Genomic DNA, 72,089 nt, shown 5'->3' with positions numbered 1-72,089 from the left:
AATTCGCAGGGCCGTGTGACCTCCGGCTCCCTGGAGACTCTGCACTAGCTCTGGCTTGAGGGGGATAGCATAGCAAGAACCTGGTTCTCTTTGTTATGGTGATTCCACTTGTATTCAAGGTCTTAGCTATGGGCCCAGAGCCTGGCTCCCCAGCTGACCCTGCCCGAGGCGCCAGGAAGACTTTAATCTTTCCTCCTGCTCCTGGATGGGAGGAGGCCCTGCATTTTCGGTCCTTCTAGCCCACTGGTATAAATACCCGACTTGAGTTTAATAAAGTTGCCATTTACTCTGGTAAATGAGCAAAGGTCTCTTTTGAGTTTGTGTGTTTCTTTTTCAACCCTCAGGACAATCGTCCATTCTCGTGGGCCCAAGTTCGGGGAAGCACGCAGCCCTGACCGGGTGTGGGTATCCACAGAAAAGAGCCGACTCTTACACTTTATTCTTTCTAACCTTAAAAGTATTTAGTTATATGGTGTTTTGCTTGAATATGCCTGTGCACAGTACCTACAGAGGGCAGAAGAAGGGATGAGATACCTGGGACTGGAATTAGAACAGATGGTGAGCTAGCATGCTGGGTCCAGGAATGCAATCAGGATCCTCTATAAAAGCACCCAGTTCTCTAATTGCTGAGCCAACTACCGAGCTGCTCTTTTTAATTTAAAATTAAGCCCCAGAAATGTTAATCAAAAGAAGTTACATTACTTTTGGGGTTTATTTGTTCATTTCATCCCTGCCACAAATTCCTTCCAATTTCATTCTTGTTAAGTGTGGGTGAATACGTATGCTGATACATGAATACAATTCAGTGCTTCCATTATTGCTGGTTGTGTATGTAAGGATAATGGACTGACTATTTTTCATTGGATAAACCGTTAAGGAGATGATCCCTTCCTAATACTAATTCTGTCAAATGGAGGAGAAATCTACTTTTTAATCAACATTAGGTTTCTGACCCTGACTAGGCATCCTTGGACAGTGTAGTAGTACATTCTTTTAGTACCAGTAATCTTGACACAGAGGCAGGAAGATCACTGCAATTTTTGGTCTTTGATACATAGCCTACACACACACACACACACACACACACACACACACACACACACACAGACAGGAAAAGAAGAATACTGAGTTACAAGAAAAGGATCACTGGAAAACTGGAACAATAAAGGACCTCTTAAATGCATTCCAAGTGTCTGCTACTGCTGCCCATATAATCACTTTCAAAAACAAATATAGTCAAACATAAGCACATGCCATTAATTCCAGTCTCTGGGAGAAACTGAATATTTGACAGTGGGTAAACACCTTATCATGTGACCTATAATGCCCATCATGAGCTGGGTATTATCAAATCCATCAAGTTATAAAGTAGGACATTTACAGCTGCAATCTTTTATCAAATGGAAGTGGTATATACGAGATCAGATCCAAGCAGAGGCAAAGGCACACGGAAGCTACATGAAGAAGTGGCCAGATGTCAATCATTTCTACTCTTGTTGCAATGCCTTCTGCTGCTAAACATATACCTATAGCCTATTCCATATGATTGGCTGAATATGGAACAGAAGCCTAGGGCTTGGCTGATGGCTTTATACATCATGCTGGAACCACCCAGAATTAGACAGCTGCAGGATTGCAACCCCTTACTGGGACAACACTGAAAGATACTTCTAAAGGCAAATCTTCACTGTGGGTAGAAGTTCAAACAGTAGACATTTTCATACAGTTTATTTGGAAGGAGAATTGATCTAATGTGCAACTAGCAATTCACTGACTGATGGACTCTATCCAGGGGGTTGGCTTGATAGTCAGGGATTAGTAAAGGGCATGATGAGAAAATTAATGAGACAAGAAATCTGAGAAAGAAGAATGTGGATAATCTCTAGAAATGGGAAAAGTGTATAAAGATCCTTGTATTCCATGCAAATATGATGAAAAGGTGACTTCACCTGAAGAGGAGTTCAAGACTCAAGGAAACAGGATTACTCTTCTTTTAGAACTTGAAGCTGTAAGTCACATCTTTAATTTGGGTCATACCTTCTGCTGGAAGGACAATAGAAGAGAAAAGGTGGGGGTGTCATTTCTGTCTCTATCAGGGGGCCTTGAGTACCAACCTCAGTACCCCCACAGGGCTCAGAAATGGATATCTACAGCAGGGGAGGATCTGAGTGTAAAATTAAACTTAAGTACATTACTTCTGTGTCTTCTTTATTTTTCAGGCAAGAGGAAAAATTGAAGTGAAGGAAGCACATAGAAGGGAAAGAATAAGAAGAAAAGTAAGGAGAAGAACAGAGAGTAAGGAAAAGATATCAAAATAGTGAGGACAAGAAAAAGAAGAGTAAGAGTAAGGGCAGATCTCCATGAGGTTTCTAGTTTTTACAGACGTAAGTGGAAAACCCACAGGCAAGGAAAAAATGATAACAGGCATAACAAAATCACAAAAGCAGCAGGTAGAACTTGAAAAGGCAGTACACCAGAACAGGTGACCTGACCCAGGAAAGAGCCAGCATTCATGGGAAAATATCTGACTTTCCAAACCATTAGATAAGGTTACTATGGGCTGCTAAACTGAACCAGCATGTATATTACAAAGGTATCATGACTCCCAAATTTGGATCTTAGGCTATGCTGCTTTGGAAAAGAGATTCTTCTATTGATTTCACAGAAAATGAGAATCTGTGGATTGCTTCCAGACCAATATGGTTTGATGGAACAAGAACCCCTGAAAAGTTGCTAAAAACACACCCACAAAGAAAATACTTTGCCTAATAAAGAGCAGGACGTAGTTTAGAGAATAACTATGCCCATACTCCCAAATATTATCTATAAATACTTGTTTATATTTAAAAGGGGATATGACTGAAAAACTTCCAATATAGGCTGAACTGTCTTTGAAATTTCCTGCTTCATGAAAGAGTCTGCTGGATACTATTAGCCAGGAGATTGAAGATGGATGCCCCAACCATACAGAGGAACTTTGGGTGACTGTCCACTAGAAAGATGTCATTTTCAATTCTAGAGTTTTGGAAGTTGCTTACAGTGCACTTCCTTTTAACTTAGGCAATATTATATCCTTCTAGAGTGTTTGATGGAGTTAAAGAATTTATAGTTATAGCTATAGTTTTACTTAGTTATGATAAAAGATAAAGTAGATATAAACATTGTAACTATAATTCCTGTTTGATACCTGTTTTGTTATATGTAATTTTACTATGTTAAAGTTAAAACCTTCCTTTTTGTTTAAAGAGAAAAGGGAACATGGTGGGGGACGTTCTTCTGTCTGTGTGTTGTTTTCATTGGTTAATAAATAAAGAAATTGCTTTTTCCTGTTTATAGGGTAGGCAGAGAAAACTGGACTGAATGGTGGGAGAAGGAAGGCAGAGGGAAAGATGCCATGGATCTTCCAGTGGAGATAGACATGACAAAACTTTGCTGGTAGGCCATGACCTTGTGGTGATACACAGATTAATGGATATGGGTTAAATTCATATGTAAGAGTTAGCCAATAAGAAGTTAGATCTAACAGGCCAAACAGTGTTTTAATTAATACTGCTTCGGGTCTAAGCAAGGCGGGAAGAGCAAGTGGCTCTCTCCTTGCAACAAACATGCCTGAATCTACCCATTTTCCTCCTCTAATCTTTGTGGTGAAAACCAGCTTTGGGGATGCCCAGATTTGTTTGTTAGCAAAGGTGGAGCATGCTGCCTTCCTACTAAGTACCTATGTTCTGTAGAAATTCTATGTGGTCTCTTAGTGGGTAATTTTGTGGGATTGACTCTATGTATATTTGACTGTTAGAACAAAGAATTAATATTATTGCTCTAAGGCCTTCTGGTGTGGGGAAATGGAGCAAGGTCCCCCCCATGGTCCTGAAGAAGTCACACTGCTGAGATGTTTTGGGTATAAATCCCATTTCAAAGGGAAGAATCATGGGTTCACAATGTTTCTACAGAAATGACATTTGCTTTTCCAAAGACAAATGTTCCCACAGCTCTGCAAAATAGGTTGCTCCATGTGGATTTGGATGTATATTCTGCCTCTTGAACATTTCTTTCACTAACAGCCATTTTGTAGCCACGGGCAAGTGCTATTGAAATGCCTATCTTGACCAATCAAGAAAAGATCTTTGACGCAGGTGGATGGAATAGCCAGAAACCTCTGTGCTGTCTCTTTAAGTACATTTCTGCCCTGTGGGAGGTGTTCTTTTCACTCAGGCTGCACTAGCCAATCAGTGCCTTCAGGTGACCTGCCAATCAGAAGTCTTGCAGGGCTTTTCCCAGCATGGGCATTCAGTCTCCATTTTGCCGAGGAGCTGGCACCAGTAGTTTTCTTTGTTGTGGTGAAGTTGCTGCTGCTGGGAGATAATAAACTGAGAGCTTTGGCGAGCTGAGAAATCACAACATGGTGAGCAGGGAAATGCTGTCTCCAGATGGGGAGGAGCAGATGGGGAGGTGTGGGAGACAGTATTGTATCCTTCTGGGATCCCTGTGGGAACCTGCCGCCATTTTCCCATGCAGTCCTGTGAATTCCTAGACCTACGGACAGGCCTCTAAATATCTTTGTGCTTTGGGCTTAATCTGCTTAGAGAATTGGGAGCCAGATGCTGTGTGTACAAACATCTTTCTTGTCAACTTTAATATGCCAAATTTGGAGAATCCTAGTTTCTTCAGTATCTTCTCAATATTGAGCACTTTGCATTTAACCTTCCGTACAATCTCCATTTATATTTAGCTATGTGGAGTTTATCAAGACATCTCACCTGTTGGGTAGCACTGCACTTCTAAGATGCAATGTAGAAGGGTTGAATTGCTGATACATAGGATTTACCAATGCCTTGAAAAGAGTTCAGTCTCACAAAGTAGAATTTAGCTGAGGGAGGACTGCCTCTAAAACATCCAAAAGATGAATGTGTTTTAATCAGGGCTGTTAGAGATTAGAAGGCTAGGGTACACATTGTGCAACTGGATTGTTCAGATACTTGGCTCCAAATCATTACAAGGAAGCCACCACTGATTTAAAACCAGACACCAGGCACATCACCATATCAAAGAACAACCTCTAGCAAGTCTTTCAAGGAGGCATTACAGTTGGCACCCTAAGTGTGTGATGTGATTTCTCAATGGAAAGTTATATTAATTCAAGAAAAGCTGTATTTCTATCCTGTTAGACAAATTGTTTCTGAGGCAAGTTGTCTTATGTTGATGCACGTGGCCTTGGTCTGCTGCTTTCCAGGGCAATGATCTTGCTGTTCTGTACATTAGGCTTTCAAAATTCCTTTAAAAATGATTGTACCACCTCACAGTTTTAAAATTATGCATTTGAGTCATGTAATTGACTATGCAATGCAGTTGCAGGGAAAGAATTTGCATATGGAGAATTCCTTCTGTCTTCAGACCACAATAGGATGAAGACTTTATTCAAGCTGGTGGAGACACAGTGCAGAAAGGGATAGGTTGGACTGAGGGTGAGAGCTTTTCTTCTTCAACAGTAGTTGAGATTAGCCATGTGGAATCAGGTAGTCAATTGTAGATGTTTTATGAATGTCTTGATTAACCATTGTTTGCAGTTCACAGACCAGGGCAATCAGGAATCTGGGAAAGGGATTGACCTTATCTTTAAACCTAATTGTTATATTTACAGTAGTTCATCTAAAATAAAAGTTGTGGCCCTGCTTAACAGGACTTTTCTCTATTAAGACATTGATCTTTAGAGAAAATACATGAGAAATTTTTAATGTGCTCTAATACAAACCATAGTCTCTGGAGTACATGACCATAAAGTCTGTCTCAAATTTTCAAAATAGTTTTTGAGATGACAACAACATCATAATTACATTCTCATTGCTGCCTCCAAGCCCTAATATGCCTGGATTGTTTTATAATTCCTGATCTGTTTTTCTTTAACAACAGTTACAAAGTAACCATAGTTAAACAGTAACAGTAGTTACTTTATGACTGTGACCTGTTTATCTTCAGGATTTCCCATCTCTGAGGCAATGGGACGGCTACACTGGAAAGTGGATGTGTCATGGAATGTGCATACAAAGGACCCTGCTCTTTGGAAGAGGAACTGGATGTGCTTTAGGAGAGTGGGAAAATGTGTACTAAATACAAACTGTCTAAACTGGGGCCCTGTCTGCTGGGCTGGGAGGGCAGAACTGGAAGGACTGTGGTGTCTGAGTCATTTGATCTCTGATCCTCCTACAGCAGAACTGCTAATATTGAGAGGCCTAGCTGGCTGTCCATAGCCAGTGAGGGAATCAGGGAAGGGTTAGGAATCAAGAGTATTTGCGGCAGATAGTTTGTGAGTTCTTTTCATGATTCTCTTCTGTCTCTGCTGTAGGTAGTGATAAGGAAACCACAAGTTATCCCGTAATGAGTGGGTTGTGTTCATAGCAGGTCTGTTGAAATGTCATCTCTTCTGGGACATGGAATTACCATGATCCAGACTGCAGTTATGGTGGTCTATGTGGTTCATGTTGGCAGTGGCCTTTGTTCTTTGAGCCTCCTTGTGTATGGATTTACTGGGGAAGGGGAGACTCTGCATCCCTGGAATCGAAGGAAATGATGTTGGTTGTATCTCTGTCCACAATGCACACCTGAGCACTGCTTTTGTTCTACAGTGGGAAGAGAGATTAGAAAATTGAAGATTTAGTTTCTAGAAGTTCTGAATATTGCATTCCAATTTCAGGTTTGTGTTATAAAGATTACAAATAATTTAGGACCTGGTATAGCGATAGTTGAGTAGAATGCTTTTAACCTGTCGTGCCACTAGCTGCAATGATGTTATCCAGTGAAGCTTAGTTCCAGGAGACAAAAGGAGTTTCTGATTTGCAGAGATTTCACAGGTGTGCATTGTACTAACAGGCAGATAGGGCACTATCCACATATTCAGCTCTATGCCATGTAGCAGGACGCAGATTTTCAATCATTTTATAGGTTGTTTTGGGCTTGAAAAAGATTAATTAGATTAACACTTCATCTGGCATCTTAAAATATATGCTCAGTGAACAAAAAGGGGTAATTAAGGTCCGCAGAGATATGGTACAAAATAGATTATTAACTTTTAAAATTTTAAATGCTAATAAAAAGGAAACAACAGGTGTGGGTAAACATTAGATAATAAAAAAACCTGCTAAATTAATCCAATCTGTATGCTTTAAAGATACATTGCATTCAGAATAAAAACCAAGATATGTAATAAATTGAGGAATAACGTTATAGAGACCACTTAAATCCTTAAAGATTAGTTTCAAAAAAAAAGATCTCATGAGTAAAAGAAACAATAGTTCATCAGAGAGCATTATCATTCAATCTTCACTAGTTTGTAAGACCAACAGATGTTTTCCTTTTGATTAACTATAATTTCAAAAAATAAAACTCCATAAAGTTAGGGTTAAGGCAGAGTTTTATTTTGTATTTACAAGGTCTGCCTATTTATTGTACTTGGCCATTATCCTTTGCAGCTCTTAATATTCTTTCTTCATTGTCTATGTTTTGCATTTTGATTATTATATGTTGGGGGAACTTTTTTTTAGTCCAGTTTATTTGGTGTTCTCTAAGCTTCTTGTACCTTCAAAGATATATTCTTCTTTGGATTGGGAAAGGTTTTTTCTATTTTTTTTTTGTTGAGTATAGTTTCTGTGCCTTTGAGTTGATGTTGTTCTCTTTCTTTTTTTAATTATTTATTTACTTATTCATTCATTTGTTTATAAAAATTTCCACTTCCTCCCCTCCTCCCCATACCCTCCCACTCCCCCCACTCCTTCTCCTCCCCCTCACTCCCTCTCCTCCTCCCTCTCCAGTCCTAAGAGCAGTCAGGGTTTCATGCCCTGTGGGAAGTTCAAGTTCCTCCCCTCTCCCTCCAGGTCTAGGAAGGTGAGCATCCAAACAGACTAGGATCCCAAAAAGCCAGTACATGCAGACGAAACAAGACCCAGTGCCATTGTAAATGGCTTCTCAGTCGCCCCTATGTCAGCCACATTCAGAGAATCCGGTTTGATTATATGCTCATTCAGTCCCAGTCCAGCTGGACTTGGTGAGCTCTCATTCGATCAGTTCCCTTGTATCAGTGGGTGAACGCACCCCTCACGGTCCTGATTTCCTTTTTCATGTTCTCCCTCCTTCTGCTCCTCATTTGGACCTTGGAGGCTCAGTCCAGTGCTCCAATGTGGGTCTCCGTCTCAGTCGCCGTCCATCATCGGATGAAGGTTCCCTCTGGTCCTGCCTATCTTGCTCATGTTTTTCCTCCTTCTGTTTCTCATTTGGACCTAGGGAGTTAAGTCCAGTGTTCCAATATGTGTCTCTGTCTCTATCTCCATCCATCGCCAGATGAAGGTTCTACGGTGATATGCAAAATATTCATCTGTATGGTTATGGGCCAAGGCCAGTTCAGGCACCCTCTCCTCTGCTGCCGAGGGAAAAATCTGGGGACCTCTCCTTGGGTCTGAGAACCCCTCCAGAATCAAGTCTCTTGCAAACCCTAAAATGGCTCCCCTAGTTGAGATATATACTTCCCTGCTCCCATATCCACCCTTCCTCCCCCCCATCTCATTGCCCCAAGTCATCCCCAATCCTCCCCATCTCCCTTCTCCCTAACCATCTCCCCTTAGTTCCACCCCACCACCCCCCGTGTACCCAAGTTTGCCTGATAATCTTGTCTACTTCCAATATCCAGGAGGATAACTATATGATTTTCTTCACATTCACCTTCTTATTTAGCTTCTCTAGGATCACAAATTATAGGATCAAAGACCTTTAACTATGGCTAGAATCCACTTATGTGTGAGTACACACCATATTCCTCTTTTTGGGTCTGGGTTACCTCACTCAGTAAAGCATTTTCTATTTCCATCCATTTGCATGCAAAATTCAAGATGTCATTGTTTTTTATCGCTGAGTAAGACTCTAATGTATATATGTTCCACACCTTTTTTAACCATTCTTCTATTGAGGGGCACCTAGGTTGTTTCCAGGTTCTGGCTATTACAAATAGTGCAGCTATGAACATAGTTGAACAAATGCTTTTGTAGTATGACAGGGCATCACTTGGGTATATTCAAAGAGTGGAATTGCTGGGTCCTTAGGTAGGTTGACTCCCAGTTTCCTGAGAAACCGCTACACTTATTTCCACAGTGGCTGCACAAGTTTGCATTCCCACCAACAATGGATGAGTGTTCCCCTCACTCCACATCCTCTCCAGCATAGGCTATCATTGGTGTTTTTGAGTTTAGATATTGTGACAGGAGTAAGATGGTATCTCAAAGTTGTTTTGGTTGAATTTCCCTGATCGCTAAAAAGGTTGAGCATGACCTTAAGTGTCTTTTGGCCATTTGATCTTCTGTTGAGAATTCTCATGGTGTAAGGAATTTGTTGGATTTATTGTTTTCTTTGACCAATGATTTGATTTCCTCTATAGTATCATCAGCACCTGAGATCCTGTCTTCTATCTCTTGTATTCTATTGGTTGCACTTCCTACTGTAGTTCCCATTTGTTTACCCAGATTTTCCATATACAGAATACCCTTTATTTGTTTCCTTTGTTGCCTCTAATTCAGTCAAGTCTTGAGCCATTTGTTTCATCTGTTTGATTGTTTTCTCTTTTTTTGAGAGAGATTTATTGATGTCTTCCAATTTTTGGTTTGTCTTTTCCTTGATTTCTTTGACCGAACTTTGATTTCCTTCATCATCCTCCTATACTTACGCTGGGAACCCCATCATCCTCACAAAGTTACATTGAAAATCTTTTTTTTTTGCTTCTCCTGGGTTAGTATTTAGTATGATTGCATCTTCCTGTATTATGAGCACTGGGTTCTGGTGTTACCATGTTGCTTCCTATGTTGTTGGATGAATTCTTGCATTGGCACCTACCCATCTCATCCTTCAGTTGGTACCAGCACTGTCTTTGCCTCTTGGTCCAATCCTTGAAGTGGTTGCTTTTGTCTTTGCGACCTGTTCTTGGCCAACTCTGTGTTTCAGAGAGCCATGTCACTGAGGTCTGTCTTTGCACTCTCTCTTGGCCTGCTCTTTTGGTCTGCATTTCTGGGTCACTCTCTTGATTAAGTCTGTGCAGTCACAGCTTGTGCTTCAGGGTTCCTGTCTTGGTCCACCCTGTGAAGCAGCATCATGTGTTCTAATGCTCCTCTGAAGTTCATAGTGGCTAGGAAGTAGCATGGGAGGTTTTGGTGGTAGAGAGAGACTTGTAGCTTTCAGGGTCTGATGGATGGTGTGGGGGTGTTTGAGCAGCACACCTGGAGGAAACTTGCCTGTTGGCTGTCACATGAACTAAAGCAGGTAGTGTTTGGGCCCAGAGTTTTGCCCCAGTATGGAATTCCTAGAGAGGTTGTCCTGCTGGGCAGGTCATCACTCACCTCTTGGTCTTTTCTGTGTAATAGCAGGCTGTGCTTCAGAGTTCCTCTTAGGTTGGGGGTGCATGGATAGGAGGGCTTGGGGCAGAGTGGGACTTGTAGCTTTCAAGGTTCAATGGTTGGGATGGAGGTGTTGAAGCAGCCTTCTTTCAGGAAACTCACATGCTAGCTGGCTAGGGAAGCTGAGGGCACTTAGGGGTGTGCTGGGATTTTGCTCTGGTATTGAGGGCCTAGAGAGTGGGGTGTACTGCTGCATGGTCCCCTCTGTGAAGTAGCAGGCTATGTGTCAGAGTTCCATTGAGGTTGTGGTGGGGGGTTGTAGGGGTGTAATAGGAGATTTGGGGCAGAGTGGGACTTGTAGAATTCAGAGTACAATGGATCATGAGTATATTTCTTAAACTTCAGTTTGGAAGTTTCTTCACTTATTGCTGTTTGTTTGCTTTTCATTTTCTCAAGACATGCGTTTTTTGTATCTTTGAAGTCTTATTGTTTTTTTTGTTTTTGTTGGGCTTTTTTTGGTTTTTCAAGACAGGGTTTCAGGTAGTTTTAGCGCTTGGCCTGGAACTTGCTCTTGTAGACCAGGTTGGCCTCAAACTCACAGAGATCCACCTGTCTCTGCCTCCTGAGTGCTGGGATGAAAGGTGTACATTACCCTTCTCTGGCCAACAAGGCTTTAGTGGGTGATTCAAGAGAAGGTTTCTCTGTGTATGTCAGGCTCTGTTGGGACTCAAACTATACAGCAGGTTGTTCTCAAACTCACAGATATCTGCCTGTTTCTTCTGCCCAGGTACAGGAGTTTAAAGCATGCACCACCACTTCCTGGCCAAACATGAATTTCTTTATATCCTTTTTTGTGTGTGAAAATATGGTAATATTTATTATTTGACTTCATACAATAGAAACTATCTTTACACTTGCATAACCACACAGGAGAAATGGGACCGGTGTTGTACTAGATATTCTAAGAAATTTATTCTGAATTAAAGGAGGATTGTTTAAACTGACTGAGTTTTCAGATATAATTTTGCATGAATTAGAATCAGTGTGTTCTCTTAAACTTCTGTATGAAACACAAAATCTAGGGAGAGTTGATGCATTGGTACTAAATTTGAAGAAAGTTTACAAACTTCCCATTCATTTCATGTCTTTGCTGTCACTGTCCTCTTCTATCACCATGGTGAACTCCTCTCGGCTTCCATATCATTTCCAAAGGTAATTTCAGGTAAAACTATGTATCTTCTATGGAAAAGGACATATGGACATTCCCAATTGCCCCGAATCCATTCTGTTTTTTTTTTTTTTTTGAAATGTGTTTCCTTTTTTGGCATAATAGATAAAAATACTAAGAAGAGTTTAAAAACCAAAATTCTGATCTCTTTGAATCAAGAACTATGATCAATTTACCTGGTCCCTTCAGGGACTATTATTTATACTTCTCTTGCTACTTTTTCTCCTAAACTGAAATCAGGTACAAATATTTGATCATGTAATTTGGGTACTTTTGAATTGTTCCTTACCTATTACTTCTGATTATAAATTATAGGAAGGTTACTGTGAGACAAGGGTCATGGACTTTTTAAAGAATTGTCAATTGTATTGTTTTAAGAAAATGGTCTTTGACCGGTGGTCATGCGGGAAATATATGCTGGATGACCAAGCAGGAAGTATAGGCAGGGCTGATCAGAGCAGGAGAATTCTGGGAAGAGGAAAGGTTCAGCCTGCAGTTATCACCCAGAGGCAGAGGACAAAAATGAGATTGGCCTTGCTGATAAAAGGTACCAAGCCATGTCACTGACACAGATAAGACTTATGGGTGATTGTAGAATGTAAGGGTTAATAGGAAGTATGAGCTAATAGACACACCAGTTTATAATCAATGTAGAACTCTGTTTGTTTTTTTGGGACAAAATGACTATAGGACCAGGTGAAACAGAAACCTCTGTTAACAAATGTTGTCAATATGAATAACTAAATCCAATTTAAACCAGAGAGAGCTTGAAAATTAATTCAAGACACAAAAGAACAGAGTTAAGTATGGTTTCTTGGTATCAACATTTTCTTAGCCAGGCTCTGATAGAGGCAAGTGTTGCTCCTTTAAGAGAAGCTTCCTGAGTCAGTTTTAGCTGTAAAACCTTGCAGCCCTTTTAAGAAGCACCACACCACACACTTAAATGGTATCTATGTACACTTACCATCATGCTTCTTGGTGGTGCTAAGGACCTTTAAACTCCATAGAATTGTGGCAATAAACATGGTTCCTGCCAGTATCTCAACCATGAGGCTAGACTCCCAGGAAGCTAAGGAATCAGGTGGATCCAGCTGTCAAAGCCAAGTCTTTATCCATAGCCATATTGCTTAGCAAATTATAGGGGTAAAGAGAAGATTCAATAATCTGCACTTTTATCCTATCATTTCATTGAGTGCCTTTTTTAGGTGGATATTTCTGCCCCCACCAAAAACTCTCAAATACACAGCAGCCACTTCATAAACAATTGACCCAGAAGCTTAATACAACTTATGAATGCTTGCACCGTGGTTTAGGCTTATTACTAACTCACTCTTAGACTGAATATTGACATTCATCAAATCAATCATGCCACCCCTTCAAGCTCATTTTATTCTTTTTTCTCTCATTCAATGATATGTCTTTTAAAATATACATTTCAGCTGGAATTAGAGGTGTACGGCTGTAATCGCTGTACACAGGAGTGTGGGTGGGGGCAATCTCAGTGAGTTTGAGGGTTTGAGGCCAGCTTGTTCCCCATAATAAATTCCTGGCATCCTTGTTTATGTAGACATATCCTGTCTAAAAACAGTCCCAGAAGAAAGCCCACTTCCAATTATGGAACTTTTCCTAATAAAATTTGGCTGGACTTGGACTGAATTCAACCTTCCTTTTTATCTTTACTCATATAGAGAGAGCTGTCTTATCAATTAAAATAAGAATGAATATACAAATTCCATTCACGTTCTGTCCATTGGCTCCTTTGACAACCATTCAGAGGTGACTTTATCTTTCAAGTGATAAGAGACAGAAGGAAGAGTGGGTCACCTTCACCTGCAGCATTGTAATGACATATGTGGGACCCAGAGAGTTGTCTCACGAGTACTGGTCCTCTTGGGTACCCAGCGTTGATTCCTAGCACACACATCAGATTTGACAGTCCTCCCTGTATTTGTAGGTTCTGAAGATCTGGTGCATTCTTCTGGCCTTAGGGCACCAGATTGCCAAATGTTGAAGAAAAAGGTTTGAGGGTGACTCTATGTTTTAAATAGGTTTTTCTCATGTGTACATATATGTAATAATATTAAAATACATAAATATTAATAAATACTCATGACATAGTTTTAATAATGTTTTCTGTCAAAGGCAGATGAGAATCATGTTGCTCAAAAACAAGTAAAACTTTACTGCAAGTGGGTAAATTAGCTTCAGACATGGATGATCTCCGTATTTATGTGTTTAAATGAACATGTTCAGTACTGAAACCACAACACACAACGAACAGAAATAGACCCAGCAGATTCTATTCACATATTTCTCCAAACTTATTAGTACATACTTAACAATGAAGGAATTGGAAGAGAAAAATTTGGAATGGGATAGAAAGAGGACACAAGAGGATAAAGAGATGTAATATATTCTAATTTAAATGTGTAAAAATATATTTTTAATAAAAATGTGGCTTAAGACAGAGCTTAGAAATTAAGAGCAATGGTTGTTTTTGAAGACAGCAGGGTCAAATTGCTAGAACTCCTGTAACTCAGGTCCAAGTGATCTGACTCCCTCTTCTGCCTCTGCAAGTCTTGACACAGACACATTTGGGCAAACATTCATACAGATAAAATGAAACTTAAAGAATGCAATCCTGTAGAGTATATTCTACAACCTTGAAACAGATAGTATTCAGGGCTAGTTAAAATGAACTATTTTTGGTCCTTCTTAGAAGTATCTCTGGTCTTCCTTTGAACCACTATTTTCAGTGTCAAAAGAAGCCTTATTCTGAAGTTAGTACCAAGCTGTTTTCAATACTGTAGCTCTGTAATAGAGTTTGAAGTCAGGGTTGGTTATACCTCCAGAAGTTCCTTTATTATATAAGATTGTTTTGGTTATCCTGGTTTTTTTTGTTTTTTCATATAAAGTTGATTTTTGTTCTCTTAAGGTCTGTGAAGAATTTTGATGGGATTTTGATGGGGATTGCATTGAATCTATAGCTTGCTTTTGGCAGAATTGCCATTTTAACTATGTTGATCCTCCCAATCTAAGAGCAGGGGAGATCTTTCCATTTTCTGGTATCCTCTTCAATTTCTTTCTTCAAAGACTTAAAGTTCTTGTCAAATAGGTCTTTCACTTTCTTGGTTAGAGTTACCCCAAGATATTTTATGCTATTTTTGGCTATCGTGAAAAGTGAAGATTCTCTGTTTTCCCTTCCTGTTTCTTTATCCTTTGTGTATAGGAGGGCAACTGATTTTTTGGAGTTGAAGAGCTCAGAATGGCTGTTCATTTAAGACAATCTTTTATAACGTGGACAGGACTTTCCCATATTTTTGTATTTGTGTTCTAATGGCGAATCAATCCCACACCAGTTATGTTTTAAAGGGGTATTTATTTTGGGGGGTAAAACTTACATACACCTAAACCGTCAGGAAGGGAGCCTAGTCACTGGAGCAGGAGCCGGGAGCAGGAGCTGGAACCAAGCGCCGGAACCAAGAGTCCAAGCTGAGGCTTGCCGCTCTTCTTTTAAAGAGAAGTATACCACACCCCAGTGGGCTGGTATTTCAGCAGCTATTGGCTGATGGAGCGGAAGGTGCTCCCGCAGCACTGTGGGCTCGTGCTTCGGTGACTATTGACTGAAGCAGTGGAAGGTACTCCCGCAGCACCTCCCCCTTTTGTTTAAATGAGAGAGTTCTAAGCCTACCACGAAATTATATACAGTAAGTACAAACCTACAAAATTATATACAATAAGTACAAATATCCTATTCTAACTAGCTAAAGTCTTGTATAATAAATAACTTGGCCATGACATGAGAGGAAGTAGCTACATTTATCTAGTCTTCAACCCCATAGAAGATCTGAGAAGGGAAATAATGTTACCTGAGTAATTAGGAAGTGCAATCAAAGAACTTCCAAATCATGCAACAAATCACAGAGACAACTGGCTACCTGGGCAATCACCAAATACCTGTTTTCAGCACTGAAGCAACCAACTTTGACTAAGGCCTAGAATAACTGACAGATTATTTTTAACAGGCATGAGATTTTTCAAAACCATCTTACCCTATCTTGGGAAGATTTAACAGTTCTGTCTATCCATTTCTGGATTTTATCCATTTCCGGATTTTAACAGGCAAGAGATTTTTCAAAACCGTCTTACCCTGTCTTGGCAAGATTTGACAGTTCAGTTTATCCATTTCTGGATACCGTGTATTTGTCAGTAGTTGAGGTATGGGCAGTTCCTTACCCAGAGGCCAGTTTTGTCAAGAAGACAAGCTCCAAGTGGAGTGTCTTTGGTGCTCAACAATCTCTCGGGAATTGGTCGGTGTTGCCAGTAGTGATTGTGTCTCACTACACAGAACTCTAAGATTAAATTAAATGCCATTTTCTACAGCTCTTCAAAGAGGTTGAAGACTATTTATATATAATCTCTATGTATCTAAAGAACCTGATTAGTCTAACCATAAATATGACAGACATAGATGACTATTTATCTACAATTCTTAACATGTATCTAACTTAAAGACTAAGAGAATAAACAACTGTGCAATAAATGAGGACAATGACCTCCAAATGTAAACAATAAATATCAATACATAAACAATATATGAGTATCTTAATCAGAGGTAGAAATGTACACTGCAATATGGTATACATATATCAATACAATATATATCAATACATAAAAATGTTTTAGACAGGTAGAAGCATGCATACATACAATATTCAAAATATGCCGATGTAATTATCTATAAACAATAACTCACAAATACCATTATTATCCATCCAATTATCCCTTTATTTTTCGAAAAGATCCCTGAGCTTATAAAATTCCTTTCCCAACTCTCAACCGTATACTAATTATAATCAATTCCTAAGTATTGTTCCTAAACCTGAGGACAAACTTTGCTGAGAGAGGGGACATCGTCCTCTAGAATTATTTCCAGCTTTCATGGGGGTGAGGTTCTTTCTGGAGGACCCTGTGAAAGTAAAATGATGGTTAAATTTCAAGATCAATGTCTTTTAAAATTGCAAACAGTCTCTGAGTATTTTGTGGAGGTCTGGCCAGAATGTTGTACCAGATGCTACAACATTTCAGCTATGAAATGCGCACCATTTCAGCTAACCAAGTTGTAGTCATCTGTGCAGCTGATACCCGGAACAGGACTTGTAGTAGCACTATCAGTATCATGACGTCATATCAACCGAGTGGAGTTGTTGTTATGGGGGTCCCATCTTCTTCCTCGAAACTTCAAATGTCAGTGCAGAAAATACTCATTGTTCATTGTGGAAAACTTAAACATTAATTATATAGACATATACAAACATATATTCAATGAAAGGTATTATAGACATATTCAATGAAAAGTATGATAGATATGAAAAAAAGCAAAGATGTTTTCTAAACTCATATTTCTTTCTGTCTCATATCATGGCTCTTGCCATAAGACAGAAACTCCAGAAACTCTGGGTTTTTCTCCTAACAACAGGCTTGGAATTAGAGAGGGACTGAGCCAAGTGTCCAACTCCAAAACGAGCTCTATAAATTCAGAAATATGATTTAGTATATTCCAGAGCTTCATACTCACAGAACCTATTCAGTTTTCTTGATAATCCATATTGGGTAGTTATTTTTCCATCTGTCAGTATTCAAACATCCAGGGTCCTTTGAGTTTTTCAAAGATGAGTGTTTTACTGTGGAGATAAGAACAGAACCCTGCCCCCATTCTATGTTTTTCTTACCACCTTTATGGGTATCATCATTGTAGATGCTGTCATTTCTCCTTTCCAAGAGGTTTCTTCTCTTCAGATCTAACCTATATTAATTTTGATGGTATCCACAATTTTTCTTCTCCTGTGGAAACAAGAGCAAAACCCCTTCCCCAACATAGCACATCTCCTGGCTTCCATTGAAAGGTCAGCACATCCTTGATATAAACTGGTTGATTTAGTTCAGCAGACTTTTCCATTATCCATTGTCTTTCTGCTGCTGTTGTTCCCTTCTCATTAGCATTAAGAAAATTCAAGGTTAATAAGGCATTATTTAATCTATTTCTGGGGGCATTTTCTACCCCTTTCTGTTTATTTAACATATCCTTTATAGCTCGTTTTGATCTTTCTATGACTGCTTGACCTGGAGAATTGTATGGTATACCTGTAACATGCTTAATATTATACTAAGCAAAAAACCATTTCATTTTCCTAGAGACATAAGCTGGACAATTATCTGTTTTTATTTGTGCAGGTATACCCATAATGGCCATAACTTCTAATAAATGTGTGATTACTGAGTCATCTTTTTCTGAGCTTAAAGCAGTTGCCCACTGAAAGCCTGAATAAGTGTCAATGGTGTGATGTACATATTTTAATTTTCCAAATTCTGCAAAGTGGAACACATCCATCTGCCAAATTTCATTCTTTTTAATGCCCTTTGGATTAGTCCCTGCAGGCAATGGTGTTTGGTTATTAAAAGAGCAAGTAGGGCATTTCTTTACAATCTCCTTAGCTTGTTGCCATGTAATAGAAAACTCTTTTTTCAAGCCTTTGTTATTGACATGATGCTTTTTATGAAATTCAGATGCCTGCAGCACACTACCAATCAATAATTGATCAATATCTGCATTACCTTGTGCTAGAGGACCTGGCAGACGCAAATGGGATTGGATATGTGTTATATACATAGGGCAGAGCCTGTTCCTGATCATGTCTTGTACCTGGATAAACAATGAGGTCAGTTCCGTATCATCAGGTATAAATTCAGCAGTTTCAATATGCAAAATAACTCTTTCTGCATATTGTGAGTCAGTAATTATATTGAGAGGTTCTTTAAAATCCCTAAGCACCATAAGGATGGCATATAATTCTGCCTTCTGGACAGAATCATAAGGACTTTGCTCCACTTTACTCAATTCTTCTGATTTGTAACCTGCTTTCCCTGATTTATTAGCATCACTATAAAATGTACAGGCTCTGGATATTGGAGCATCACGGACAATTCGATGAAGGATCCAAGAAGTTCTCTTTATAAAGTTAAGTCTCTTGCTTTTTGGGTAATTGTTATTGACTTCTCCCAAAAAATTAGCACAAGCTCTTTGCCATGGTTCATTGTCTTCCCACAACTTTTTTATCTCATCAGCAGTGAAAGGCAGTATAATTTCTGCTGGGTCTATACCTGGTAATTGACAAAGTCTCAATTTTCCTTTTATAATCAATTCAGAGACTTTTTGCATGTAAGTTTTTAATTTTTACTTGGTTTGTGTGGTAAAAAGATCCATTCCAAGATAATATCATCTCTTTGCATCAAGATTCCTGTAGGAGAAATTCTGGAAGGCAATATGACGAGAATACAACTAAGCTTTGGATTTACCCTGTCCACATGAGCCTCCTGTAATTTTTCCTCAATCGTTGTCAGTTCTTTTTCTGCTTCGGCTGTTAATTCTCTGGGACTGTTTAAGTCTTTATCACCATCCAAGGTCTTGTTTAAATGAATTATTAGATCAGGTATTATCCCAACAGCCAGTCATAGGCTGGAGATGTCTCCTAATAATCTTTGAAAGTCATTAAGAGTTTATAAATGGTCTCTCCTGATTTGTGCCTTTTGAGTCTTAAATTCTTTGTACTTACATTTTTGATACTTACATCCACACTTGTGTCCAGTAAGTCAGTAATAAATTTGCCATTTACACACTCTCTTAGCTGTGGTCTTTGTTCATTTATAGAAGTCTGCCAGAATAAATGTTTACTTTGTCCTCTTAGATTTCTTGATTCATTCACCACATTTAACTCATCCTTCAGGCCGTTATTGCTTTTAACAGCGGCATGGGGCATTCTAATTTCCCTGAAGAGGCATGTTGTCTGCAGTGATCAGAAATGACTGAACCACATTTGCCATGGGGGCCTGCGTAAGGCCCCCCCATTGAGTTTCCCGATGGCAACGGGTTGCCCTGTTTATCTCTTGTTGACCTACACTCATTCGTCCAATGCCTGCCCTTTCCATATCTCCTACCTACATAAACCTGAAGGCTGAGTCCTCCCATTCCTGTTATTCCTAGAAGAGGCATTATTCCTGGAATTCCATTGTCTGCAGTCCCTTTTCATGTGTCCCATTTTGCCACAATGAAAGCATTTTGTAATCTGATGTCTCCTTTTACCTTTGGAAGTTGCTTCTTGCACCCATGTTTCATTGCCATAATCAAATGTATCAACATTCATTGTATGTAAAATCCATTCATCCAAAGGCACTGATCTGATCTTTAAAGGCCCCAGGATCATTTTGCATTCTACATTGGCATTCTCATAAGCCAAAGACTCAATTACTATATTTCTTGCTTCTGGATCAGGTATCCCTATTTGTACAGCCTTTGTAAAAAGTCACTAAAGGGTTCTCTCTGACCCTGTTAGACCATGATATACGATTCTACTTTCTGACCTGAGTCGTGAACCCTGTCCCAGGCCCTTAGAGCTGCTTTAGCAAATATGGATCAAATGTTTTGATCATAAAGAGCTTGTTCCTGAGGATCAGAAAAAAGTCCTTCCCCTAGAATTTGATCTAGTGAAACCTCAATTTCTTTCGCTGATTCTTGTTGTTGTAAAAGTCTGGCCTCTTGTTTGAATAGGCATTTGAAATGCCATGAAGGTCCATTCTCGAGGACAGCTACGTTAATTGATTCCAATCTTGAGAGGTGACCCTGCTGCTCAGAGCCCAGGATTTTAACATCTCCCTAACAAAGGATGAATGTAGTCCATAATTCACAATTGCTTGTTTAAATTCTTTCAGATCATTCATACGTATAGGCTCCCATGTATGTTCTTTAATGACCTTAGGGTTTTTGGAGCCGGTTATCTTTTCTGATGTTATTACTGAAAAGGCAGGTATAACTCTATGTAGACTGAGAGCTTTTTGAGGTGAATGTTGCCTTTCTTCCTTTTGCTCCTGTTCATCAGAGTCTATGATTTCCTCAATCTTATTAATTCTGCTCACTCTTGCCTTCTGTAAGTCCTGAATCTCCTGTCCAGTATTATGCTCCAAAGCCTTCATTAACGATTCTAAGGCATGGTGCTTGTCCATCAGAGACACCATTTCCTCCTTGGACACAATCGCCTTCATTGATAATTCTAAGATGTGGAGCTTGTCTGTTAGAGATACCATATCCTCCTTGGACATAATCCTCATGGCATGTACTGTGCCTTCTTGTATGGAAATCCTGTCAATTAATCTATCATACCCTTTTGATAAAGCCAGATTTTCACATTCAATGGTTATAATCCTCTCAGATAATGTTTCAGCACTTACAGTCATGGACTGGAGGTTACGAGTCATTTTGGTTGTCCCCTCCTCCAGAGCAGTGAATATCTCTTCTAAAGAAGCAATATCAGACTGTACCTTCTTGATATTTTGGTCAGTCGACTGAGTCATATCAGACAAAGATCTAGTCTCCTCCTTGAGCACTCCAAACTCTTTTTTTGAGGAGGTTGGTGTCAGTCTGAATTGTCCTTAAGGTTTTGATCTCTGCCCTCAGCATTGTGGATTCAGTCTGTAAAATAGCCAAACACCAGAAAAGCGGCAGATCCCAGTAATAACCAAGTAAGAGGAATATCAGAGACATCCTTCAGAATATCCTCCATAGTACAATTAAAAAAAACCATTGAACTTTTGGATAGTAATATTTTCTGACATTTTCAATCAAAAGAAATTGTACTTGAATGTATTATGTATGTATGTATGTATGTATTTATTTTCAACAAAAAAAATCTTACCTGTAATGATCGTTGCCTGCCAGTAGGTGGAGGGGGCACACCTGAATCCACGTGGCAATGGCATCAATCCAGGAAATAAACTCTAGAATATATACACTCAAATCCAGAAGTTAAATTCACAGATTGTGTGCTCCGGCGCAGGTCGAGCGCTGGACTCAGCCGGGTGACAGGGAAGACAGTGCCCAATAGGGGTAGCAGAAGCCAAAAAGTTCCCTACCTGATCCACCCAAGGTCTGGGCCAGTCGGGAGCCAGTAGCAGAGTGTGGCTCTGGTTGCTTGGCCCACACCACAAGGGGGGGGAAACCCACATGTTCAGGCGCCAGATAATGGCAAATCAATCCCACACCAGTTATGTTTTAAAGGGGTATTTATTTTGGGGGGTAAAACTTACATACACCATGAACCGTCAGGAAGGGAGCCTAGTCCCTGGAGCAGGAGCTGGGAGCAGGAGCCAGAACCAAGCACCGGAACCAAGAGCCCGAGCCGAAGTTTGCCACTCTTCTTTAAAGAGAAATATACCACGCCCCAGTGGGCTGGTATTTCAGCAGCTATTGGCTGACGGAGTGGAAGGCGCTCCCGCAGCACTGTGGGCTCGTGCTTCAGTGACTATTGGCTGAAGCAACAGAAGGTACTCCTGCAGAAGTGTTCTATTTCCTATGTATGTTGATATATCTTTTAATTGTATCTTTTAGACCTTGCTTGATCAAAACAATAGTTTTGGTCTGTAAATCTCCATCTGTCTACTTGGTTAGACATCCCTTCTCCTGTCTCCCTCCACTTTTGGTTATTTTGTTTTTCAAAACTAGGTTTCTCTATAGTTTTGAAGTCTAACCTGGAACCAGGTCTAATAGATGAGTCTGTCCTTGAACTGACAGAGGTCTGTCTGCCTCTGACTCCCTAGAGTTCAGATTAAAGGTGTGTGCCACCACTGCCTGACTTCTGTCCCTCTTTAAGTTGTTCACAGTATAACCTTGGTCCTGAACTCAAAAGAAACTTCAAGATGACAGCATATGTGGAATGCAAAATGTGTTCTAGGCTGGCTCCTCTTTTTAGCATTAACCACTAATAGATGCCTGCTGTTATTACAGCAATTTATGTTAATTAAATGTTTAAGTTTGTTGAATGATTTATGCCTGGGAAGGCATATTAATTCTAGAACATCAGTCTTGTAGAAAAATGTTTCTGAGACAAAAATTCTTATGTTGGATCATGTAGCCTTGATCCCACTCCATTGCTGCCCAGGGAATTGAACTTGCTCTCCTGGTGATTAAACCAACTAAATTTTTAAATTGAAGAATTCAGACACCACTGAGTTGTGAAATTTTAAATTTGAGTCATGTTGTCAACTGTTCATTTCAGTAAGAGGAAAAGGATTTGTTTGTAGCATGGTTTTGGCCTTCAGACCCTAACAGTATACACAAGCTGTGTATACTATAGGGGAAACACTGTAGGCAAGCAACTGTGAAGTCACCATTATGAAATAAGATATGATTGTATATGGATAAGTGATTTTGTAATTTCCCAGCATGTACTGATTCATGTCATGTAATGAAGGCAGGCCAGATTTGGGTGTACAATGTGGGAAGATTAATTGAGCCAATGCATATTGAAATTCCAACAAGAAGCTCTAATATACAGATATGTTCAATCTTGTTTGTCATGGTTTTATCCGTTAGCTCTAGCTGTGTTTGTCAGGTGACAGGTCCCAGCAGCAAACATTACATTTATGGACAGGGTGCAATAATATCGTATTAATGCCATTTCCTTTGCTAGAGAATGGTTTTGTGTTTTTCAAAGCCAGTCTACCTTTATGGTTTTTTCATCTACGTCTTTTTAGAAACAAACTATGAGTTTCAATTTTTAACTTAGAATTTCTTTAAATGCATCTTTGCTCTAATTTCTTATTTCTTCCTGTTTCCCATTGTTTCTAGGTCAGTAGGATTTTTTTTATCAAGTTTGTTGTTTACTTATCTATGTTTAAGCAATGTCTCTGGTAACTTAAGCTGGCCACACACGATGCCATTGAGAATTCCATTGCACACCTAATCCTGCGTCTGCTTCCAAGTGCTGAAAAGTCCTGCAACTGCTTCAGGGCTGGGCCTTAACTGGTCAGTGAGAAAAAAATAGACCGGTAAATGGGGGCCTTCTTACTTCTCTGGGTTATAATGTCAACTGAAAAATGAAGATGGATTGTGTACAAATTGAGTTCGATGACCAACTTAAAGCATGCATAGTCCCAGTACAGAAAGGGATGGACAAGAAGAAGCATGAATACTTACTAAAGTAGTCTACTTTAGAAATAAGTAGTGAGGTGATATATTCTAGATGACTGATTGATTGACGGGTGATCCGAAGTAGTAGTATTAATAAAATCCCAGAGTCAGATATTGGGGTAAAGCTGACAGAACAGAGAAGCAACACAACAGCCACATTCACTTCTTGCCTCTAAATCCCCATGGATATGGGAAATATAACTGAGATCATCTTTTGGGCAGTGAGTGATTTTAGCCTCTCAGCAATCTCCCCAGCTGAAGACTGAGAGCCTCGAAACCAATTTGAGCTTGACAAATGAGACAGATTTCTGCTGGTCACATTGTTTCACACCAATAATCGCAACACATTGAATATGAGCAGAGGAGGATTTTGCCTTTCAGGTCCAGTTAGTGTACATAGCAAAAACCTGTCTCAAAACAAAACATTAAACAAACATCATTCGTGCTAATTTTTGTGGTTCATTTTTTAGATTTTAGTACATAGCAAGTTGATGCAGGAGTATAACCCATAGATTCAAACCAGCCTAAGGTATCTTTGAGACCCTGGTCAACAAAACTTCCCCTCCCCAAATGTTTCAGAGTACTGTTCTTTTTACTGTTTCTTAAACCTAACAAAGGTCTACCCATTTGTTTGGGAATGCTGAAACCAATACCTAAAATGAAAATGGAGAGCTAATTAGCACTTATTGTAGATTCTAACTTCATAATTCTCAAGGGGAGAAATACTATCTAAGCACTTTTCACTCTTTTAAATAAGTGAACCTGTTAAAATAATCTTAAAATGTTGTTATTAAATATAAAATGATTTACTAGCTAGGGACTTGAGAAATTATGAGTAAACTCTATCTCAGAGAAAAGTTCAGATTGTTAATTCAACACATCCAATACAAAATGTCAGTGGGTTTTACCTTGCTGTGGTTTAAGGTTTAATGTTGGTATATAAGTTGTAAACATCCACTTACTTAATTTTAAATTTCAATAGACTTGAAAAAATGACAGCAAGATAAAATTTAATGATAAACACCTAAAATGAAAACGGAGAGCTAACTAGCACTTATTGTAGATTCTAACTTCATAATTCTCAAGGGGACTTGAATAAATGACAGCAAGATAAAATTTAATGATAAATAGATTTCTGCTTACAAGTACCATCAACTTGATCTAAACAAATGATTAAATCTTGCATAGATCTAATGGCTCATACTGTTTGATAAATTTTTCATCAGTATAACACTCAATATTACACTTCATTTTCCCCATACTCTTTCAACTATTACTGCATGAAAGGTTATTTTCTTCATGTGTATATAATGTGATACTGAAGTAGTTGCTAAAAGTGCTTCAAGTATATAATTATGACAGGAGAGCTACAGGATTTGACATTTGTCTTGCTCTGCTTCAGTCTTGCCTTGGTCCAATCATCCCTTACTGTGTGTTTATTTTTCTCTTTTGGAATGTTAATGTTATTTTGTGCCATTAATGTTAGGAAGAGTTAACATGTCTTCAGGTTTTATAAGATATTTTTGTCAACAGATTGTCCTGAGTGCCAGAGGGGACATTGCACATTTGGACAGTGTAGGGACCATTGCAGATGAGGATCATTAAATGTCTTTTCTTGAAATGACTAAATGCAACTTCTTCATTGTTGACCATGAATCATGACTGGGGTCAGAATGTACTTATTGAATGAAAAACCTCCCAGAAAAGATCATGTATTTGAAAATGTTTCTCTCCTTGGGGACTTTCTTTTATTTTCTCTGTGAATCTTTAGTAGGAGAAGCCTGTCTAGATGAAATTTGTCACTGTATGTGGTGAGTCTCAATATCCTCAACCATTTCCTGACATTTATATCTACTGTTTTGTGTTTGTCATTAATTTGACAATTTTTAACTTATACTGAAATGATTTTCCTATCATTATAGGCTTGATCTATATATTCTATATCTTGCCTATATAGCAGAAAAAGATGCTTTTACAGAGTTTGACAACCCGCTATTTTAATTATTTCGTTTGCTTGTCTAAGTAACCCTTACTGTGTGGCTCCAAATTCCTGAAAGTAAAGGGGGGCATCATTTCTGGCTCTACTCATTTTTATATTATAGGGTGATAGCTCTGGAATATAGGTTTTTTATATGTCAAGTTTATGTTGCTGTACTGAGCTTCATGTGTATCTTGAATTTTAATATTTGAAAGAGGGTTTCACTCTGATTCCCAGGATGCCATATATTTATGACATTAATACTGCCTGAGCATTTTGAGCCACTTAATTGCAAGTACATTAAATTTGTCTGGCCTGTTATTCTTGACTTGATTTTTTTAAAAAAATCAATATGACAATTTTATCTGTCTGCATGGATATCTATTACATGGGTACCTGGTCAGGAAGGTGATCAAAAGATCTCAGAATTCTTGATCATGGACCAATGGAAATTTGTGATCCCCATGTAAGTACTGGGAAATGTGCTCACTGCCACTCAAGACCAGCAAGAGCTCTGAAATACTCTGCCCTCTCACCAGCCCTGTGTTGACTATTAATGACCAACATTTATATTTCTAGTGTTTTCATCTGTCCATTTTAACTGCTTTATACATGAAGTTCCATTCTACAAAATGTTATTGGAATTACAGTTTAAATTATGGCACTTAGATAGCTGGAAAATGAATAAAGACCTGAAGTGAATGTAGAATTATTTGTAAGAACTTCAATGAAAGTCTTTCAGTTCTTTCTATCACATTTGTTTTTTTCATTGATTTTTGCAATGGAGACAGTGTCTTAATGCATTCTTCCACCTGTCCTGGATCTGATTGCATAGGCTTGACTGGCATTCAACTTAGAGATATCCACCTCTGTTTTCTGAGTGTTGTGGTTAAAGACACAATACACCCAGTATGTTCATATGACTTATTTTGTGTGGTCTGAGACTTCATACCATTTTCTCATGCATACTATATACTGTTGATCTTTTTTGTTGTCTCTTCCTCCCAATAAACATTGCTCTTCAGAGGTGATATCCCATATAAAGAGTACAGAAATGACAAAGTTTACTTTTCTTTTCAATTTCCTTCAAAAGTGACTGTCTATGTCATTGAATAAGAGTTAGGAACACCAGAATCATATGTCTATACTGTGAAAGAAGTGTGCATTTCTAACTTTGTCACTGTCATGCTTTCCATTTTACACATGTGTTGCATATTTTAGAAGGCTGTTACCTATGATGATGTGTATATCAACTTCACTAAAGAAGAGTGGGATCTGCTGAATCTTTCCCAGAAGAATCTCTATAAAGATGTAATGCTGGAGACCTACAGGAACCTCATTTCTATAGGTAAAATTGAATTTCCTTCATGTTTCAAAGTATGGAAACAACTTTTCTTTGGTTAAGGATGTTGTTCTGCAATTTGATTTAGAAAGAAGAATGAGGGGAATAAAGCAGGCATAGTTCTTAGGTGCACTTAAGATAATAAGCTAAATGTCGAACATTGTTAAATGATATGACATATATTCTGGTCCTGTATTTTAGGATACATTTGTGAAGGCCATAACACTGAAGAACATGGACAATGTTTTCTACCATCATTATTAATATATGAACATTTCAAAAATGCCACATGAGTTCTAGTTTTGTGTAAATACTTCTGAATGTCCTAGTTCATTTAGAAAATATATGTGATACAGAGTATAGTAAAATTTATGAATGCAGTAAAGTTGGTAAATCTCTGAGTTTATTCAGTTGTCTTCAAAAATGTGAATAATATCATAGAAAATGTTATTGTAAATGTGAAAAGGTAATCCATGAAACAAAGGAATCTATCATTAGACTCATATTCCTAGATGCAAACTGACCATTAATTAAAAAGCAAACATGATTTTAAACAGAGTTATGAAATCTTAATACCTAATTCCTTTTAGAATTGGATCAAGTTATAAAATTAATTCATATAGATATAAGGTTCAACAGTGTCTTGAATGTGGTAAATCTTTTAAATGTGCCAATTATCCTTGCAGAATTGAAAGGAATCAAAATGGTGAGAAGAAACTTTCAGTGTATACTCACTGTGTTAAAGCCTTGTCTTATGATACTCACCTTCTACAGAATGAAAAAACACATATTGGGCAAAAATGCTCTAAAAGTAAGCTGTGTGGTAAAGCCTTTGCTTATCACAGTAATATTCAAGTGCTTAAAAGAAAGCACACTGGGAAAAAACCCTATGAATACAGTCAAGATGATGAAGACTTTGTTCTTTATGAAACTCATCTAAGTCATAAGAGAATACATCCTGGAGAAAAACCCTATGAATGTAATCAATGTGGTAAAGCCTTTGCTGAAAACAGTGATCTTCAAAAGCATAAAAGAACACTTACTGGAGAGAAACACTTTAAAGGTAATAAATGTGGTAAGGCCTTTGCCCAGCAAAGTAATCTTCAAAAGCATAAAAGAACACATACTGGAGAAAAACCCTATGAATGTAATCAGTGTGGTAAGGCCTTTGCCCACCACAGTAGTTTTCAATTGCATAAAAGAACACATACTGGAGAGAAACCCTATGAATGTAACCAATGTAGCCTGGTCTTTACCTATCAAAATACTCTTCTGTTGCATAAAAGAAAACATACTGGAGAGAAGGAAACACTATGAATGTTATCAGTGTTGTAAGGCTTTTGCACCACACAGTAATCTTCAATTGCTTTGAAGAACACATACTGAATAGAAACACCGTTAATGTAATCAGTGTGATAAGGCCGTTGCAAGTTGCAGTCGTCTTCAATTGCACAGAAAACACATTGTAGAGAGAAACACTATGATTGTAATCATTCTGGTATGACCTTTGTAAAACACAGTCATCTTCAAATATACAAAAGATCATATAGGAGAGAGAACCCCTATGAATGCAGTCAGTGTGGTTAAGCCTTTGGAAACCCCTGTACTGTTCATGGTAATAAAAGAACACACAATGTAGGGAATCTTTATGAATGTATATCAGTGTAAGAAAGACTTTTCACTTCTTACTCATTTTCAAATCCATAAAAGAACATATACTGGAGAGATAACAGGAAAGGAATCTGTGGTAAATCCTTAGTCACAATGATCTCCAAACCCATAAAATAAACCATCTTGCAGAGAAACTCTTTGAACTTAATGTATGTATTCTGCAAAACCATGAGAAAAATCATAATATTTTGAAACTCTATAAGTGAATTTAGTGTTTTAATGTTTTGTACTTTACACCGGAGTATGTAATCAAGTTTGTGTGTAATCAATCTAATAAAGTTTATGCATATTACCCTAATCATTTGGGCCTATGGAAGAAACAGAGGGATTATCATAACTTATTTTTAAAAGATCTTACGCCAACACACATATAGTCAGTAAACCAACAGTAGTTATTGTCTACAAATAAATGGATAGTGTAAATATCTGTTCAAGTGCTATGTTATCTCTTTTTATTTTGTTTGAACTAGCAAACTAATGGGCAAAACCATTTTTTATACCTATGGGTGGAAGAAAGGGCTAGTTAAAGAAACACACCTTGGACCTGAAAGCAGAGTCAAAGAAAAGCACTTTTTCTCTGAATCTAGAACTGGCTAAAGAAACAATATCTCCCTGAAAACAGCGCAAACATTAAAAAGTGCCAGTGAAAGAAACACACTCTCAAAACACAACCAAATAATAAAGCCCCATATTCTACCCTTCTCCAAGGCAGTACAAATGTAACCAATTCCTCAGTATAAAATCTAGCCCATCTCTGATCCTGTTCAGGATTGGGAATTAAAATCTAACAAATTCCCTCCTTCAAAATCTCCATTGATGAACCCTGGTTTTAAAAAGATCTATATGATCTTTTTAAAACCACACTGGCAGGGGTACTTAGGCTTTTGGATTCTTACCTCTCAAATCTGTTGATTGCAGATTTGAGTGAAGACATTCTTTCACTAGAATGCTTCAAACACTCCTGGAGTTGTGCCGACACACAATTGATACTTTCATTTGGATCTGTGCCAATGTGAGCATGAGCATGCACCCCTGCTCCCAGCAGGAACTGCTGCCAGGCGGTGGTCCAGTCCAGAGTATAATGAAGGAAGGTGGTCAGTGTCAAATCTCTCCTTAGAGAAGCTTTTCTTTTGGGACCCAAAGTTCTGAAACTGATTCAATAAAATTTTCCAGAAGGATAAAGGCAGTGGCTGCCTGTCTCATCTCTTTCAGGATAAAAAAGAAAGTAAATACACAAAAATGTACAGTAATGACAGACAAATAGGTAATGGTACCACTTAATATTTTTAGAAACATAGTCACATAAAACAGCAATGTAGTAACGGTCAAAACACAGACCTAGAAAATATGCACTCATTCATTCACATATACTTTTTAAAGCTCTAAATTTATACTTCATTCTGGAGAAAACCGGTAGCACACATCTTTTATACATTTCAAACACTGAAACAATTATTGGTGTCCTTTCTTAGTACCCCTGACCTTTAAATATCTATAAGTAATATACAAACAACTTTTTGCTATTTTTCTGGCCTATAATTAACTTTTTGAAAATTATAACCAAACTACTTCTTATTTTACTATTACTTATTTTACAATTATACTCGAGTTACTCCTTACTTGTTTTTCATGCTGTACAGCTAACTTCTTTTTTATATTTACACTGTGCAACTGCTGATGATCCCAGGATATCCTTAATGCACCTCAGAGCACCTTTGGAATTTGCAGCATCCCTATGTAGACACCCCTCCCCAGAAAGCTGCACATCTGGATGTCACCTGTAGGAGCTGCTCCTACAAGGTCAGCTAGGGTTCCTGGATAGGGGATCCTCGAGGCCAAAGAAAAGTCAGAAGGAACAGAAGACAGGATAGAATCAGGAGGTGTGTCCAGTCATGCTGAAGCAGCCAAACAGCCCAGGGTTTATTTCAGAACTTTCTTAAATACAAAAGCAGAACAAAGCACAGCACAGATGGCTAATCAGTATCTGACCACAAGGTCATTCCTGTCCTTGAGTTAGTAGCCTCCTCTCCACATTTATCTGACCCCATTTCCAATTTTCTATATCCATTTAATTCTCATCTGAGGGAAACCAAGGATTATTTAACTTGATAGTTTCAAGACACATCTCTAAGTCTGATATAGATATATGGGTGCCATGAGTTTCCAGCAAATTCTTAGGCATAGACAGAAAGAGAAAAGGTATCTTGTCCCATTACCCTGTAATTAATTTTCTTATTATCTGACACTCCTGGCATTCTTTCAGCATCCTTGTTTCAGGCACCAATAGTTGGGGTCCCTTCCCAACTACCTCCATTAGGGATGACCCTGGGCAGTACCACAGAAATCAGAACACAAAAGATGCAGGGTAGAAAATACAACTGCATACTTTATTGCAAAGTCAGTGCTCTCTAATTATTCTCAAATCACAATCCAAGCTAGGTTCTCATAATACTTGAAATAGTTACAGAAACTACCAACTTTGATACAAGTTATTTCAATAGTTTTGTGCCCTAGTTAATCTAAACAAGAAGCCTGTTGTTATGGAAATAACTTTAGCTGTAATATAATATATACAAACACTTCATCATGAGACAAAGCCCAAACTAATCAAAGCGAGTGAATTCTAGAACACTTCTGTGTACTCAAGGACTGACTGTTGTCAGGGCATTCTACTGATAGAGGAGGTATGCTTCCTCCTTACTTGGCCTGCTAAGCATGTCAGCAAGAGTGTGACCTCAAGTCACCCCTGCACAGAGTTTCTATGAAGTTCAAAGATAGCCCTCCACAGTGGAGTTTTGTTTCTGCATTAGCATAATCTCTGACTGGACCTACTGAACCTCTGATATCTTTCTGTCCTTGAGTTGTTCTCATGGGTATCTTTGTCACAGTCACTGGAATCTAACCACTACAGCTATTTATTGTAAATTCATCTCAAGGGTTTTTTTTTCTGCATTTGAAAATTTTTTATACCTACACACCAAAGGAACAAATGGAAGAAAGGAATTTAAAAGAAACAAAGAGATAGTGAGTAAATCTGAAAGAAGACTAGGTAACTGGAAGAGTGGATAGGTAAGGATAACCTTCAAATGTTGCCCAATATTGTAGCAATTAATAACATGATCAGTGAAGAGGCAGCTTGATTCAAATGAGTACTATATACTTTCTCCACTCCAAAGTTTAATAATCAAAATTAATACACTTAGTAAACAATGTATGACTGTATTCACACATTGAAATTATTCATATTTCTTCTTTCTGCATATCTGTTATGACTGCCAAATTGCGTGAAACATGACTTTGATTGCATTTTTACTTGTGCCAGTTTGTTTTCTATTGTGATATCGATCACAATGGCCTTAGCAGCTTGAGGAGGAAAGGATTTATTTGACTTACATTTCCCAATTCAACCTGTCAATCAGGATGTCACTGCCAGAGCTAAAGAAGAGGAATGTTGACAGGTGCTTTGCTCCTCATTTCTTGCTTAGCCTGCCCAGGGGTATCTCTGTGCTCCCACTTAAATCATTAATCACAAAACATTCCTTATAGGTCAGATCTGATAGAGACATTTCTCTTTTGAGATTCACTATTTCCAGATGTCAATAAGTTATACCACAGTGGTGAAAAACTAAATGATACATTATTGAGCAGAACAACTTCTCACTTTTCGTTCTTCAAACTGCGTTTTGATTTGGAGCAATCAGAGATGAGTCCAACATTGTCAGTGAAGTTAGAAAGCTGAAAATTCAGGACCAAGACGAGGTGGACAACAGAAGTCCAGGTGATTTCTGCTTTTGTGAATCACAGTGGCCGCCTTGCTGAAGACATGGTTTGATGCCTTTATATCAGGCATAGACACTTTACTGGGCAACATATTGAAATATCAGTACTTTTGAACATGTTAGTATACTAGAGTACACAGTGTTCAAGAATCACACCTAGAAAGAATCACAGATAGCTTTGTATCCTATAAAGGTGCAACTGTGCAGAAGAAGGTAGACTAGTCCTCTCCTAAGTAACACTGGTTGAGATTCAGGTAGAGGAAAGCTAACACCCTTACTAGTGCCTTCTACTCATGGATGCTGAATCCTGTTCTACAACCTATACTGAGCTAAAAACTTTTATTTATTTTTGGTAAGGTCAGGAAATTCCCTGAAATTCAAATCATATGAGGCCTCCTTTTCCTATGAGAAACACTGATGATTGTCAGAGAGCTTGCTTCTTAGCAGGACATCTGTATGATTATGAAGATCATCAAAAGCAAGCTTTAAATACACTGTCTAATTGAGTTTCTTGAAGGTGGTCCCGGGAGCTCAAAATAAATTGCCATAACAATAGCAATCATCAAGGGTTAGCACCCAGGGAATGTAACATGGCTGTCCAGTTGACTCTTTGGGGATGGAGTTGTGGGAACTGATGGTTATGAGCTGGTCATCCTAAAAATTTTGGTTTATCTGCTTGGATGTCCTCAAACTCATCAGACCATAGGAAGCCTTGTCTAAAGCACAGGTAAGTGTGTGAGCAATGAGAGGTACAGGAGGAATCACTGAGTGCAAAAAACACTTGAAGAAGGACCTAGGAACTCACATCATGGCAATGACAGGAAAGAGAATTGGATTGGGGGCAGGGGTGATCTAAAAATCTAGTGACATGGAGCTCATGAGGTATTTTGAATTTCTTTGTGTGGAAAAGTATGTGGAACTGAGTATAACACCTATGCTTCTGGCTGAACCTGCCATTGACTCTTTTACAACAGCAAGGAAAAATACTGACACAGAAACTAATTATATAATACAAAATATGAATGAGAAATGCAATATAGTCATAATATGATTCTTTAGAAAATGGTAATCAAATTCTAAACTTTTAGAAACTAAGATTCATCTTTTGTAGAATCAGAAAAGAATGGGAGAAAATACTCCAAATTTGCAGAATAACAATTATAAAGTAATACTGAATATGTTGTAAAACATGAAAACCTAAAAATTTTAACAATGTTTTTAAGCCTGAAGGATACCATGAAGTGAAATATTACAGGCATGAAGAGTCAAATCTCACGTGAGTTCATTTGTATGTATTGTTTAAAATTTCTGTTATAAGTTGGGGGTATAATTATGGTTACCAGAAGATTGTGAGTGGTCATCAGGATGCAAGATAGAAGGTGGTTACAAGAAATATTTTCTTGAAATGGGAATATGGCTACAATTAATATATCATAAAAACATCACCATTAAGAATAGCCACAAATAAAATATAATATTGTGGAATAACTCTAAACAAGTGGAAGACCTGTATGACAAGAACTTTACATGCTGGAAGAAAGAAGGAGAGACCAGAGAATGGGAAGATCTCCCATGCCCTTTGGTAGTTTGAAATTAATATAGTAAAAATGAAAATCTTTCCAAAAGCAATCAACTGGTTCAATACCATTCCCATGTAAATCTCAGCAAGGTTTTTCAAAAACCTTAAAAAAATTACTCAACTTCATATAAAAAAAGCAAAAAGCCAACATCATAAAACCAACCATATTGAATCACAAAAAAGAGAATGTGGGAAGTATATTTGAGCTCATTTTCACATGATACAAAAAAGATACCCTATAGTATGGGAAAAAGATCTTCACCTACCCCCCACTGGACATAGGACTGATCTTCAAAACATACAAAGAACTAAAAAAAAGGTCATCAAAAGCACAAATAATCCAATAAAAAGTGGGGTACAGAACTAATCAGGGAACTCTCAATACATGAATCTAAATTGCATGAGAGAAACTTAGGGAAACTTCCAATGTCCTTAGTGATTAGAGAAATGAAAATCCAAACAACTCTGAGATTCCATCTTACATCTGTAACAATAGCCAAGTTCAAAAACACTGATGACAACTTAAGCTGGAGAGGATGTGGGATTAAGGGAACACTCGTCCATTGCTGATGGGAGTTCACACTTGTACAGCCACTTTGGATATCAATATGGTGATTTCTCAGAAAATTAGCAGGCAAACCACCTGGTGATGGTACATGCATTTAATCCCTGCACTTGGGAGGCAGAGACAGGCAGATCTCTGTGATTTTGAGGCTATCCTGGTTTACAATAGCTACTTCAGGACACACTCCAAAGCTTCAGAGAAACAATGTCTTAAAAAACCAAAAAATGAAAAAAAGAAAGAAAATAAGGTAACAACATATCTCAGCACACAACCATTCAACTTTTGATTATATACCCAATGCATGCACAGCCATACTACAAGTGTTCAACTATGTGCACAGCAACATTATTTTTTACAGCCAGACCCTGAAAACAACCCCTCCACTGAAGAATTGATAAAGAAATTATAGTATATTTGCACAACGGAGTACAACACAATGGATAAACATAATGAATCTTGAAATTTATGGGCAACTTGCTGGATCTAAAAAACATCATAAAAGAGTGAGTTAACCCAGACCCGGAAAGACAAATATAATATGTACTCACTCCTAAGTGGCTTTTAGATATAAACCAAAGGACAAACATCTTACAATTCACAATGCCAGAGAATAGACAACATAAAGGAGCCTATGAGAGGCATACATGGATCTATTCTACATAGGAGATAAAGAAAAACAGTATCTGAGTAAACATGGAGCATGTTGATTATGAGAGAAGGGGAGTGGAGAAGAAAGGAAAGTAGTGGAAAATATAAAGTTGAATGAAAAACAGTTTAAAAATCCTTGCTACACAGAAGATCATGGTTGAATTATCCAGAGTGATAGTAATAAATGAATAGCTGAAATATGGAACTTTGCTTAATTATATAGCTAAATAAAATAACTCCTCATGATAAGGAAAACTGATTTATGGCATCTAATTAAAAATAATCCACACATATTTTGCAACAGAAAATTGAAGATTCTGCTTTTGTTGCTACAGACTTTCCAGGCCAATATTATGTCCTTCTGTGTTCTTTGATTGAGTTCAAAACTCTATAATTATAGTTTTCCTTAGTTATGGTGTGTGTAAATATAAAAGTTGAGACTCACCAAAGTAGGATAGATGATATACTTTACTTTGCCAAATGTCAGTTGACTAAATATTGTAACTATAATTAAACCAATTAAAATGTCCATGTTTTATTAAGCACAGCACTCTTGGGTGGCAGAGAACATGGCAGGGGAGACAGAAAACCTGGGAACACATGCAAACCTCGGACTATGGGTTCCTTTTCTAGAATTCCACTTAATGCCCTGTTGAAGTGCTCTTATACCCCTCTTGCGAAGGGATCAGGACCTGGCATGCTGGGATTTGGAGTCCAAACAAATGAAACTCCCATGGGATGCCATGAGAAGGGCAGAGTTGAAAGCTGATGGGTATAGAAAGGCATTCTGTTCACTTCCATCCCAGAAATTACAGGCACCTGCTTCTTGAGGGAGGTAAGAAGGCAGGTGTCTAGGAGAAAAAATATTGTTATTACTGACTCTATGAAATGGAGCTGTCCATGGAATTTGACACAAAAGCAGGTGAAACTAGAGTTTTTTTGGCTGGTATTCTTAATCCAGAAGAACTGGCAGGTGTCCTTGGTCTAAGAGAGCTGGTACCAGTGGTAAGGTTCCAGGAGCTGGTACAAGTGCTTTTGGCATTTCCTTCAGAGTGCCTTGTAGGTTGGTCTCAAGGTTAAGCAGCAGAAATGACCAACAAAATATGCTTAAAACTGGCTGGAGTAAGTGTAACAGAAAACAACTAAAAAAAATTAAAAACCCTGGATTTTACCAGACATGATTCTGATGTAACAATAGAACCTTTCCCAGGAAATTGTAAGAGAACTGGAACAGATTTTATATCTTGGTGTAATAGCAAAAAGCTAGTGCTTCAGGTTAGAAGGCAATTAAAGGAAATTGGGAATTATGAACCTCTGAAGATTGAAACCTGTTAAACCTCGATTCTGAGGCCTGTTAAAGAAGAGTACCTTGAGTTGTCAAATGCCTTTAGACAGATATGGCAGGAATTAATGAGCAAAAATGAGACAGCTTTTTGCTAGGAAACAATCCCTCATCCTCTCCGTGTTCTTGGAGAACATCAGTCTTAGAAGCAGTGCTTGCTATTATCTGCTGTGTGTGAGAGGCCTAAAGATTTCCTGTAAGGGGGAAGATTGAGTGTAACTGTCTTGCCAAGATGAGGGGATTGATTGCCTGGGTGTAGCATCCAGGAGATGAGTGGTACAAATCCTCTTTTTGCTTCTGTGTGGTGGCTTTGCCAAGCACTGAGCAAGTCTGGAGACAGCAGACTTCTTGAAGAAGTCTTCTGTCTTCTTGAAGAAGCCATAGGGTGCTGCAAAATCTGACATGTCTATGTGTGAGAAATTCTCGTTGTTCAAATGCCATGACCTCAGATCTCTAAAGACACTCGAGAACCAGGTACTTTTACTTGATATTTTAAACTGGGCATATAAGCTAAATTTTTAGAGCTGTTGTAATTTGGACGCACACATGTTCATAAAACTTATGCTTAGAGTCCTTGTTATTCATTCCACAGCAGTGAATGACAAGGCTGAGTATCTGGCCTATGCTGCAGCTTAGGGGACAGGGCACATCAGAGTCATGTCACAGCACATCTTCTGGGCTTACCAGGTGGCATTAGAGAGCTGCCTGTGAACAAGCAGGAGGGGGGACAGGAAGTTGGGGTACTTGAGAACTGGGTCCCAACTGCAAGGAGGCAGCCAAGTAGGAGGGGGCTAAATGGAAGTTAGGGCAGACCAAGAGATCTGTCCTTGACTAAACACACAGAGAGAGATGGAAGTGGAGGCAGGATGAGAGAACTGTTTACAGAGCCTGAGCATTGGAACATAGGACAAGAGAGCTGTCTACTAATGAGCAGACAAGGAAAGGCGGAAATAGGGGTGTGGCCAACCACTTGGTTGCAAATAAACAGAGAGAGAAAAGCAGAAGGGGAGGGTAAGAATGAGGGTACACTTAGAAAAGCTAGGCCATTGCAGTGCAACCACCAGAATGGCTTTGAGTCAGGAAACCAGGGTACATGAGAAACTGGCCAGTGACATCTCCTTTCCAAATCGCATCTCAGCAAGAGGCCTGCTGCCTTGTGTGCCAGGCTTCTGGCATGTCTGGGTCTTCAGCAAAAGCCTGAAAAGTGAAAATGGGTCACCTCAAATCTCTACCTGCATGCAGTTTAAAAGGGTGTCTCACCAAGTAAAGGCAATGCACTTGGTGGAGTACATGCACAGGAAGGGCAATTTCCAGCATTGTCCTGGGACCTGAATCCACAGGAAGAATTGAACCTCCTTGATAGCACCTCCATGATAGGAAAAAATTCTACAACAAGCCACTTTCCAGGCACACAAAAGTCCAAATAAAACATACTAAATCAAATTAAAATGTCCATGGTTTATTAAGTGTCATGCTTTCAGGTGGCTGAAAGCATGGCAGAGGAGACAGAAAATGGGGGAGCACATGAAAACCCAGAACCACTTGTTCCTTGCTGGAAGCCCATTTAAATACTCTGTGAGAGGGGTCAGGACCTGGCATGCTGGGTTTGGGGTCCAGACCAAAGCAACTTCCAGGCCATGGGTCTGGGATGGAGGTCAGGGGCTAGGATGACACTCTCAACTTAACAATAATGTAGAACTGTTGGATTAGTGATATAAAGAATTTATCAATGCTTAGGAAATAGTTAAATCTCATAAAGTAGACTGGAGCTCAGAAAAGACTGCATGTAAATGCTCAAAATATAAGAATATGTTAATCAGGGCTGTTAGAGATAAGAATGCTTGGGTGCATATGGTTTACCAGGATTGTTCAGTGGCTCCAAACCATTATAAAGATGTTGAAGGACCCCAATTCGCTTTAACCACAGTCATACCGTTCTTGCAAAGGATGAGCAAATAACAAACTTAGCTCAGGACCTCCTGGAATGCTGAACAAATAACAAGCTCCATAAAAGGCCTCCGCTGAGCAAAGATACCTACCTGAGGTTAGAGCAAGGACAGCCTTATCTGGCTGCAAAACAGGGAATTTATGAACTGGCCATAGAAACAAAGAAAGAGAAGATTGCGAGGCCTGAGTCACGTAGAAAGCAGGGCTCGGGGCTGTGCGGTCAGACACCTGGTCGCCAGTCGGGAAGGGGAAGGCAGGATAAAAGGACTGAATATTCCTCTCATTGTTATCTAGGTTAAAAATTCACCACCCTGCTTCTTGCTTCTGTAAACCTCGCTTTTTGCTCTCCTACAAAAACCCCTCACCCCCAACCTGCAGGCGCGCAAGTTCTCCGAGAGACCTTGTCGCCCACAGGTGCCTGTGTACCCCAAATAAACCTCTTGCATTTTGCATCCGGCTGCGTGCTTTCGACTGATCTTTGGACATGGGGGTCTCTCCCGAGGGAAGACGCCCCAGGGGAGTCTTTCATTTGGTGCATTGGCCGGGAAGTTGAGGCCCCTATCCCAGAGACCACCGAATCACTGCCGGGAGGTGAGGTGAGCTGGCCAGAATTCTATGTTCTATGTTTTATGTTCTATGTTGTATGTCCTGCGTTGTTTGCGTCTGATTGTTGCGCTGCGAATTTGAATTTGTACGATTCAGCTGGGTCGATTTGTATTTGGCGGGCCTTGGAGAGGAGCTGACGAGCTCAGACTTTCCCCCCCGCACCCCGGGAGACGTCCCGCGGGAATTTGGGAGCTCAAATTTTCGGGCTCATTTGTCTGAACCCACGACCAGAGTCGGACTTTTGTCCGAGGTACGAGGTTCGTTTGTCTGAACCCACGACCAGAGTCGGACTTTTGTCCGAGGTACGAGGTTCGTTTGGGGGGCCGAGGTGTCCGGAGCCTCTTTGTAATAGCCTCCGTTTGAGCAGTGTGTTTGATTGTCAGTCTGTTCTATTGTGCAGCATATGGTTTGTCTGTTTGTTTAAAGAATCAAAGTTAAGGTATCTGGAAGAAGGTACAAAAAGCAACGGGGAAGAAAAATCCCTTAAGTTCAGTGCAGGAGGAATTTGAAAAAACAGCAGAAAAAAATGAGGTAACTGAAGGCGGGACTATGAGGACGATGGGGTACGGGAAACCGCGGCTTCCGTCCCCTCTGACAACTGCCTTCCCTGTTCTTAAAGAGCCACAGAGTTTTTGAGGTGATTCTCGCCTAATTTTGATGGGAGAGCTCTATGCCTGGCTCTCATATGTATGTTTGAAATACTGGGCAACCGTTGCAGTGGCTAACTGACACGGAGTTGGGCCAGGCGCGGTGGCGCACGCCTATGGTCCCGGCTGCTCGGGAGGGAGGTGCAGAACAGCACCGGAGAGTGCTGGCTCGTCCGGGAGGCGTGGCCATGCTAACCAGATGCTGGCGGGAATTTGCTGGAGTCCGCAGAGGCGTCTACGAAAAGCCAGGTCACTGCGGCGGCTTGGGCGGGCTAAAGTGACTGACATCAGAGGCTATGTGTCCCGGCCTTCTGGCAGGGTTGCGGTTTTCGGAGGACCTTTTCTGCACCTGAGCACGGGCTGTGCAGAAAGCTGCGTTTCCATAGCAACATGGGCGGGCTCATTCAGGGTGCACAGATCGCCGGCGGAAACGCGGAAGGCCCGGGGGGGGGGGCCATGCCTTTGTTTGAGCGCGCCACAGTGGGCCGTGCCTCAGAGGCGGAGCTGTCGAAGCCGCCGCCGTCTGCTGCTGGTTACCCGTATCCTAGGTAACAGAGGCGGACCTATTGCCTCAGGCAACGGATAAGATAAACAATGCTAGACTTAGAGGCTTTTTTTCATCTGAATAGCGGAGCTGAAGAGATGGCTCAGAGGTTAAGAGCACTGCCTTCTCTTCCAGAGGTTGTAAGTTCGATTCCCAGTGACTGTGTCATCTTAGGACTCCAGGCTGGGAACAGGAAAACGGTTTTCTCATATTTTTGGAGCAATAATCTCATCTGTGCCAGATTTAAAACGGTTTAATTCTAAGGCCTGCTGTATTGGCACAGGCAAACAAGATTTGCTCTTTGAAACAAAGACATGCAGGTCTCTAAGTTCAAAACCAGCCTACTTCCAGTACTGATTGTGCTGAATTTTTACACTGAGATTTTTAATACTCTTAAATATTAATTTGGGAGGAGAGTTTTGTTTATGTTTTTCTAGGAATGCTGACATACATTTGGGTGCCAGCAAGACTGACAAGAGAAATAAAGAAAAAAAAAGATGACCCAGTAGATGCTGAATGTCCTGCTGTGGAAGATTCATATGGAGGCAGCAGAGATGACCTTCAACCTCTTATCTCTTACTCTATTTTGCCTTTTCCTTCCTTAGGAATGGGTGGGAACAGAGATATTCTTGGCATGCTGTGTCTAGGTGGAAGTGCTGTATGTCTTTGATTGGTGTGCTACATGCCAGCTCAAATGAGGAGGGACAAGGTCTTTGTGGCACAGGCCTTGACAGCCTTGAAATATGTATCCTCACCCCAAGTTTGGCTCTCAGCCTTAAAGAGCTCTTTCAGATCCTATGGGTTATAACTATTATAAATATCTGTCATCATTTATAGGGGCTGGTTACAAATTATTGTCGGTTAATGTTAAAAAAAATTGCTGGTCTCAAATGTTTCGTACTGGTATGTGCTGTTCTTGTTTAAAAATTATCATTGGTTAATGTTTTATTTTTTTTTAAAAAGAGCCTATCGCTGATCTCAAATGTTTCACACTGGTATAGGATTTTATATGCTGTTCTTGTATGCTGTTCTAGTTTAAAACATAGCCATATATCCCCACTGAGAAAAACCACAAGAAAGACTTTGGTAAGAGTTTTTATGTTGTCTAAAAGCAAGAGAAATTTTTGCTATGTTGTCTAAAAGCAAGGAAAAATTTTGGTTAAAAAATATATAAACAGATGGGCCTTATCTAGGTCCCCATGTATGTTTTTAAGGTCAAACTTAAAGCAGGTAGGGAGCAGCTGACAGTCCATCACCGCAGGGCTCTGCCATCTATGTTTCTTGAGCATTTAAAGGAGGCAGAGAAAATGTTTCATAAATAAGAGACGGAGAAAGAGAAGCATGAGAGAGAAAAAATGGAGGCAGAAGAAAGAGGACTGGAGGGATCACAGACAAAAGAGAAATTTGATAGAATTTTGGCCGCAATGGTAGGAGAGAAAGAAAAGATAGAACATAGACAGATAGGGAACCTGGGCAACAGAAGACCAAAGATGAACATGGACAGGCACCCCTTGGACAAAGGACGATGTGCTTATTGCAAAGAAAAAGAACATTGGGCAAGAAATTGCCCAAAGAAGAAAGGAAGGGACTCTAAGGTACTGACCCTAGCAAAAGATGATTAGAGGGGAGAGAATAAAAGACTTTAATAATTGGAGCAACTGGATAGAAACAGTATCTGTGGACCACCTCACGAACTGTAGATTTGGGGAGAGGACAAGTGACTCATTCCTTCCTGGCTATCCCCGAGCGTCCTATCTTTATTAGAAGGAGACTTGCTAATGAAGCTGAAGGCCCAGATCGAGTTTACTCAAACCAGGCTGGAGATGATTAAAGCCTTTTGTTGACTGAACCAGTGACCTTCGCTCCCCCTGCTGTCCTCCATCCCGCTACCCTACTGCCTGAGACTGATGACATCTCGTCTACTCATCAATGCGCTGAGAAGCTGGCACCAGAAATGATCTGAAGGATCAGCCGTGGCCTGAAAGTCCGAGCTGGTGTACAGATGGCAGCTGTTTCGTGATCGAAGGTAAGCGGAAGGCAGGGACAGCAGTGGTGGATGGGAAGCAAATGGCCTGGGCATAGCCTCCCTGAAGGACGTTGGCACAAAAAGCCGGACTTGCTGCTTGGATACGAATGACAGAGGGAGAAGTCTCAGCATCTACACTGGCAGCAGGTATGCTTTTGCCACTGCTCATATTCATGGAGCAATATACAGAACATCTGCAGGAAAAGACATATACTTGTCCAAGACACCAAAAAGCTTGAGATGCTGTGGCTGAAAGAAAATCAGACGACAGACTCTCTGTCTTGACAGAAGAAGTAGTCAAAAATTGCAAGGACTGTGCTATGATTAATGCAGGACACTCCATATATGCTCCTGGGAAGAGGCTCAGGGGCGATTGGCCTGGAGCCCATTGGAAAGTATATTTTGCAGAAATTAAGCCAGCCAGATATGGCAACAAGTACTTATTAGTTTTTATAGATACCTTTTCAGGCTGGATAGAAGCTTTTCCTACCAGGACTGAGACAGCCAATGCGGTGGCTAAGAAGATCAAGAAGAAATCTTCCCAAGGTTTGGGATACCCAAGGTAATTGGATCTGATAATGGACCTGCATTTGTTGCCCAGGTAAGTCAGGGATTGGCCGCCCAATTGGGGATCTATTGGAAATTACATTGTGCTTACCGACCCCAGAGTCAGGACAGATAGAAAGGATAAATAGAATTCTAAAAGAGACCTGCGGAAATGACTGGACAGCCCTCCTTCCCTTTTGCCCTGTTCCATGTTTGGAATACCCCAGGGGCGATTTAAACTCATCCCCTATGAGATCCTATGTGGAGAACCACCACTGCTCACTGAGTTGGATAAAATGTGTAATCCTGATGTTATTCTTTCTAGACCTTTATTTTCCCTGTCTAAAGGTCCTTGAAATGGAGAGACATCAGATCTGAAAACAACTGAAAGAAGTATGCATCTCTGCCTGGATCCACGCCCCCCACATGAAGCGAGCTCCTGAACTACCCAAACTACAGTATCCGAGGCTTTTGACAAAGCTACCAGTCAAAAGGCTTGGGTTTAGAGGACTAATCATAGACAGACTTTTACTGAGGTTATGTAATGAGACTCTAAAGGGCCCTAAGACTCCTGACACTTGGTACTTGGTTCCTGGTTTAGATAGATGATGGGTTTGTAGTACAGGTTTGATGCCTTGCATGTCAATGTTAATTTTTGACGTTACCAAAGATTACTATGTGCTTGCACAACTGGTATGAGTTTGACAGGCACCCATCTCGCTTTCGACGAGAACCTATTTCTCTGACACTAGCAGTAATCCTGGGCCTTAGAGAAGCTGCCGGTGTTGGGACAGGTACCGCTGCCCTAATGCAGGCCCCTCAGTACTTCAATGTATTAAGATTTGAGGGCTTTAAAGCAATCTGTTTCCAAACTCGAAGAGTCATTGACTTCCCTCTCAGAAATGGTCTTACAGGATAGAAGGAAATTAGATTTGTTATTCCTAAAGGATGGAGGATTATGCGAATAGATCTCCCTGGATGACTACTTTGATATCCTCCCTTATGGGACCACTCCTAACTTTGCTTCTGCTACTAATATTGCCTTTATTAGAAAAAGAACAGGTGCTGTTCAGGTTTTGATGTTGCACCTCCAACACAATGTTTTTTTAGGGTCAAGAGGATACTGAAATCTAGTTCTATGGTTAGAACTAGGCACTAAAAAAAAAAATTGGGGAATGAAGGACCCCAATTCGCTTTAACCACAGTCATACCGTTCTTGCAAAGGATGAGCAAATAACAAACTTAGCTCAGGACCTCCTGGAATGCTGAACAAATAACAAGCTCCATAAAAGGCCTCCGCTGAGCAAAGATACCTACCTGAGGTTAGAGCAAGGACAGCCTTATCTGGCTGCAAAACAGGGAATTTATGAACTGGCCATAGAAACAAAGAAAGAGAAGATTGCGAGGCCTGAGTCACGTAGAAAGCAGGGCTCGGGGCTGTGCGGTCAGACACCTGGTCGCCAGCCGGGAAGGGGAAGGCAGGATAAAAGGACTGAATATTCCTCTCATTGTTATCTAGGTTAAAAATTCACCACCCTGCTTCTTGCTTCTGTAAACCTCGCTTTTTGCTCTCCTACAAAAACCCCTCACCCCCAACCTGCAGGCGCGCAAGTTCTCCGAGAGACCTTGTCGCCCACAGGTGCCTGTGTACCCCAAATAAACCTCTTGCATTTTGCATCCGGCTGCGTGCTTTCGACTGATCTTTGGACATGGGGGTCTCTCCCGAGGGAAGACGCCCCAGGGGAGTCTTTCAATGTCATCACTGATTTAAAACCAGGCACTTTGCCCATCCCCATATCATAGGACAGACCTCTAAGAAGCTGCTCAATGGGGCATTACAGGGTCACAACCAGTCTTAAGGCCAATTAGCCATAAAATTCCAGTTTCCTTATTGATAAAAACTTAGTTCTGCCAAATGGACAATATGACAGCAGGTGACATGTGTTTGAAATATAAAACACTGTTGTGTGAAGAACTAGCCTCATCAATCAAAAATTTTATTTTGTACCTCAGGCAGGGAAGAGGTATAATTTTGGGAGACCTAGTATAATTTGGGACCTAAGCCTTCTGAGTTTCACTAAGAACCTGATGTTATTGATGATAAAACTGAGCTCCTTCTGTAAAACTAGTAATATACTTTGGAGAGCTGGTAATGGCCTGACTATCCTGGAACACACTCTGTATACCAGGCCACTGACTGTAACTCTATTTGTCAGGATCAGATCTCAGCAGCCAACATAAATATATGGGCAACATCCACCTATCTCTTATTAATTACATCCTCTCTTTCGGGGAAGGGTCTACTCTTTTTTCAAAGTCAATATAGAAATGTTGTATTTAATTTTAGAAGTGTATCGTTCGTTAGGGCTGGAGAGATGGTTCAGTGGTTAAGAACACTGGCTACTCTTCCAAAGGTCCTGAGTTCATTTCCCAGCAACCACAGGGTAGCTTACAATCATGTAAAATGAGGGCTGGTGCCCTCTTCTGGCCTGCAAGAATGCACGCAGGCAGAACACCATATGCATAATATATAAATCAATCTTTTTTAAAAGTGCATTTTTATCATCACTTTAAAAAATCACTTTTTGGCATCATTTTCAAACACTTTCTTAAGTGTTTTGCTACTCTTATCTCAATTTGGTTCTGTTCTGTCATGTTTCTAAGTCATTAATATTTTCATTTCATTTCTCTAGAGTTATCTTGGTTATTGATTTCTGTGTAGAGCAATGTATCCTGTAGTTAAAGCTTGCTCATTATATACAAATGAGAACTATTTTGAACACCTAATTTTACCTCTGCTGCCCAGTGATGGGACAACAATTCTGTAACTCCTTCCAGGTTTGACCTTGAGTAGTTAGTGAGAAAGAAAATTAGAGCAGTTAATGAGTGTCTGTAGAAGGAGCAGCGGGCTGTGTTCTCGCCTGAATCCCGGCTAGCTTACCCCTGAAATAATTACATGGAACCTGTATTCTTTTAAACACTGCCTGGGCCATTAGTTCTACCCTCTTATTGGCTAATTCTCACATCTTGATTAACCCATTTCTATTAATGTGTGTAGCACCATGAAGTGGTGGCTAACTGGGAAGATTCTAACCTTTATCTATTTTGAGCCAGAGCTTCATCATCTGCCTCACTTCCCTTCTTTCCAGCATTCTGTTCTATCAACTCCAAGTGACTGCTAATCATTCTGGCTTGTATTGGGGATTTACAAGTGAAGAGAGACTGGTACAATACTTGAGCTATTGATCAACTTTAAAGCTGGTGGAGGCACAGTGCAAAAAGGGAGCACTTAGGCTAAGGGTGAGAGCTTTCTTCCTTCAACAGGCATTGAAGTTAGCTATGTACAATCAGGTAGTCAATGGTAGATGCTCTATGAATGTCCTGATTGACCACTGTTTGCACTCTACAGACCAGGGCAATTAAGAATCTGGGTAAGGGACTGACCTTATCTGAAACCTAATTTCTATATTTAAAGTAGTTTATCCAAAATAGAAGATCTGGGTAAAATATTGTGGCCCTACCTAACAGAACTGTTACTTCTCTGGCTTAAGATGGTTATCTTTAGAGAAAATATATGGGAAATTAATATGTTCTAATACAAATTTCTAGGTTTTGGAGCACATGACCATTAAGCTTCTTTCAATATTTCTAAGTAATTTTTAGATTAAAACTGCACCATAGTCCCATTATCTTTGCTCTGTCCAAGCCCTAACAAGATCCTGATTATTTTGAATTCCTTCTATGTTTTTTAAACAAGTTACAAATTAATAACAGTTACAGAGTAACAGTAGTTACTTTATGAATGTGACCTGTGTTTGTCTTCAGGACTTTGCATCTCTGAGGCAATGGGATGGCTGCACTGGGAAGAGTGTGTGTAATGGGATGTGTTCACAGAGGTCACTGTACTTTGTATGAGGGGCAGGATGTGCTCTAGGAGAGTGGAATAATGTGTCCTAAATACAAACTTTCTTAGCTATGGCCCTTTCTGCTAGGCTGGAAGGGCAGAATTGGAGGGGCTATACTGTCTGAGTCATTTAATCTTTGATCCTCCAGTAGAGGAGCTGCTGATATTATGAGGCCCAGCTGGGTGGCCCAAGCCAATGAGAGATTCTGGAAAGTGTTAGCCATCAGGTGTACTAGTGGCAAGTAGTTAACAAGTTCTTTCTACAATTCTCTTCTCTCTCTGCTATAGGGAGTTTTAAGAAAGGACAAAAGCTACAGCATAGTGAGTGTTGGATATTCATAGCAGGTTTGTTGAACTGCCATTTATGCTTTGACTTGAATGAACCATGAGCCAGACTGTAGTTATGTTGGTCCATGTGGTTTTTGTCGGCGGTGGCCCTTGTTTTCTGAGCCACACTATGTATGAATTTACTAGGGAAAGGCAGACTATGCTACCTGGAATTGGATGATATGATGCTGGTTGTATCACTGTCCAGATTACACACACAGGCACTGCTTTTGTTTTGCAGAGGGAAGAGAGATTAGAAATCTGAAGGTAAATTTGGTCTCCTGATATATCTCTAAAAAAATGTGACCTTAATTAAATTCATTGCTTCTATGTTAGATGGACAGACCACTTCATAAATCCAGTGGTTCTCACCTTCTCAGCAAGCTCCCAGATCCAAGATATCCAGTCTACCTGGTGTCTTCTGATGTACTGCTCTTCAAAGTATTTTCTAGGGCCCAAGTGGGAAAAATTTACCAAGGATTCTTTTTACCTGTACTAGGACTTCCGCCCTAGAAGGCCTGCTTGACTTTCCACAGCTTGTCTCTTCCCCCTCTCACCTCTGCCAGGACACTTAGATCCCATCATTCCCTCATGAATCTCCTTTATGGCATTCATAAGGGATTTCTAGAGTGAAAGAGAGTCTTGAAATTGCACAAACAACAATTAACAGAGTCCTAAAGCTTCTAACTTCCCTTTCTGAGAATTGAATTTTCTTGTGTTTCTGATATGAGTCCAGATTTCAATGTTGACAAGATTTTTGGTGCTACATAGATTTCTTAAATTAATAGTTATTAGTTCTATCCACTCCCACCATGTGGGTTTATGTTGTATGTGAGTCTATACATCTAGATTTGTGGGCATAAGGGTAGAACAGCACATGTGTGGTGGTCAAAACACAACCTTATGGAGCTTCTTCTCTCCTGCCAACCACATGGATATGGGAAATAGAACTGAGATCATCCTTTTGGCAGTGAGTGATTTTATCCTCTCAGTGATCTCCCCAGCTCAAGGCTGAAGGCTATAAAACATATCAGAGCTTGACAAATGAGACAGATTTCATCTGGGCAAGTTGTTTCCCACCTATAATCCCAAAACATTGAATATGGAGAGAGGAGGATTTTGCCTTTCAGGTCAGGCTAGTCTACATAGGAAGAAGCTGTCCCAAAAGAAAGCATTAAACAAACATCGTGCATGCCCATTTTGGTGGTTCGTATCTTATATCTCAGTACATAGCAAGCTGATGCCGGAATATCACCAATAGTTTCAAACCAGGCTAATGTGTCCTGTGAGACCCTGTGTAAAATGATTTCCCTTTCCCAAAAGATTCAGACTAGTGTTCCTTTTACTATTTCTTAAACCTAACAAAGGTTCACCCATTTGTTTAGAAATGCTGAAACAAATACATAAAAGGAAAATAAAGGGCTGATTAACACTTAATGTAGGTTCTACCTCCAGAATTCTCAAGGGGAATATTTATCTGAGCACATTTTACTCCTTTAAATAAGCCAGCCTGTTCAGTTCAGTAACTCATTTTTTAATTGGGTTAATTGGAGTTTTAGTGTCTAGTTTCTTGAGTTCTTTATATATTTTGGAGATCAGACCTTGGTCTGATGAGGGGTTGTTGAAGATCTTTTCGTAATCAGTAGGTTGCCTTTTTGTCTTAATGACAGTGTCCTTTGATTTACAGAAGCTTCTCGGTTTCAGGAGGTCCTATTAATTAATTGTTGCTCTTATTGTCTGTGCTACTAGGCTTCTACCTAGGAAGTGATCTCCTGTGCCCATGTCTTGTAAATTACTTCCCACTTTCTCTTCTATCAGGTTCAATGTGGTCAGATTAATATTGAGGTCGTTAATCCATTTGGACTTGAGTTTTGTGCATGGTGATAGATATGGATCTATTTTCATTCCTCTACAGGTTTACATTCAGTTATGCCAGCACCATTTGTTAAAATTCCTTTCTTTCTTCCATTGTGTAGTTTTAGCTCCTTTGTCGAAAATCAAATGTTCATAGTTTGTGGATTAGTATCTATGTCTTCGATTCGATTCCATTGGTAAACATCTCTGTTTTTGTGTCAATACCATGCAGTTTTCATTACTGTAGCTCTGTAGTAGAGTTAGAAGTCAAGGATGGTAATGCCTCCAGAAGTACTTTTATTGTATAGGACTGTTTTGGCTATCCAGGGTTTTTTGTTTTGCCATAGCATGTTGATTATTGTTCTCTCAAGGTCTGTGAAGAATTTTGTTGGGATTTTGATGGGGATTGCATTGAATCTATAGATTGCTTTTGGTAGAATTGCCATTTTTACTATGTTGATCCTCCCAATCAAGAGCATGAGAATTCTCAACAGAAGATCAAATGGCCGAAAGACTCTTAAGGTCATGCTCAACCTCCTTAGCGATCAGGGAAATGCAAATCAAAACAACTTTGAGATACCATCTTACACCTGTCAGCTCAGAGATTTGAGAAACAGGCCACTGACTATAACTCTATTTGTCAGGATCAGATCTCAGCAGCCAACATAAATATATGGGCAACATTCACCTATCTCTTATTAATGACATCCTCTCTTTCGAGGAAGGGTCTACTCTTTTTTCAAAATCAATATAGAAATGTTGTATTTAATTTTAGAAGTGCATTATTAGGGCTGGAGAGATGGTTCATTGGTTAAGAATGCTGGCTACTCTTCCAGAGATCCTGAGTTTATTTCCCAGCAACCACATGGTAGCTTACAATCACTGGCAGGACAGCCCAGAAAGCCAGTCTTTTAAAACTGTAAAAAAGTTGCAGCTTTTTTACTGCTGTGGCTGAAAACCGAAAAGCATGCATTCAGCTTTTCATCAACACTGTTTAAGTGTTTCATGGCAGGACCTCTTAATGAGCTACAAAGTTTTGCAGCTAAAGCTGAGTCAGGAAGCCTCTCTTAGATGAGAGCATTTGCTTGCCTCTTACAAGCAGAGCAGACCCGAGAAATTGCTGCTATCAAGAAAACATGCTTTACTCTATTCTTTACCAAACTTTCTCAGGCTTTCTGTGGATGCAGTTATCCACGTGGGCTCCATCTGTTACATGAGGGTCATTTTGTTGGGGTATCTGTCCTGCCCAGTAACCCACAGCTGGCAAGTCCCTAAGAAAACCACACACAGGACTCCATAAGGTTATAAAACTGATTGGCCTATTAGCTCAGGTTTCTTGTTAACTCTTATAGCTTATATTAACCCATTATTCTGATCTACACTAGCCATATGGCTTGGTTCCTTTTTCAGCTGTCAGCTCACATGTTGCCTCTTCAGTGATCTGGGCAGGAGTGGCAGAGGGGGCTTCCTGCTTCTCAGAATACTCCTATTCTCATCGCCCCACCTCTACTTCCTGTCTGGTTGACCCACCTATACTTCCTGCCTGACCAATCAGCATTTTATTAAAATACATGATTGACAGAATACAGACAATTCTCCTGCACCACATTAATGTCAATATACCTAATTTTTTTTAAAAAAATGACAAATCCTGGCAACAATGTGCAGAAAGTTGAACTCCATTTCAGTGCTTAAGGAAATGCAAACTGGTTTAACCGTTTTTAAACTCAAACTGGAGGTTCCTTGAAAGGCCACCTCTAGAGATACTATGTACCCATCAGTACCTCCACTGGCATAAACATCCAGAAGTCTATATCATGTATGGTAAATCTGCTAATTCATGCTCATTGTAATTATATGTACAACAGCCAGGGCACAGAAAGCACCCTAGATTTGCATCAACTGATTAATGAATAATAAAAATTGCTATAGTCATATATGGTAACATTGAAGCATTGAGAAAAATTAAACTACAAAGTTCACTGCCTGATATTTTGTTTGTATTCTGATAAATAAAGCTTACGTGAAGATCAGAGGATAATTTCCTGATTCTCCACTGGCTTCAGCAAAAGCACTGTGGAATCTGTGAGTCTATAAACAATTGAATATTGAACACATGTGTTTACATTAATAATACAGGTAGTGTGCATTTGTTCTTTTGTTCCCCTAATGATAGGATATTATCTGGCACCCTATAGACATTGCTCTTACTGAACTAGTTCATTCTTAATAATTCCTGCTCACTCTCTTAGGTAAAATGACTCTTCTGAATCTTACCCTCTAGGATTTCAATCTACCCACTAAAGTTTCAATATTCATGTTGACCTCTAGCAACAAAAATCTGTCATTCTGTCATATTAATGAAGTCCTAGATATCTGTCTCCACTTCTAACTATTCCTAATGTTTAATTTTTCTATCTTCTTCTACTTCTTTTTTTTTCTTTTCTTTTGGTTTTTTGAGACAGGATTTCTCTGTAGCTTTGTAGCCTGTCTTGGAACTAGCCCACATAGACCAGGGTGGATAGAGATCTACCTGCTCCTGCCTCTGACAGCTGGGATTAAAGGTATGTGACACTACTACCCAGCAAATTTTTCTTTTTTATTTTGCATGAGTATTCATACAAAAGTTAACATGTGACTATAGGGTGCAATGTTCTTGAAAGCGTAAGAGGAATATTTGAGTGTCATTTCTCAGCTAATATGCTTAGATTTGATTTAGAAATAAAGATAAAAGTATGCAAGACCTGGAGCAGATCCTACCCAATTCAAACATTTCCATGTTTTATACTTCTAAACAAAATCACCAAGTTTAGTTAAAAGTCAAACTTAAGGAAGGAAAAAATAGTAGATGCTTTCATAACCAACTATCCAAATTCTTGGGAAGAGGAACAAAATTTTTGAAGAGTAATGATAAAAGTTAAATTAATCTTGAGGGATTATACATTCATTTAGCTTGTCTGTGATGTTATTTCATTTTATTTTCAGATATAGTTTCACTATATACTTCAGGCTGGCTTGTAACTAATGGTCCTTTTCTGGGTTTGATTTTCCTCAATATGACAAAAGTTAGGATTCTTTATGAAGAACTTCAGTAATCATGGATTTTCTTGATTAATGATTTATGAGGGAGGAACCAGTTCACTGCAGAGCTGCGCTATTCCTGGTCAGGTAGTTCTGCAGTGTATAAGATTGCAAACAGAACTTTTAGATGTGTGTTTCTTTTCTAATGAGAGAAAGAAATAGGGGGTAGTATGGGTTGTATGGGAAGATCCAAGAGAACTATGGAAAGAACCCACAAATTGTCTGCCACTAGTACTCCACATTGCTAATGCATCCCAGAATCCCTCACTGGATAGGGTCACCCAGCTGGGCATCACAATATTAGCAGCTCTCCTATAGGAAGATCAGAGATCAAATGACTCAGACACTACAGTCCTTCCAGTTCAACCATCCCAGCCCAGCAGACAGGACCCTAATTTAGAAAGTTTTAATTTAATACACATTATTCCACTCTCCTAGAGCACATCCCGTTTGTCACCCAAAGCACAGGGTCTTTTGTGTGCACATTCCATTACATACTCACTTTCCAGTGCAGCCATCCCATTGACTCAGAGATGGGAAATCCTAAAGACAGAGGTCACATTCATAAAGTAGCTACAGTTAGTATGTAACTGAGGTTACTTTGTAACTGTTGTTAAAGAACAGACCATGAATTAGAAAATAATTGAGATCATGTTAAGGCTTGGAGGGAGCAAAGACAATGTAAAAATAATGTAGTTTTAATCTAAAAAATTATTTTGAAAAGTTGAAACAGGCTTTACGGCCATGTGCTCCAGAGATTAGGGATTTGTATTAGAGCACAATGAATATTTATCATATTTTCCCTAAAGATGAAGCTCTTAATCCAGAAATGTAACAGTCCTCTTCAGTAGAGACTTAACATTTTCCCCAGATCTTCTATTTCAGATGTACTACTGTATATATAGCAGTTAGGCTTCAAGATAAGGTCAGTCAGTCCCTTACCCAGATTCTTGATTGCCATGGTCCATGAACTGCAAACAATGGTCAACCAGGACAGTCACACAGCATCACAATTGACTACCTGATTCCACATCAGTAATCTCAGTTGAAGGAGAAAAGCTCTTACCCTCAGGCCATCCTCTCACTTCCTGCACTGTGTCTCAACAGCTTCAAAGTTGGTCAATGAGTTCAATTCTTATACCAATATCTCTTCATTTCTAAGTCCCCAATAAAAGCCAGAAAGATTAGCAGTCATTAACTGATCTATTTTTCTTTCTCATTGACAAGTCAAGGCCAAACCTGGAAGGAGTTGCAGGACTGTCTTCCCAGTATTAGGCTGCAGAGGCAGGATTAGGTGTTCAAAATAATTCTCAATTACACAGCATGAAGCAAACCTAAACTACAGAAGACATTGCTCTACACAGAAATCAACAACTTGAAAGAAATGAAATTAAATATTAATGACTTAGAAACATTAGAGAACAGAAACAGAGATAACAGCAGTAGTACACTTAAAAAAAGTATTTGAAACTGATACCAAAAAGTGATTTTTAAAGTGATAATAATAATGTACTTTTAAGATTAAATAAAATTTTCCATATTGACTTTGAAAAAAGAGTAGGCCCTTCCCTAGGAGAGGGGATGTCATTAACAAGAGATAGATTGACATTGTCCATAGACATATGTTAGCTGCTGAGATCTATAACCTGACACATAGAGTTAGTCAATGGCCTGTTTTTCAAATGACTGAGTTGATATAACTGTGTTAAGCAAGACTGATCATATCTGTAGAGGATAGTTGCCTAATTGCACATTGAATGTTCATTGACTCAAGATAAACTTCCCGATCTAGACACACACAGAATCTGGTCTGTGTTCATTCACATGGTATTAATTTAAACATGCTGGCAATTTACAAACCACTCCTGCTACCACAATCAGGCCCTTTTTCATAATGGTGGCTCAAACAGCTGATTGCCTATGCTGTGCCCCCTGCAGTGTACACAATAATCTATTATTTCTATTGTGGTATAAAGACAGAAGAAATGCTATATATGCAAATCCTTTCCCTGCAACTGCATTGGACTGTGAACTACATGACTGAAATGGTTAATTTTAATTTTGGTTTTTTTTTTTTTGAGACAGGGTTTCTATGTAGCTTTGGTGTCTGTCTTTGAACTAGCTGTTGTAGACCATGCTGTCCTTGTACTCACAGAGATCTGACTGCCTCTGCTGGGATTAAAGGCACCACCACTGCCTGGCAAACACACAATTTTAAAGTTGTGAGTTAGTATAGTCATTTAAGAATTTTGAAGGTGTAATATAGAGGACACTCAAGGTCACTGCTTTGGAAAGCAACAGTCAGGGACCAAGGCCACCTGAGTCACTGTGAGATACGTTATCTCAGAAACAATATTTCTATCAGGATGGAAATGCAACTCTTCTAGAATTAATAAGCCTTTTCACTGAGAAATCACATCACACACTTAGGAGATTAATAAAAAAAAAGTCTCTTTAATGATGGTATGCATAAATCTTCAGCCAATGCAAGGGGAATCAGGTTAGTCAGATTTTGCATTTAATATAGGTTGTTATCTTTTAAGTATCTCTTAGGCTCAGATTATACTTTGAACAACTGAGATATAGCAACAGGCAACTTGCCAGTCTAGATATTTAGGCTAAAAATATTCCCAGATTATTGTCTTAAGTACTCCAGTGACCTCTTACAGAAGGTCATTCTTCACTGACAGGGTTCTAAGGTGAAGGTCACAAGGGATGAGAAATACTGGCTGAGTAAAAAGTAAAAAAAGATAGGGTGGGGAGGTGTTGCAGAAGATTCGTCCCATGCCTAGTAAGCTTCTTAAGAAAATTAGCCAGGTGGTAGTGGCATATTCTTTTAATCCCAAGACACAGAGAAAAGAACACTGTACTTCTCTTTGAGTTCAAGACCAGCCTGGTCTACAGTCAGAACTGTCCCAGAGAAACACTGTGTCAGAGAGAGAGAGAGAGAGAGAGAGAGAGAGAGAGAGAGAGAGATGTCTTCAATTTGTACACTAATTCCTGGGGGGAAATGAAAGAATTATATGAAGTCAACAGAAACGATCATACAAGGAGACAAATTTAAGAAGAGGCTAGTCCAAGAATTTTATTCAAAGGGTATACAGGATATCTCAAAATATTGGCTAAGTGCAGAGCACATTGGTACTAATAACCATAGCTCCATATGGTAGGAAGAGTTGGGTTCTTAGTATCTGAAGCAATCCCTCCACAAAGTCTTTGACACCAGACCATTACCAGATCTCCAAAGCATATTCCTGGTTTTAGAGAATGAGCTCTGTTTTATTATCAATACATCAGGTTCTTGCAGAAACTCACAGGGCCTAGGCCCCAGGCTGTTACTAGGTGTCCCAAAAAAGTTCCTCCTTCCTGTCAGAAGTCCTAAGTGAGCCTTGATTGATCAGGCCAGTTCATCACACAACAGATTTTACATTTGAAATATAGGTCACCTGGTGACATATAACTTATCTGGTAGAACTGTGCTTCTCTCAAAAGGAAAACAGGAACTCTAAGGCAGACCAGGCCTTAAGGTTTGTTGTGACCCTGTAATGCCTCTTTTAGCAGCTTGTTAAGAGGTCTGTTCTTTGATATTTGGATGGGCCTAGTGATTTTTATTTATTTATTTATTTTTGAATTTCTCTGTAACTTTGAAGCCTGTTCTGGAGCTCACCCTTGTAGACCAGGCAGGCATTAAACTCACAGAGATCCACCTGCCTCTGTAGCCCAAATGCAGGGATTACCCACCAGCAATTTTTTTAAATCACTGATGGCTTCTTTGAAATGTTTTGGAGTCAAATATCTGGACAATCCTGGTGAACAATGTATACCTAGACATTCTAATCTCTACCAGCCCTGATTTGCATATATTTAGCTTTTGGGTGTTTTAGACACCCAAAATTTAGACAGCCCTCCCTCTGCTAAATTCTACTTTATGACAATTATTTTATAAGCATTGCAAAATCCTATGAATCACCAATTCTACTCTTCTACATTATGGTACAGTAGTAAAGTGCCACTCAACAAGTGAGAAGCCTTTGATAACCTCAACAAATTTAAATATAAATGGAGATTACATTTAAATGCTAAATGCAAAGTGCTCAATATTGAGAACATGTTGGAAAAACTAGGACTCTCTTAGTTTGGCAACTTGTTCTAATGAATGCATCAACCCTTTTGAGCGGACTTTTGAAGTTTTCTAAAGTGTTTTTACATGCTGCTTCCTGCTCCCAATACTCTAAGCAGATTAAGTCACAGAGCAAAATTATTCAGAGGCCTGCCCCTAGGCTCATGAGTTAGCAGGGACCATGAGGTACTTCACAACACAGGGAATATGGCGGCAGCTTTCCACGCAGAAAACGGGAGGAAACCATAGTGTTTTCCGCACCTCACCCTCTGCTCCTCACCATCAGGAGCCAGCATTCCCTCACTCACCCTGTTGTGGTTCTCCATTTTGCCAAAGTTCTCAGCTCATCATATCCCTGCAACAGCAACTGCACCCAAGAACAGGAATCCATAGGTGCCAGCTCCTCTTCAAAGCCAAGACTGAAGTTGGCAGCCTGGAAGAGACCTGCACTGCTTCTGACTGACAGGTCACCTGGAGTGCACGATTGGCTAGTGAGTTCTGAGTGGCAACAGCACCTCCCATAGGGCTATAGAGTGCTTAAAAGGACAGAATACTGGTTCCTATCTATTCCATTCACCCCAACAGAGAACTTCTCTAGATCTGACAATATATACATTTCAATAGCACTTGCCCCTGGCTACAAAGGCAATCAATGTCATCTTCTTGCTCTCCATAGGAACTTTCCTTTTTTCCTGTGGGATGCAACATGACTAGCTAGCTTGTACAGACATTGTGCTAGGTGGGTCGAGCAGTTTCCTGTCCCTCAGGGGTAAGAATGCCTAGAATACTAACAACTAAAGAGAGTTTTAAAGTTACAAAATGAAATATTTGTTCTGTGGCTTCATTCTGAGGTCAGATGAACTGACGGTACATTTTACATGGTTTTCACAGGGATTTTACACAACAGGAAAGAGAAAAGCAGGAACTAGATCTCAATCAAGATGATTAGTCTCCCCCATTGGAAAGCTGGATGATGAGTCCATTGCTTTGTGGGTTTTATTACTTAAATTCGAAACAAACTTCAGGCAAATGAATAATAATAAAAGAGTAGTATTCATGGAAATTTGAATAAGTGGAAAATAATGGAGCTAGAAATAATGTCTTCATGAGCACTATTGTTAGCTAACACATCTCCCACCATGGTCAGGTATATAAAATCTACAACTGCAGTATTCAAGATTCTCTACATGAACAGGACAGGTAGAATGATTCTCACAATGTATTTAAAAAGCAAGCTTATAGAATATCTCACAAGCTGTGGTCCAGGTAAATTAAGAACAGCTGCCTACCAATGGCAATTGAAGAATCCAATAGACTGCTTCTCAGCCTTTTGTCTGAGTGAAGAAACACTCAGTGAAGAATCAAGTGAAGAATCCAGTAGTTGTTCAGTCCACAAGGCTTGATGTCTCAGCTGGTTTTAAGTATTCACCAATTTTACAATGAAGTAGGCTCTAATGCTGGTAAAGAAATGAGCTTGATAGCCAGAGCTACAGCACAGAGGCAAAAAAGACTTTTCTTCTTCAAAATACTTTATATGTGACTGCTGCTACCAGAATGTAAGATGTTGATTAAAGTTGGCTCATAGTCATTATTTGATTTAGATTTTTGGGGGGATTTCAAGACAGAAATTTTCTGTGTAGCTGTGGAACACATTCTGTAGGCCAGACTGGTCTCAACCTCAGAAAATCCCACAACATCTGCTCATGAGTGATGGTGTTATAAGTGTGCACAGACACCAAGCAGTATAAGATGGGTCCGATCATCTCAAATTATACAGATTAATGGAAGATTTTCCCATTTCAAAACCTTTAAGTAAAATCTCTCTCAGGTATAAACAATTCTTTGTGAACTAGATGATCCCAGAGGTAGTCAGTTTTGACTTCCGAAAACAGCCATTTCAACAGCCAAGGTAGAAGAATGAGAAAAAAATTTCTTTCCTGCAGAAGGCACAAAAACATAGGAGTTGTTTTCAAAACACTGTTTTACTTCAACAATGGAAGCATGGAGATTTTACGTATCAAGTCTAAACATGCTCATACCATGTTCTCCCTTTCCTTAAGCATGCTCAGTTAACAAATTCACTTCTAACCATAATGACAATGTAAAATCAGAGACATTTAGGGACATTCTCACCTCAAAATCATGTAGGAAAAAATGTAAATTAGACAAATGATGGGAAGAAATTCCCCTGGCATATTCATATTGTATCATAAGGTCTTGCTTGAAAATCAAGTATATGACACTGTGAAAAGTCAATTATCAAACTTGATGCTTATTCTAAAAGATAACTATACCAGCACCATAATTTTCACAAACACAAAAGATAGAGAACACAAAACCAGAAAACTTCAAGGAAAAGTCACCTAACAGCCCTCTATACAGTGATTCTGGAGGAACAGTTATAATGATCTCTATTATTCTGAGACCAAGCTGCATTTCCTCTGAGCAGACTGACTAGGCTGAAAACCACAGCTGCCACATCGTCTACAAACAAAAAAAAATCACAAAACTCAGAAAAATAAGAAACCTGAATAACATACCCAGACACAGGATGACACAGGAAGAGTATCACATGTACTCACTCATAGGTGGTTTTAAAAATAAAGCAAAGAAAACCAGCCTACAAACCACAATCCCAGAGAATTTAGACAAAAACATGGATGCTATGAGAGACTTACATAGATATAATCTACATGGGAAGCAGAAAATAGAAAAAGACAAGATCTCCTGAGTAAATTGGGAGCATGGGGACCTTGAGTGGAGGCTTGGTGGGGAAGGGGAGAGGCAGGAAGGGGAGAAGAGAAAAATGTAGAACTCAATAAATATCAATATAAAAATATGCAAGCAAAGGCCATTAATTCAATTCACTGAGAAAAACTGAACATTTGACAGTGGGTCACTGAAATTACTTGGCACAAGAGACAAGTGTTAAGTCTGGAGCTTAGCCTCCAGCCCCTGTCATCCATCCCAGCCCCCTGTGCCTGGAAGTTGCATTAGCCTGGACTCCAAATACCAGCATGCCAGGTCCTGACCCCCCCCACAGTTTATTTAGGTGGGATCCTAGAGGAGGAGAAACAAGTTGTTCTAGGTTTGCATGGGCTCCCTGATGTCGAGTCTCCCCCACATGGGATCTGCCACCAGAGAGTGCTCTACTTAATAAAATGATGAGCATTTTGGTTTATTGATTTGGTTTGATTACACCTAATTGGACTTTGTTTTCGCAGAGCTGTGCCTTCTTGGGATTTCTTCTTAACAAGAAAGAAACACAGAACACACAACAAACACTCTTAGAAGTTTATTAGAGGGGGTGTGCACTGGCCTGGGAGGTCAGTGTGCAGAGAAAAGGAGGAAGATGGCTCACCAAGCTTTTAAAAGCTGCCTAGTGCATGCACACAGGGGTTGAAATGGTTACATCATATGCAGATGGGGCGCATGCAAGCAGACAAGGCCTTAGCTGAGTCATATGTGGATCATTCAGGAGGGCACCTTTAACATCCCCAGGTGCCTGAGTGTTTGTCTGCCCCTGCATGACCCCTAGAACCTAGGAGTATCAACCATATGTGCCTTAAATCATTACAGTCACCACCTTACCAAATGATGTGAAATGCCCATTGTGAGGTGGGTATTACTGGATTTATCATGTTATAAAGTAGGACATTTACAGCTGCAACCTGTTATCAAATGGAAGTGGTATATTAGAGATCAGGACCAAGTAGGTCCTGAAGACACAAGGAAGCTACATGAAGAAAGGGCCCACTTCCAATGGTTTCTGCTTCTGTTACAATGCCTTCTGCTGTCAAGCATACACCTATAGTCTATTCCCTATGATTGGTTGAATGAAAAAGAGATGAGTAGGCCCTGGATGTTGGTTCAATACATCATGCACGAACCACCCAGAATTAGGCAGCTGCAGGGTTACAATCCCTGTCTGGGACAACCCTGAAAGATGCTTGTGAAAGGAAATGCTCACAGTGGGCAAAAATTCAAACAATAAACATTTTAGTGTGGTTTATTTGGAAGGAGAAATGGCCTAATCTACAACTAGCAATGCACTGATTGATGAACTTTATCCTGTGGTTTGACTGGATGCTGAGGGACTAGTAAACGCCATGATTAGAAAATTGGTGAGATAAGACATCTGAGGTAGGAAAATGTGAATAATCTCTGTAAATGGGAAAAGAGTATAAAGATCCTTGTATTTCATGTAAATGCTGATGAAAAGGTGAATTCAGCTGAGGAGGAGTTCAGTACTCAAGTAGACAGGATGACTCTTCCTTGTACAGTCAGCCTCTTTTCCCAGTTATTCATGTCAGTATCCAATGGGCCCATGAGCAAAGTGGCCATATTGCCAAAACAGGAGATAGGCATGGGTTCAACAACATGGAGTTGCTCTCATCATGGCTGACTTGGCTACAGCTTCTGCTGAGTTGCCATATCACCCACCAACAGAGACCAAAACTTAGCCCCATATATGACACCATTACTAGAGTCACCAGCCACCAACCTACTGGCAGGTTGACTACATTGGAAAACTTCGTCGACTAAAAGAACATTTTCCAACAGACTAAAGAAAGAATAACAACCTTAGGCAGGGTGATAATTCCAGATTATCATGGAGAAATTGGATTGTCTCTTCAGTATAGAGATAAGAAGGATAATATGTCTGGAATGCAGGGGATCTTTTAGGGCATCTGCTTGTGATAACAGGTCTTGCCATTAAGATAAATGAGAAACAAGAAAAGTATAATCCAATAAGTATGACAAAAGTCACATATCCATCAGGAATGAAGGCATGGGTCACTTCTCTAGGAAAAGACCCAAGACCTTGTGAAGTGCTTACAAAGGTTGTGAGAAATACAGAATGGGCAGGAGAGTATGGCAGTTCTAAATACCATCTAAGGCCACATGACTATTGCAGCAATGAGAACTCTAATGGATATGAGTGCTTCTGTTGTGTTTTATTGATAATCTGTTTATAAAGTTATTTCTATGCACTTTAAATTTCCTCATCATATGTTGCAACATTAAGAGAATATTTGCAGTTATCAGAAGTGAGTTTGAGATACTAGAAAGATCCTTCAAGAAATGTTGCCAATATTCTAAATATACAATTATTTGTATTTGACATACTTATGTTATGTTTACTCATAATTGCAACCCGCTTATTGATTTTCACTTGGAAATTAATAAGGTGATATGATTGTATGCCAAGTTAACAATGGATTGATTATGATAGTTGCTCTTGGTTGTCAACTTTATTATATCAGGAGTGAATTATAATTCAAAAATGGAGGGCACAGTTGTGATCTGGACCTTCAGGGAAGAGGACAACATGCCATTGATCCAAATACTAAGGACGGGTGACAATCGACTTTGATCTAGACCTTGAAGCTAGAAAGTCCAGCTTTTATTTGTGTCACACCTTGTGCTGGAAGGACAATGGAAGAAGAAAGATGGGGTATTTTTTCTCTCTACCAGGGTGCCTTGAGTACCAGCCTTGGTACCCCCTCAGTGCTCAAAATTGGACATCTACAGCAGGCAAGGATCTGAGTGTAAAAGTTAAAAAGTACATTACCCTTTCATCTTCTTTATTTTTCATGCAAGTAGAAAGAAATGAAGTGAAGGGTCACAGAGAAGAAGGAGGAGGGGAAGGGACTAAGAGGAAGAAAATGTAGAACAAAGGAGAGTAAGGGAAAGAAATAGAAGTAGTGAGAAGAAGAGAACTAACAATAAGGACTGATCTCCATGAGGTTTCTAGTTTGTACAGGCATAGTAGGAATATTCCACAGGCAAGGACAATGATAATAGGCATATCAGAATGACAAAAACAGGCAGGTAGAACCTGACAAAGCAGTACTTTTGAAAAGGTGATCTGACCCAGGAAAAAGCCAGCATTCAAGGGAAGGATCTAACATTCCAAACCATTAGAAAAAGTTAATAAACACACCTGAGTCCTGGTTTCACCCATTTTCCTTATCTAATCTCTTTGTTATAACCAGTTTTAGGAATGTCAAGATTTGTTTTATAGAAAAGGTGGGGCATGCTGCCTTACTGCTCAGTGCCTGTTTTCTATAGAAATTTCTATGTGGTCTGTTAGAGGATAAATTTGTGAGATTGACAAATGTAAATTTGACTGTTAGAAAAATGAATGAATGTTATCACTCTAAATCCTACTGGTGTGGGGAAGCAAGGCCATACCATTGCCCTGCAGAAATCACAGTGTTGAGGTATTTTGGGAACAAATCCCCTTTCAAAGGGAAGAATCATGGCTTCACAAAGTTAACACAGGTACGACAGTGATTTTTCCAAAAGAGATATGTTCCCGTAGTGCAGGTTGCTCCATATGGAGGTGGATGTATACACTTCCCATGGATCTGCCTAGTGCTCTGTCAGCTGTGCATTTCCTGTATAGTCATGTGGGCTCCAACATCCTCGCATTTCTTCACCTTGTCAGCACAGGTATTCCTTCATTGTCATTGAACTCTGCTTCTTTGGGATTCCAGCATTACACAAAACAGCGGAGATACCCAGTCTGGTGGGTCTGAGCTAGATTCTTGAACTTTCCATTCACTGAAAGCCAGTTTTGAACTAGAGATAGATAGATTTGTAGATAACTAGGGGGGGAAGAAAGAGAGAGAGATACATACATACATACATACATACATACACTGATGAATGGAGAGAGATTTAGTTCATAAGTTCTATAACTCTAGAGAACCCTGAGTGTGATTTTCAGTCAATTAAAATTTTAAACTTTTAGTTTCTAATTTTTCTGCTAATACTCAAACTACACATCAGAAACACTTTAGCAAAAAGTTTAGTATTACATTACAAACATTTTAAGATAATAACCCTTTATACTGTAATAAGATAAAAAATATGTGAAACAGTGAAATAAAGGATTTAGTGCTACTTCTGACAAAAAATATAAAACAGTATGAGGCATTAGATCCATGGCAAGATTTGGTTATTTGTTTCAATCAAGATGATGGGTACTAGTTAGCAGAAAGCTGTTTATCTATTAGTTTATTCTTGCAGCCACATATTCCTTAAATCTGTGAAAATTCAAAAATTAAGTAAATTGATGCTTAAAAGGAAAATACAACCATCAAAGCTCATACCACCAAAGAATGGGAGAGTAAACTCTGTCTCCAGTTCTAAAGCCACATTTAGAATTGTACTTGAATGATGGCACTGGAGAGATGGTACTGTGGTTAAGAGCACTTCCTGCTCTTCTAGAGAAACTTGGCTCAATTCTCAGCACCCACATGGAAGCTCACAACTGTCTATAGCTCCAGTTCTAGAGAACATAACACTGTCACACAGACATCCAAGAATGCAAATCAGGAATGTACATAACATAAACATAAATACATTTAACATACAGAATGAAATACACCATTAGTTTCTAAATGGAGGTCTCATGCTAGTATCATCCATACTTAATGTACTTTCAGAGGCATGTGTGCATGCTTCAGTTGATAAACCTGAAGGTATAAAATTGGAATAAAATACTCTAAAAGTAAGTGTTAATAATGATGTAGACTCCAAAAAAAGAATATACACAAGAAACTTTGGTCAGATTTTTGGAAATGAATCATTTAATGAAATTTATTTTACATATCACTGCAGTACAAAGTCTAATTGTTCTTAATTATAAAAAGACAGAGTCAGATATTGAGATAAATTCTGAAAGATCAGAGAAGGAAAAGAGTCAAACACTATAAAGATCTTTTATGCCTACTGAATCCTCAGATAAAAGTGGGCATAATCCTGTCTCAATGAATACTCAGATTGAATGCCATGGGCTCCTATCCCCCTCCCACAATATATTCCTTGATCTACCAAGTCAATTTGAGCAGTATAGGTATTGACTCTTCTTTGAAATTCTGGTAGAATTCTGCTCTGAACTCATTCGGCCCTGGGTTGTTTTTGTTTTTGTTTTTGGGTTTTTTTTGGCAGGGGGACTGGAGACTCTGATTTTCAAATCACAGTAAAACATATGTATCTTTACATAGGCAGAGCTCAGTTACTCTAAATTTTATGTAAATCACAGACCTTGCTTACAGTGCATGATGAATTAATTTATGTAATGGAATATAATTTTGAGATGTACTACATGCATTTATGCTGTAAAATATTTGTTAAATGTTGCGAAGATGTATTGCATTAATTTTTTTTAATTTGTTTAACACTATAAAGTTCTATGTACCTGCCTAAAACACCTTATTAATCAAATATAGAGCTTAGTAGCCAATAGCTAGATAAGAGAGAAAAATATGTGGGTCTGGTGGGCAGAGAAAATAAAGAGGAATATTTAATTAAAAAGGCAGAGGAGTGATAAATGAAGGAGAATAAGAGTCCATGAGCAAGCTATTCAGCTTTCCAGTGAGCTACAGAGTCAGAAGGAAAGAGATATATTAAAAAAGTAAAAGTAAAACATCTCAGAGGTAAAATGTAGTTAAGAAGAAATGGGATAATTTAGTTTAGAAAATTTGCCTACTAACAAGCCAAGTGAAGGCTGGAAATACATATTTAAAAATAAGTCTCTGTGTATTTATTTGGGAACTGGGTGTGGCCTTCAAAGAGTAAATAAAAACAAGTATAAATTTATGCACATAAAAATTCCAGATATAGTAAATATTTCAGACTTAAAACATAAAAAATCAGTGAATATTTATTCACAATAATAAATAATAATATAAATCATATAAAATATAATGTAAATAATAAAACAATAATAACAAGCTTTGTTTGTGATGGAGAACATAGTAGAGATTGTGTGTTGAAGATTTCTAAATTATTTTACATTTTCTAAGTAAAATAACACAAAATTATATTTTCTTCATGATCTATGAAATAAAACTTTCCTGAAGATCAGAGTGTGAACAAACGTCCAATAGACAGAGGTAAGTCTTGGGATAGAAGAAAATGAAAATTTATGTATTATCTTATTGACACTAATTTTATGATTCTGATTTTATTTTAACTAGTTAAAGCAATTCTTAAGGGATAAATATCTCAAAATTGATGAGACTAATGTACACACACACATATACATGTTTTAAACTTTTCGTCATGATATTAATGGTCATATTGAAGGGTAACTTATTCTAGGAAAACACTTCATCTACCTTCCTCTTCGTGAATCAAGTTTTCTGCAGTGAATCATGTCCATGCCTAACAGTAAACTTAAAGTCTCCAAAAAGAAGGTGGGTCTCCACAATGATGTTACCAGCATGACTATGATAACACCACTAACCTGAAAAAAACACTACCTTAAGATAGGATTTGAAATGTAAAATTGATCCGGAGGATTTCAAGGTGGCTAGCTGATATGACCCAGTCTCACAGATTACTCTAGCCAGAACATAAGATAAGCCTTGCACTGTTCCATTACACAGAAAGTGAAGAGCAAACGAAATGAAGAGTCCAGGCACAAGAAAATAAAAATGTAAAAATAAAGAAATATAAAGTTATAATGAAAGACTCCCCGCTGGGCGTCTTCCCTCGGGAGAGACCCCCATGTCCAAAGATCAGTCGAAAGCACGCAGCCGGATGCAAAATGCAAGAGGTTTATTTGGGGTACACAGGCACCTGTGGGCGACAAGGTCTCTCGGAGAACTTTGCGCGCCTGCAGGTTGGGGGTGAGGGGTTTTTGTAGGAGAGCAAAAAGCGAGGTTTACAGAAGCAAGAAGCAGGGTGGTGAATTTTTAACCTAGATAACAATGAGAGGAATATTCAGTCCTTTTATCCTGCCTTCCCCTTCCCGGCTGGCGACCAGGTGTCTGACCGCACAGCCCCGAGCCCTGCTTTCTACGTGACTCAGGCCTCGCAATCTTCTCTTTCTTTGTTTCTATGGCCAGTTCTTAAATTCCCTGTTTTGCAGCCAGATAAGGCTGTCCTTGCTCTAACCTCAGGTAGGTATCTTTGCTCAGCGGAGGCCTTTTATGGAGCTTGTTATTTGTTCAGCATTCCAGGAGGTCCTGAGCTAAGTTTGTTATTTGCTCATCCTTTGCAAGAACGGTATGACTGTGGTTAAAGCGAATTGGGGTCCTTCATTCCCCAATTTTTTTTTTTTTAGTGCCTAGTTCTAACCATAGAACTAGATTTCAGTATCCTCTTGACCCTAAAAAAACATTGTGTTGGAGGTGCAACATCAAAACCTGAACAGCACCTGTTCTTTTTCTAATAAAGGCAATATTAGTAGCAGAAGCAAAGTTAGGAGTGGTCCCATAAGGGAGGATATCAAAGTAGTCATCCAGGGAGATCTATTCGCATAATCCTCCATCCTTTAGGAATAACAAATCTAATTTCCTTCTATCCTGTAAGACCATTTCTGAGAGGGAAGTCAATGACTCTTCGAGTTTGGAAACAGATTGCTTTAAAGCCCTCAAATCTTAATACATTGAAGTACTGAGGGGCCTGCATTAGGGCAGCGGTACCTGTCCCAACACCGGCAGCTTCTCTAAGGCCCAGGATTACTGCTAGTGTCAGAGAAATAGGTTCTCGTCGAAAGCGAGATGGGTGCCTGTCAAACTCATACCAGTTGTGCAAGCACATAGTAATCTTTGGTAACGTCAAAAATTAACATTGACATGCAAGGCATCAAACCTGTACTACAAACCCATCATCTATCTAAACCAGGAACCAAGTACCAAGTGTCAGGAGTCTTAGGGCCCTTTAGAGTCTCATTACATAACCTCAGTAAAAGTCTGTCTATGATTAGTCCTCTAAACCCAAGCCTTTTGACTGGTAGCTTTGTCAAAAGCCTCGGATACTGTAGTTTGGGTAGTTCAGGAGCTCGCTTCATGTGGGGGGCGTGGATCCAGGCAGAGATGCATACTTCTTTCAGTTGTTTTCAGATCTGATGTCTCTCCATTTCAAGGACCTTTAGACAGGGAAAATAAAGGTCTAGAAAGAATAACATCAGGATTACACATTTTATCCAACTCAGTGAGCAGTGGTGGTTCTCCACATAGGATCTCATAGGGGATGAGTTTAAATCGCCCCTGGGGTATTCCAAACATGGAACAGGGCAAAAGGGAAGGAGGGCTGTCCAGTCATTTCCGCAGGTCTCTTTTAGAATTCTATTTATCCTTTCTATCTGTCCTGACTCTGGGGTCGGTAAGCACAATGTAATTTCCAATAGATCCCCAATTGGGCGGCCAGTCCCTGACTTACCTGGGCAACAAATGCAGGTCCATTATCAGATCCAATTACCTTGGGTATCCCAAACCTTGGGAAGATTTCTTCTTTGATCTTCTTAGCCACCGCATTGGCTGTCTCAGTCCTGGTAGGAAAAGCTTCTACCCAGCCTGAAAAGGTATCTATAAAAACTAATAAGTACTTGTTGCCATGTCTGGCTGGCTTAATTTCTGCAAAATATACTTTCCAGTAGGATCCAGGCCAATCGCCCCTGAGCCTCTTCCCAGGAGCATATATGGAGTGTCCTGCATTAATCATAGCACAGTCCTTGCAGTTTTTGACTACTTCTTCTGCCAAGACAGAGAGTCTGCCATCTGATTTTCCTCAGCCATAGCATCTCAAGCTTTTTGGTGTCTTGGACAAGTATGTGTCTTTTCCTGCAGATTTTCTGTATATTGCTCCATGAATATGAGCAGTGGCAAAAGCATACCTGCTGCCAGTGTAGATGCTGAGACTTCTCCCTCTGCCATTCATGTCCAAGCCGCAAGTCCGGCTTTTTGTGCCAACGTCCTTCAGGGAGGCTATGCCCAGGCCATTTGCTTCCCATCCACCACTGCTGTCCCTGCCTTCCGCTTACCTTCGATCACGAAACAGCTGCCATCTGTACACCAGCTCGGACTTTCAGGCCACGGCTGATCCTTCAGATCATTTCTGGTGCCAGCTTCTCAGCGCATTGATGAGTAGACGAGATGTCATCAGTCTCAGGCAGTAGGGTAGCAGGATGGAGGACAGCAGGGGGAGCGAAGGTCACTGGTTCAGTCAACAAAAGGCTTTAATCATCTCCAGCCTGGTTTGAGTAAACTCGATCTGGGCCTTCAGCTTCATTAGCAAGTCTCCTTCTAATAAAGATAGGATGCTCGGGGATAGCCAGGAAAGAATGAGTCACTTGTCCTCTCCCCAAATCTACAGTTCGTGAGGTGGTCCACAGATACTGTTTCTATCCAGTTGCTCCAATTATTAAAGTCTTTTATTCTCTCCCCTCTAATCATCTTTTGCTAGGGTCAGTACCTTAGAGTCCCTTCCTTTCTTCTTTGGGCAATTTCTTGCCCAATGTTCTTTTTCTTTGCAATAAGCACATCGTCCTTTGTCCAAGGGGTGCCTGTCCATGTTCATCTTTGGTCTTCTGTTGCCCAGGTTCCCTATCTGTCTATGTTCTATCTTTTCTTTCTCTCCTACCATTGCGGCCAAAATTCTATCAAATTTCTCTTTTGTCTGTGATCCCTCCAGTCCTCTTTCTTCTGCCTCCATTTTTTCTCTCTCATGCTTCTCTTTCTCCGTCTCTTATTTATGAAACATTTTCTCTGCCTCCTTTAAATGCTCAAGAAACATAGATGGCAGAGCCCTGCGGTGATGGACTGTCAGCTGCTCCCTACCTGCTTTAAGTTTGACCTTAAAAACATACATGGGGACCTAGATAAGGCCCATCTGTTTATATATTTTTTAACCAAAATTTTTCCTTGCTTTTAGACAACATAGCAAAAATTTCTCTTGCTTTTAGACAACATAAAAACTCTTACCAAAGTCTTTCTTGTGGTTTTTCTCAGTGGGGATATATGGCTATGTTTTAAACTAGAACAGCATACAAGAACAGCATATAAAATCCTATACCAGTGTGAAACATTTGAGATCAGCGATAGGCTCTTTTTAAAAAAAAATAAAACATTAACCAATGATAATTTTTAAACAAGAACAGCACATACCAGTACGAAACATTTGAGACCAGCAATTTTTTTTAACATTAACCGACAATAATTTGTAACCAGCCCCTATAAATGATGACAGATATTTATAATAGTTATAACCCATAGGATCTGAAAGAGCTCTTTAAGGCTGAGAGCCAAACTTGGGGTGAGGATACACATTTCAAGGCTGTCAAGGCCTGTGCCATAAAGACCTTGTCCCTCCTCATTTGAGCTGGCATGTAGCACACCAATCAAAGACATACAGCACTTCCACCTAGACACAGCATGCCAAGAATATCTCTGTTCCCACCCATTCCTAAGGAAGGAAAAGGCAAAATAGAGTAAGAGATAAGAGGTTGAAGGTCATCTCTGCTGCCTCCATATGAATCTTCCACAGCAGGACATTCAGCATCTACTGGGTCATCTTTTTTTTTCTTTATTTCTCTTGTCAGTCTTGCTGGCACCCAAATGTATGTCAGCATTCCTAGAAAAACATAAACAAAACTCTCCTCCCAAATTAATATTTAAGAGTATTAAAAATCTCAGTGTAAAAATTCAGCACAATCAGTACTGGAAGTAGGCTGGTTTTGAACTTAGAGACCTATAAGTCTCTGTTTCAAAGAGCAAATCTTGTTTGCCTGTGCCATAAAAGCAGGCCTTAGAATTAAACCGTTTTAAATCTGGCACAGATGAGATTATTGCTCCAAAAATATGAGAAAACCGTTTTCCTGTTCCCAGCCTGGAGTCCTAAGATAACACAGTCACTGGGAATCGAACTTACAACCTCTGGAAGGGAAGGCAGTGCTCTTAACCTCTGAGCCATCTCTTCAGCTCCGCTATTCAGATGAAAAAAAGCCTCTAAGTCTAGCATTGTTTATCTTATCTTATCCGTTGCCTGAGGATAAGTCCGCCTCTGTTACCTAGGATACGGGTAACCAGCAGCAGACGGCGGCGGCTTCGACAGCTCCGCCTCTGAGGCACGGCCCACTGTGGCGCGCTCAAACAAAGGCATGGCCCTGCCCGGGCCTTGCGCGTTTCTGCCGGCGATCTGTGCACCCTGAATGAGCCTGCCCATGTTGCTATGGAAACGCGGCTTTCCGCACAGCCCGTGCTCAGGTGCAGAAAAGGTCCTCCGAAAACCGCAACCCTGCCAGAAGGCCGGGACACATAGCCTCTGATGTCAGTCACTTTAGCCCGCCCAAGCCGCCACAACGACCTGGCTTTTCGTAGACGCCTCTGCGGACTCCAGCAAATTCCCGCCAGCATCTGGTTAGCATGGCCACGCCTCCCGGACGAGCCAGCACTCTCCGGTGCTGTTCTGCACCTCCCTCCCGAGCAGCCGGGACCATAGGCGTGCGCCACCGCGCCTGGCCCAACTCCGTGTCAGTTAGCCACTGCAACGGTTGCCCAGTATTTCAAACATACATATGAGAGCCAGGCATAGAGCTCTCCCATCAAAATTAGGCGAGAATCACCTCAAAAACTCTGTGGCTCTTTAAGAACAGGGAAGGCAGTTGTCAGAGGGGACAGAAGCCGCGGTTTCCCGTACCCCATCGTCCTCATAGTCCCGCCTTCAGTTACCTCATTTTTTTCTGCTGTTTTTTCAAATTCCTCCTGCACTGAACTTAAGGGATTTTTCTTCCCCGTTGCTTTTTGTACCTTCTTCCAGATACCTTAACTTTGATTCTTTAAACAAACAGACAAACCATATGCTGCACAATAGAACAGACTGACAATCAAACACGCTGCTCAAACGGGGCTATTACAAAGAGGCTCCGGACACCTCGGCCCCCCAAACGAACCTCGTACCTCGGACAAAAGTCCGACTCTGGTCGTGGGTTCAGACAAACAAACCTCGTACCTCGGACAAAAGTCCGACTCTGGTCGTGGGTTCAGACAAACGAACCTCGTACCTCGGACAAAAGTCCGACTCTGGTCGTGGGTTCAGACAAATGAGCCCGAAAATTTGAGCTCCCAAATTCCCGCGGGACGTCTCCCGGGGTGCGGGGGGGAAAGTCTGAGCTCGTCAGCTCCTCTCCAAGGCCCGCCAAATACAAATCGACCCAGCTGAATCGTACAAATTCAAATTTGCAGCGCAACAATCAGACGCAAACGACGCAGGACATACAACATAGAACATAAAACATAGAACATAGAATTCTGGCCAGCTCACCTCACCTCCCGGCAGTGATTCGGTGGTCTCTGGGATAGGGGCCTCAACTTCCCGGCCAATGCACCAAATGAAAGACTCCCCTGGGGCGTCTTCCCTCGGGAGAGACCCCCATGTCCAAAGATCAGTCGAAAGCACGCAGCCGGATGCAAAATGCAAGAGGTTTATTTGGGGTACACAGGCACCTGTGGGCGACAAGGTCTCTCGGAGAACTTTGCGCGCCTGCAGGTTGGGGGTGAGGGGTTTTTGTAGGAGAGCAAAAAGCGAGGTTTACAGAAGCAAGAAGCAGGGTGGTGAATTTTTAACCTAGATAACAATGAGAGGAATATTCAGTCCTTTTATCCTGCCTTCCCCTTCCCGGCTGGCGACCAGGTGTCTGACCGCACAGCCCCGAGCCCTGCTTTCTACGTGACTCAGGCCTCGCAATCTTCTCTTTCTTTGTTTCTATGGCCAGTTCTTAAATTCCCTGTTTTGCAGCCAGATAAGGCTGTCCTTGCTCTAACCTCAGGTAGGTATCTTTGCTCAGCGGAGGCCTTTTATGGAGCTTGTTATTTGTTCAGCATTCCAGGAGGTCCTGAGCTAAGTTTGTTATTTGCTCATCCTTTGCAAGAACGGTATGACTGTGGTTAAAGTGAATTGGGGTCCTTTAATAAGTCTAGGAGAATGAGAACAGGCTATCAGCAGCTTTCTCAACAGATCAAGGATCATTCATTCACAGTGAGTTATTTTCTCAGATGCTTGGGATGCGTAGGTCATTTTACAACTGGCTGTTTTATTTACAAGGCCAGAGTGTCTCTCTACAAATTGAGAGCAGTGTCCTGACCATCCTTGAGAAACGGCAGATGTGAACTGAGTTAACCTTTAGGAGACAGAGATATGTGACCTCTGGGTCAGACACTGTCTCTGTTATGG

The 72,089-nt window shown here is 39.8% G+C and overlaps 2 long non-coding RNA genes across 3 annotated transcripts; one reads left to right on the top strand and one right to left on the bottom strand.

Annotated features, from left to right (window-relative positions):
• The first annotated feature begins 40,306 nt into the window (after positions 1–40,306).
• Positions 40,307–44,508, top strand: LOC148117638 (uncharacterized). 2 transcript variants are annotated; one of them, XR_015736816.1, is made up of 3 exons: positions 40,561–42,285; positions 42,742–42,886; positions 43,157–44,508. It is a non-coding gene; the product is annotated as an uncharacterized LOC148117638 (long non-coding RNA). The 2 variants fall into 2 exon arrangements; XR_015736815.1 differs by having other exon boundaries at positions 40,307–42,886.
• A 21,168-nt stretch (positions 44,509–65,676) lies between these two features.
• On the bottom strand, positions 65,677–70,209 carry LOC148117637 (uncharacterized). The gene is made up of 2 exons (XR_015736809.1): positions 67,302–70,209; positions 65,677–67,031 (listed from the first exon to the last, which is right to left on the bottom strand). It is a non-coding gene; the product is annotated as an uncharacterized LOC148117637 (long non-coding RNA).
• Positions 70,210–72,089: the final 1,880 nt, after the last annotated feature.

Source organism: Myodes glareolus, chromosome 27 (genome assembly GCF_982192425.1).
Source record: "Myodes glareolus chromosome 27, mMyoGla1.1, whole genome shotgun sequence".
Taxonomy (NCBI): Eukaryota; Metazoa; Chordata; class Mammalia; order Rodentia; family Cricetidae; genus Myodes; species Myodes glareolus.
This window is presented reverse-complemented; position numbering and strand designations above follow the sequence as displayed.